Source organism: Leptonychotes weddellii, chromosome 15, assembly GCF_054177405.1.
Source record: "Leptonychotes weddellii isolate Sample4059 chromosome 15, ASM5417740v2, whole genome shotgun sequence".
NCBI classification, from domain to species: domain Eukaryota; kingdom Metazoa; phylum Chordata; class Mammalia; order Carnivora; family Phocidae; genus Leptonychotes; species Leptonychotes weddellii.
Genome location: NC_138383.1, coordinates 34,030,946 through 34,081,817, shown reverse-complemented (window position 1 = coordinate 34,081,817; position 50,872 = coordinate 34,030,946). Strand labels below are relative to the sequence as shown.

Genomic DNA, 50,872 nt, shown 5'->3' with positions numbered 1-50,872 from the left:
CAGAAGTGTCTGTTTATGTCTTCTTCCCATTTCTTGATTGGATTATTTGTTCTTTGGGTGTTGAGTTGAATAAGTTCTTCATAGATTTTGGATACTAGCTCTTTATCTGATATGTCATTTGCAAATATCTTCTCCCATTCTGTCAGTTGTCTTTTGGTTTTGTTGACTGTTTCCTTTGCTGTGCAAAAGCTTTTTATCTTGATGAAGTCCCAATAGCTCATTTTTGTCCTTGCTTCCCTTGCCTTTGGCAATGTTTCCACAAAAAAATAATTTAAATAATTGATCCTTTAAATATATTTTTATAATTTAAATAATTTATTGCTTACCTTAGTTGTCAAATATGCCCCAGGGAGTGTACAATTTGTTCTCTGCCTGAAATTCCCTTCCCTGTTGTCCCACTCCTCACCCCTGTGGCCTAGCTAACTCCCGGTAGCTCTGCCTCAACATCACGTCCTCCAAGAAGGCTTCCATGACTTCCTAAGTCAGGGTTGGCTGTCCCTCCTCAGTGCCCCCAACAGCACCCTGAAAGTGTCATTCCCGTTGCAGCATTGAATGCACTTGAGCCTATTGTCCACCTCTCATGAGAGAGAGGGTGTGAGAGCTGGAGGCTGTGTCTGTTCTGTTCTTGGGTGTAACTCTGGCACCCAATAGCACTAGCTCAGTGCCTCAAGTGTGAATCTCTTAATAAACACTTGCTTAATAGATGAATATGGAATGGTCTGTGAATCTGAGTTGTGCAATGTGAGGTTGTAAATCTACCCCCTCCCTTGATAGACTTTCTGCATTAAAAATCAGTCTTTGTGCAGTGTTTATCTCATTCTCATCTCCTGCCCCTGGAAGTAGGTCTTGGGGCTGTGTTAACTTCTTTCCTGGGGCCAAGCTGGAGCACTGTATGTTCACATAAACAAAAGCTGTTGTTCCAAAAACCTCTCTGCAGTTGACAGCTGCTAAAGAAAATCTGCTGTGGGTTATTTGTGAAAATCAGCTCTGAATTTTCCAAAGCAAATATTTGCTCCCATTCTCCTCTCCCAGAATGCTTCTGGGCTGCCCTACCCTCCCTATCTTTACCAGGTGCCCAGCAACCAGGAAGACAGCTCACTTCAGCACAAGTCCTACAAGACAGAAGCAAGAAGGCCGCAGGAAAAACATAGTCTATTCAAAGGGTATTTTATACATTTATTTTATAAGCCCGAGTTATTCTGGAGCAGAAGTAGAAAAAGGCAAATTTACGTTGCAGAATAACTTCATGATGCACTCAGCTCCATGTATAAATGACGTGGAACTCTCTGCCTTAGGTATGATCCAAAATATGCTTCCTCCCCTTTCATGCCAAAGACTGGATTTGAACTATGAATAGTACACCAAAGGCAATATATATGCTCTCTGTGATTTCTGAAGCCTAAGAGCTTTAAAATAAAAGCAGACCCAGCAGTTGCCTTCCTGGTGTCACTGATGACTTGCCCACCTGTGGCCCTCCCTTCCCCACTCCCTCACCCCCACCTTTCACTCTGGAGACATCTCACAGGACAAAGGAAAGGGAAACTTCATAGCCTAGTTCACTGCCATACACCACCCTGAAAGCCCAGAAAATGACTTAAAAAGTTCATCTTACCTATAGTTAGCTATTAAAGACAAAGGATCAGCTGGCCAATTGCTAAAGACCTGGTTCTGGGTTCTAGGGGTTTCCTCCCCTGCTGTCCCCGTGGCCCAGCTGTGCTTACCTGTGACAGTGTTGAGTTGGGCACAAGGATCTTAGCTCTTTGGCATGGCTGATACTGCAGACAGAGCTCCTTTTAACATAATCAACCTAAGCACAGAGGAAGTTGGGATATATCAGCTGAAGAGAGGGAGGAGATGGGGGAGAAGAGAAGGAAAGGGGGCTGCCACTGCCTGAGTCTTAGGGTAGCAGGTGGACAGTAACAAGAGACTGGTTCCCAGTGCTTAGGTCTCATTGTCCTTTGATGAAAACACGTGGACTTCCTCTCCCAAGACAAATGTATTAAGCACACACACAAAACAGTTTACACATGGACCCCTCTGCCCCTCTACCCCTGTCTATGGATCCTCAGCTAAGGGCAGTGTCACACCACTGATTCAAATCACTGGGGAATGGGGAAGAATTTAAGAAAACCATCGTTGTGGGTATCCTGTGAATCATCAGACAGGGACTGTCCCAACAGCACACTCCCCAATGTGGGCAGAGGAACCACATATATATGGCCACAGGAAAGAGTGCGTCAATGGAGGGAGGACGTAGCCTGGGACAGCCTCCAGAACTTTTCCTGCCTGTGACAACATAGCTTCTGACTATAAACATTTCATCTCAGTGTATCCTCTTGACTAATTACAGAAGTACTTATCACACTGAGTTGGCTGTCCAGGCCTGTCCCTAACGTCTCCCAGATGGAGGCCATGCCCTCCTCATCCTTTTATCTCCAGCCCTCAAGCTGCGCCTGCTGCCCCTTAGGTATTTCCTGAATCGAGTAGGTGAATTAATTAGTGAGCTTATTTATTAGTAAATGGATGTGTGTAGGTGTAGTATTATATTTCAAGGAACATGTGGCATTTCTCTAAGCCCCAAGCCAGAAAATCACTAACTCTCAAGCTATTCTGGCATTGGAAGTAGTCCTAGAGCTAGAAAACTTGGGGGTGTGATAGAAACCCATGAGAGGGAGAACAACAAGGCACATCCACAATGGATTCATGGATGGATGGCGTCTTAAGGCAGGATGTATCAAAGTTTAAAGTGTATAAGAATCACATAGGATTTTGTTAGAAATGCAGAGCCTCAGGTCCCACCTCCAACCTACTGAATCAAAATCTGCATTTTGACAAGACCCCCAAGGGCCGCTGCTGCTGGTTTGCAGACCAGACCTTTTATTATTATTATTATTATTATTATTATTATTATTATTTTATTTAAGTAATCTCTATGCCCAACGTGGGGCTTGAACTCAACAACTCGGAGATGGAGTCACATGCTCTACTAACGGAGCCAGCCAGGCGCCCCTGCAGACCATACTTTGAATAGCGAGATTCTAAGGAGTTTTAATGGTTCTATAATCAAATGCATACCCCCTGGTTGAGAGCCGAGAAGAGCAGCTACCCTCAACTAGGTCAGAGCGAGGCGCTGGTAGAGCTAGGACCAGAACTTAAAGCTTCTGATTTGAATGGTGGGTAGTCTCCACTACCCAATGGGGATGTTCATTTGTGAGACAAGATGGGGGGGATGATAGAGAAGCAAGAGAGGGCAGCACCCTAGATCTTCTCTAACCCTAGTCTCCTTACCTGTATTTCTGAACGGAGGGGGCTGGATGTCCTTCTTTCCTCTGTACTTTTTTCTCCTCCTCTAAAAGCTTGGCAGAGAGGTTAAATAAGATATTGCTGGGGCTGGGAAAAACTTGGATTCCTTTCTTCCCTCCATCTGACAAAATAGCAAGTAGTCAGTACTAATATCATCCACCATTAATATTCAATTAGTAGCTACAGAGCTGACACACAGGAAGAGTGTGACATTGTTCCCAAGGTGACATCTTCTAATCTGCCCCCCAGATCCTCTCTCCTCCTGCGATCCACCCAGAGTTTCTCAACAGGTGAGCTGTAGCAGTATTCATCTCCTAGAATTAAGATCACAAAATACAATGATGTTAAAATGCACCGTGTGAACCTCTGACTCTTTCCATTCAACTGGATTAATTCTGCAGACTATCCAGAGGTAGAAACAATCTGAGCAATACTTCTATTCAAATTCTGCCAACCTGACCCCTAAAAAAATGATACAGGGGGAAAGTAGAATCCACAAAACCTAGGAGACCTCAGAGGCCATATAATCTAATATCCCACCCAATGTCCGAATCCCCTCTACAATGTGCTGCAATGCCTGGATCTACCTCGGCCATTTGACTCATTAGGCCTCCCCCATGCCATGTAGACATCTCTGCATAAAAGCAACTCCAACACCCTTTAACTCAGGCTTACTCCTCAAGTCACTGCCCAGACTCACTCCATGCCCTGAATTCCAATTGTCCCGTCTTTTGCTCTTGTTACTCATTATCCCTATTTATGAGCCTTGTTTGTCCTTTGGAGCTGATATTCCACCAAGATAGGACCAGGTTGAAGTGAATTATAATCAAGGAGGGAGGCCAAGGCCATGGCCGGTTAAGGAACAGCCTTCTAATTTTCTTGAGTAGACCTCCCTCTTAGAGTTTCTATCCATAGATTTCCAACACTATTATGTTAATCTCTGTAAAGTCTGCTTTCTCAGTGTCTAAGGTCTGTGTCTGTGCTTAGCCACATCACAATCACTTTCTCCTAGTGTCCCCACCCTTTCTAACTCTCCTGTAACTGAGTAGGGTTCCAATCAGAGCAGCATTTTCCCCAGACTCAGGAAGCAATGGTGTATAGTGGCACCCAAGTTTTAGATACCTGTACCGAGGTATAGGACAGGGGTTGGGGATCTTCATTTTATTTTATTTTATTTTTAAAGATTTTATTTATTTATTTGACAGAGAGAGACACAACGAGAGAGGGAACACAAGCAGGGGGAGTGGGAGAGGGAGAAGCAGGCTTTCCGCTGAGCAGGGAACCCGATGCGGGGCTCGATCCCAGGACCCCGGGATCATGACCTGAGTCGAAGGCAGACGCTCAATGACTGAGCCACCCAGGTGCCCTGGATCTTCATTTTAATAAGCAGTTCAGGAGACTCTGCTGCAGGTGGGCAGGAGGCCTAACTTGAGAAATAATGATGGGAATTTTGGTGTCAGACACATCAGGGTTCAGTTCCTAGCTTTGCAACTTACTACCTGTGTAACCTTGAACAAATTAGTTTATCTTTATAAGCCCTGGTTTCCTCATCTCTCTCTCTTTTTAAAAAAGATTTTATTTACTTATTTGAGAGAGTGTGTGCAAGCATGAGTGGGATTGGTGGGAGGTGGGGGGGTAGAGGGAGCAGAGGGAGAAGCAGGCTCTCCACTGAGCAGGGAGCCCGATTCGGAGCTGGATCCCAGGACCCTGGAATCATGACCTGCTTAACCTACTGAGCACCCAGGCGCCCCTCCTCATCTCTTTTAAAGAGATGATAACATCTATCTCTGAGTATTAAAACCATGAAATGAGATGTCTATATAGTCCTATCAGAACCCACCAGTCCCTGGCACCCGGGCTTCAGTGCGGCTCATCACTGAGAAAGGAAGGAGTCTCTTGTCATCTGGTTCTTTTCTTCCTTTGACACCCTGGCTCTCTGGTGTTCTCTTATCTGTTGATTCGTGTCAGGCTGGTCACTTCCTTGTAGCTGAGCTGATAATACTAATTGCAGGGAGTTCACGGCCTCTCTATCTACAGTTTCTCAACCTTCACTCTTGAAGGTACGGTGACTTCCTGGCTTCCCTATTCCTGCTTTGTCACCTGAGTTCCTAATTGCTGTGGCATACACCAGGCGGTCCTCCGGGTGCAAATGCAAATACCCAGAGCACATCTGTGCAGAGCTGCTCCTTTCACCCCAACCCCTGGTCCTGTGCAGTTGCTTCAGGAAGGTTTTTTAGACCAGTGAATCCTAAATCTGGCTGGTCCTTAGATTCACCAGGGCTGCTTTAGCAAAAACTTCGGCTTCCCAGATTCCACTCCCAGTCTTTTTGAATTGAAATTTTTGCGGCCAAGAGCCCACTATAATAAGAACACCTGGAGTTACTCCAACACGTAAAAGGAATAGCTTTGGAGATCAGTGTTGCCTGGTAAATTAATAGCCATTACATCAAAGTGGTCATCTTCACTATCGCATGAGCTAGAGCAGAGGAAAGCTTAACATTTTGAGTTTCCCACCTCAAGCCCCTTTCTGGAATGTACCGTAAGCCTATTTTAGACTCTACACCTAATATTTCTTAAGTATTCTGAGAGTATTCATCTCCGGCAGGTGCAATCACTAATCACTGATTTTATTAGGAAAGAGTGCCTTCCAGCTCTCCCTATAAAACCTCTTCCGGTGGGGGGGGGTTGGTCGCTCGCCTACAGCCGCTGCTATAATCTAGAAGTGTAAGGATTAAGGCTTCCACATGTACTACATTTGCTTACATGTCCCGAGATTCCCTAAGAAGAGGACTACACTTTATATCCCAGCCAAAGAGAAATATGAGCAGGCCAACTCAGCCTTGAGGCAGAAGAGGAGGAAGAAGAAGGAGGCCTATTTTAGTTACATGGGGAAAATCGTGAAGCAAGTGAGTTGGGGCTCTCTTTGTGGAGACTTAGAATGGCTGAGACAGGTTATCATTTTAGAGGCCCTGAGTGTGTTTTCTCGACTGCGGCTTTTTCCTCGTACGGGAGCGCTTCTTCACACCTCGAGTTCCTGAAAAGTTGTGTGCACACAGCTTCTATAAACTGGAACTGCTAATGGTTATCTTTTCCCGCTTGGCTTGCTTCCTGTTGGTAGCAACTCTGAACACCTGAGCTCCCAGTGTCTCGTATCTGTTGACAGGCAATCTATAAATTGATTCTTAAATGCCCTCTTATAGAGAGGGGATTCACCACCTAGTCTCATCTTATTCTTTGAAGAGTGACATATGTCAGGTTTTCACTAAATGGTGCTCTGTACTTAGAATGTACCTAAAATTTAGGGTGGGCTTTCATTCCTTCCTCCTGCCCACCCAGCCTCACCCCATAGCGTAAAATTGCAGAGAACAAACTCAGAAAAGTCTTCCCCTTCAAAAGAAGCTATGGGGAACAGAATAAGGAGATTTTACGACAGATGGACTAAGGCTTGATTTTGGATTTTCTTCATGACAATGAAGCGAGGCTGAGTGTTCATGTGTGATTGTATCCAAACCCCCTGTATTCCAGTGGTATCATTTGGAATCTGTTGTTTATCCTGTGAGAAGAAGGGGGAAATGGGATTAAGGAAAGATAGGAGAAAGGAAGGAAGGTATGTGATCTAGAGCAGGGTTTCTCAACCACAGCACTATTGACATTTTGGGACTGCTTAATTCTTTGTTGGGGGGCTGTCCTGAGCATTGTGGGATACGGGACAGCATCTCTGGCCTCTGTCCCGTGGATGCCAGTAGCAGCCTCCCTCCCACCTGAAAATGCCCAGAGACATTGCCCCCAGTTGAGAACCTCCACTGCATTTTCTGGAAGGGCTCTCTGTAGGAGTACTTGGACTACACTTCACCCTCTAATCATTAGTCCTGTCCTTTTACTGAATGGGTCTGGCAGGCCACTCTGCTTCTGCAAGCGTCCCAAGGGTCAGGGCTGTGCCTTGGGCAGCCCCTCGTGGTGCTGTGAGGATAAAACAAGATGCTGGCTGGATAAACGTAGTGAGTGTCTCCGTGCAAGCCAGGTCTGCTGGGGAAGCTCAGATGAAAACAATGTGGTTTCTATCACAAAGGGGCTCCCAGTCCTGCAAGATGGGGGCATTGAGGAAATACTCCTAAATTATTAGAACCAGGAGGAACTTTTCAATTCCTGCTTCAAGACTTTCCTTTTACAAAAGAGAAACGGAGGTCCAGTGTGAGACCATTACTTGCTTACGTGACATCTCATACCCGCACAGAGCTAGGGTTAGAGCCCTGGGTGGGCGATTCTCAGGGCAGCGTTCTTCTGACTAGTCCAGCTGCCTCTCTAACTTTAGACAAGGTTGTTAATGATATAAGGCGGCGTGTGATACAGGTTCTGAGAACGCAAAGAGCCCTGGTCCTCAGTGGGAGGTTGTGTGGAACACACATAAGCTAGAGGGGGCACCTGGAGAAGAGCTTTCAAGGGTGGATAGGATTTGAAAGGTGGGGTTGGGTGTGGACATGGTAGGTAGGGGTGACAGAGCGACAGTGGCGTGGAGACCGGAAACAATAGGGACACATCCGAGGAAGAGTGAGTTTTCCCAGAGTGGCTAGAGATCATGTTGGTGCAAGGATGTAAGGCTGCAAACTGAGAAGTGTTAAAAAAAAAAAAAAAAAAGCTCATTGATGTGAAATATAGAGTGTGCATGTCTATTCTAAAATTATATTTTCCATCTTCCAAAGGTGTTGGGTGTTAACTCCACTTCTGTTGGGAAAAATCGAGGCACGAAATTTAAGTGACCAGAGTTAGTCTGTATTCCACAGATAAGGGTGATTTTTCTCACCAGCTACACATTCCCCCTCCCCGATCTTCCTCAGACAGTTGATAGGTACAATGGCCTAATTTCTTTCATCACATTCCTACCATTGTACCTCCAGGTGGGTCGTGTGGCTCCACGTGTGCACCAATCCATGGAAGGCATGGGTGCGGGGTTAGACCATAAATTGCTTACTTTAACAAGCCTTCACTTCACTGTTTTACCCTTGTGCCATTTCTTTCCCAGACTCACCCAGACTTCAGTGGATGCTCCTGGATCTTGGATGCACTGGGCTCTCTGGAGGATTGGCTGCTGGAACGGGTTAGCCTGGAGGCAGTCAGACTGTCCTTCTATAACCACAGAAGAGCTGTCACCAGCAGAGAGATCCTTGGAGCAGTTAAGCAGAGATCCTCTTGGAAGAGCTTTTGTATAAATGAAGTGTTCTGAATGGCTCTGTTGTTGAAATGATTGCACTTGTCAAAAATAATCAGATGGGTCAGAGGACTGAGTTGGAAGACAAGGTATCTGATAGATACCTGTTGCAATAGGAGTCTTGGTGCTACACACCTGGTCTCTGGATCCTGTGTTTTTAGCCTCTGACTTAATTTGTAAAAAAATAAATAAGGCATTTTGTTATGCTTGTTGTTTATGGCTTTAAAATTTTTCTGAGGCATGCTTCTCCCGTTTGAACTTACCTATTGTCTTTTTGGAGGACATAATGCAACCCACCACACCGTGTACTCATGATCTCTCATCTCTCCCATCTTCAGCCCCAGGGTGGAGACTGCTGCACTGGAATGAACTGATGATTTTTTTTTTTTTTTAAAGCACATCTACTTAGATCTAAAAGAACAACAACAATAAAAAAGGATTTTTTTTGTCGTTCTTTGAACAGAAGACTCATGTTGTTGGTTATCTATGTAGCACTTAGCATAATAGCATGGGTGTAATGAGGGTCTGTCAAATGTGGAAGCTGATCCCAAGTGTGGAAAAACATTGTAGCATTATAAAAATACAGTAATGTAGAAGGAGGAAGAATAAATGGGCTGATATATTTTAGACGTGGTGGTCTGGGTAAGCCTAGGTAGGTGATGTGAAGGAAGAAAGGGGCTAAGCATAGCAAAGGATTCTGGGCTGAGGGAACAGCCTGAGCAAAGGTCCTGAGGCAGGCAGGAAAGCTTTAGCCTGTTAGAGAAAATTAATGAAAGTCATGGCAGCTGGGTTCTGGCAAGCAAGGGATAAGTACAGTAGGCAATGATGTTGGAGGAAAAGGCTGGGGCCAAGTCCTACAGGGTTGATTTTATTCCGAAGACCGTGTGAAGCCACTGAAGGGTTTTAACTGGGGGATTGACATCTTGTTCATTTTTTATTTTTCTGGTTGAGGTTTATCCTACAGTAAAGTGTACAAATGTGAACACACCTCATCAAAGTTTTACATATATGTATCCAGATTAAGATACAGAACTTTTCTATCACTGCTGCTGCTATGTCAAGAATAGATTGAAGAGTGTGCCAATGGGAAGATTAGTTAGAAATATTGTGTATAGCTTTAGTAGAGAGATGACGGTGGCCCTCATCAGTGTGGGTGGTACACAAGATGAGGAGAAGTGATCTGAAGTGAATCTGAGAATCAATACGATTTGCTAACGGGATGGATGTGAGCAGTGAGGAAATAGTGATGCTTCCCCGCTTTGGGGCTTGAGCAGTGTGGTGGACAGTGGTACCAGCTGCAGGGCTGGAGAAGACTGGAGGAAGGAGGACAGGTGTTTTGGGAGAGGTGAAAATTGGGAATTCCATTCTGGACATGTTAAGTTTTCAATACCAGTGAAACCTGCAAACAGAGATGCCAAATAGAAAGGACTGGACCAAAGATACAAATTTGGGCATCGTTGCATAAAAGGTGATAAATATATAAATCAGCAGGAATGGGTGTGATAACCTAGAAGCATGAGGTAAAATGGAAGAGAGAAGACTTTTCATAATCAAGGTTAAAGAAATTATAGTATTTAGAATCAGATGGTAGAGAACAGACACACCAAGGAGGAGAAATCTGAGAAATCAGAAGAGGGTGGGGCTATGGAACCCAAGAGGAGAGAGAGTGGTCTGTCTGCTGTGCACCATCCTGGGGAGAGTGTTAAAAGGAGACATGGACATCCACTGCGTTTGGAGACATGGAGATCATAGTGACCTTGAGAAGTCAACTCTCTGGAGCAAGGCGGGCATCAGGCAAATTTGAGCAGGTAGAAGAGTGAATGGAGATGGTCAGTAGAGACATCTTTTCAGATGGTGTTGAGACAAAAGGAGAAATTTAGTGCTGAAAGGGAACCGAGACGGGCTGGTAGCCAGTCACTTGGTATGCAGAGAGAGAGATTTAAGATGAGCTCAATTGTTTGCTGATGGGAATTTGGCAGGATAGACTGAGATAGTAATTCAGAAGAAGGTAGAAAAAGGCAAAGGATCCAGGATCTTGAGAAGGTGGGAGGGAGGGAGGGTTGGATTCAGAGCAGAAGTGGAAGAAGAGAGGGTGTGTACGAACACTGGCAAGTATAGAGATTTCATGGTGAAAGGATGAGGAAGTCAGTACTTGTTTCTTTTTCTTTTGGAAGGAAGACAGAGTGCAAGAGGGATGTGGGAGGGTTGACAATATGAAGTCATTGTCTAAAGGAATAGAAGAGTGAGACTTGGATCCCTGTGGACAGATGGCTCACCAGCAATATGTGCCTGTTCATGGTCTGTGATCACGAACCAACAGCAAGGCCAATCTTGCCATGTGATCTTCTTCAGCTGCTGGTATCTGCTCCAAGCTAGCAAGGAGAGAGGGGCCAGGGAGCAACTCCATGATGGATGATGCCATCGAGGTCAGCCCGGAGGGACAGGGGATAAAAAGGGTGAAGACATTGTGGGGTTCATAGAAGACACAAAAGGTGTCAGGCCTGTAAACTGAGTTTCAAAGAAGGAATTTCTCTTTCCACCATGCCCCAGCAGTAGCTCACAGATGAGGGCACATACCTAGGAAGCAAAGGTGACACCCAGTGACCACTCCTTGAAGTACACCTGCTCAGATTTAGGTTGTGAGCAGTCCTAAAGCAGCCTTCTATGAAATGATCTGGGGTTGATCTGCTCCACTTGGGAGGCACTCAAGCCCTCCCCCATTCTCTCCATAGCTGTCTCTTGTGGGATTCTATACCACCAGCCTTGGGCTCTCTACGGGGATGGAGAGGCTGCTGCTTGGGTGAGTAGCTAGAAGTGGGTTGCCTGGGCACTGAAGGCCATCTGGGGGCTGTTTGCTCAGACCTGGGCTTCTCTGCTAGGTTCCTGCTATCCTGGAGATGCAGGACAAGCATCCTAAGATAGGTTTGGGCATTCCCCAAACCCCATTAGGGTTTGGACAAATGCTGGCTGGTGACACAAGCCTCTTCCAGCCCACAGTTGTCCTGGGGAATTGTCAACCCAGCTGACTAAAGAACTGAGTGAGGATTCCAGTCTGTCTACTGCCCTCTGAGAGTTGACTGTGCTCAGGGATCTGAGAGGGTCTTGATGTCTCTGGCTCTGCCTAGACTCCTCCTGCCCCAAGCACTGGGATTTGGCTTAGTCTAGAGGAAAAGTTGGGCTCCTCCCCACATTCTGTCACCCATCATATGTACTGGGCTTGACTTCTGGCCCAGCAGATTCAGGAAAAGCTCTTTACTTCCCCTCAACTGCCTAAAATGAATTTAGATAGAGGATCTGCCAGGAAGAGAGCTGTCACCATAGGTATATACATTGTGATATGAACTGGGTATGGTAGACGGGAAGGAGCCTGGCAAGGCCTGTTTGATCAAAGTCCTCCATGTCCCACTGTTCCTGAGTGGCCCAAACATTTGTTTACCAAACATGTACTCTTTTTCATCTTCCTGTGAATTTCATTCCTAGACTCCTACCCCCTTCTCCTCAGTTCAGAAAGACATATATATCTCATTTCGCTTGACTGTCTTTGGAATTTACATGTCTGTGTGGACTCCCGCTAAATATGAAATGAAATTTGATTTTTTCCCTGTTAATCTGTCTCAGGTCAAATGATTCTTAGTCCAGCCAGAAGGATCTTGAAGGGCCTTACCACTTAAACAAGTTGTAAGAGCTCAGATAGGTTGCCTTGCCCTTCTATTTTCTTTCTTACAAACATAATCATACTGACTTTTCAGGGATGGTGAGAAGATTAAAGGAGATAAGCATGTAAGATGCCTAATTAGTGTCTGGTACATAATAGGTGCTTAACAAATGTTCACTCCTTGCTTGCACCCACTGGCCAGTAGGAAGTCTCTTTCCTCCATATTACCCTCAGCACCATTTCTTTTAAGATTTTATTTATTTATTTGAGAGAGAAAGAGAGCAAGAGCCAGAGAGAGCACAGAGGGGAGTGAGGGGGAGCAGAGAGCCTGATGGCAGGGCTCGATCCCAGGACTGCGAGATCATGACCTGAGCCAAAGGCAGATGCTTAACCGACTGAGCCACCCAGGTGCCCCATCCCTCAGCACCATTTCTGACCAGCTGTCTTCTCCTCTCTAATCATCAGGTTTAGTCTTCAATTTGGAAACCCTTGCTGCAGCTTGGCATTGAGACTGAATGGGGAGAGGCCATATGTAGGGTGCTTGAATTCTGAGGAGCAGTCCAGTAACCATCCCTCTTACCTTTTTTGGGGAAACCCCCTTGCATGCAGATGTATCAGAAAGAAGGGTACTGCCTATGCCTCACCTCCCACACTGGAGACAGATGGGGTGAGTTCCTACCCACAACTTTGAATATGGAAGGAAAGGTAAAGTTGAAGGGAGGGTCACGATCATTTCAGGGCCACTGCACCCAGCCCCTGGAGCCCTTTGGTACCTGCCCATCTCCTAATCAGGGTCTTTCGTTTCCTGCTGATTCTGTGGGCACCTCCTATCATTTCAACAAGTCCTCTTTCTACATGGGGTAATCAGTTTCGATTGCTTGCAAGTAAGAACACTGAGTGTTTATCTCAGATCAGTCCAGGGAGACTTCAAGGGGCATTGGGATGGCAGGAGTTGCTAGAATGATGGACGAGAGGTGGCTAGTAAAGGCACTGGCACAGCCTTGGTACTATCCTGTCCTCCCTGCAACTAAGTAGTGGGTGGTTAATTGGGGCATTTACACCATTTGTTTGTTTTGGTCTTATAAGAGAAGAAAAATAATTTTTCCTCTACCCTTCTAGATTCTTGCTTGAGACCCCCATATATTAAAAAGATTAACAGGAGAAAAACAAACAGAAGTTTAATAACATGTATACCTCCTGTACACGTAGGAGACACCCAGGAAAACTGAGTTAACTCCCTGAAATGGCCCAAACCACCACCTGAAATACCACCTCCAGCTAAAGACAAAAGAAATGAGGAACGCCTGGGTGGCTCAGTTGGTTAAGGGTCATGGTCTCAGGGTCCTGGGCATCAGGCTCCCCACTCAGGGGGGAGTCTGCTTGTCCCTCTGCCCCTTCCCCTGCTTGTGTTCTCTCTCAAATAAATAAGTAAAATCTTAAAAAAAAAAAAAAAAAAGACAAAAGAAATGTGTTGGAGGGGGCAGGAGCCAGACCATTTGAAGTCTGCTTGAAGATTCTCTCCCTCTGCCTCCCTCCCTCAAATAAATAAATTAATTAAAAAAAATAGCCATAAGCCCTAGCTGACCAAAGGGTTACTTACACCTGGACACAGATACCGAAAAAGGAAAATACCATTCGTTCCCATACCTCCTCATGTTCCCCCTTAACTACAGCCCTCAACGCTGCCCCCTGGCAGATGGTCTCTCCCTCGCTGTCCTGCTCAGCTCCCTTGTATTACTCAATAAACTTCTGTCTCCTTTGTTCTGCCTCAGATTCCCACACAGCCAGCCTCCACCTGGTTGGGTCACCCCGCACTCCCCTCTGGTAACTGTCAATTTGTTCTCTGTATTTAAGAGTCTGTTTTATGGTTTGTCTCTTTTTTTCTATGTTCATTTTTGTTGTTTCTTAAATTCCACCTATGCATGAAATCATTTATTTTTCTTTCTCTGACTGACTTATTTCACTTAGCATTATGCCCTCCATATTGTTACAAATGGTAAGCTTTCATTCTTTTTTATGACTGAGTAATATTGTTATATCTATCTATCTATCTATCTATCTATCTATCTATCATCTATCATCTATCTATCTATATCTCTTTATCATGTGGTTTAGCTTTCTTACCTCAAGGCCACCAAATGTTAGATACCCAAGACAAAAATAGCACTCCATTCTTCACAGAGTATTTTAAGAAATGGAAACACTTACTGTCCCCAATCACCCATTCTGATGGTTGCTGCTTTGCTGTAAGCCCATTTTCCTTAAACAGATAGAGCTGAAGGGGTTTGGGACAGGCCCCTCCCCCCACAATGTGCCACTTTGGCATGTGGATTATTTTGAACTGAAGGCAGTTAAGACCCTGTGGGCTCAAGAGAAACTTTTGTCCCTCCCTTAACTACACAGAAGAATCTAAATTGGAGGGTCTCTCCAGAATAAGCATTGTTAGTAAAGATAACTTCTTTTAAAAATATTTATTTATTTTAGAGGGACAGAGAGAGCATGAGCCGGGGGGTGGGGAGGGTGGACAGTGGGTGAGGGAGAGAGAATCTCAAGCAGACTCCATGCTGAGCATGGAAACCGATGCAGGGCTCGATCCCATGACCCTGAGATCATGACCTGAGCCAAAACAAGAGTCGGGGGCGCCTGGGTGGCTCAGTCGGTTAAGCGACTGCCTTCAGCTCCAGTCATGATCCCAGGGTCCTGGGATTGAACCCCTCTTTGGGCTCCCTGTTCCATGGGGAGCCTGCTTCTTCCTCTCCCTCTGCCTGCCTGCCTATCTGCCTACTTGTATCTCTCACTCTCTCTCTCTCTGCCAAGTAAGTAAATAAAATCTTAAACAAAAAACAAAACAAGAGTCGGACGCTTAACTGACTGCACCACCCAGGCACCCCACAGAGATAAATTTTATCTGATTGATCCATCTTTAAGGCCTGGCAAACATCTAATCACCAAACATCTCTGATTCTTATTGCCCTGCGACTTACATTCCTTCCCTCTGAAGTCCCAGACCCCTAGCCCCTTCTTAGTTCGGAAGGGGACAGGAATTCTTGCTCCACGAAAGCACTTTAGAGGGTAGCAAAATCACCCCTCAGCTTTCCCGTCCCTAAGTGCCGGTAGTGGGAAACCACAGCTGCTCACTCTGCCAGGCTCTCAACAAAACAGGTGAGCTGTGAATGCATGTGCAGGCATGCTATGCAGCGGGGAAGGTGGTGGGCCAGGAGAGCATTCCTGGGGACAGCTGCCGCCCCTCTCCTACTTATCATTACTCCCAAATGAATGTGGGTTGCATTTTGAGAGATCTTATGAATTTCCCAGAGAAGCTGGACATCTGTAGGTGTAAGTGAAATTCTTGATTTTTTAAAATGTGGGCAACTAGTTTGATGTTAACTGTAAGTCAGAAAAAAAAAACAACAACCCACCTCTGTGGGCTGCATGTGGCTTAGGGGTGATGAGTTTGCAGAGCCTGCATTAAGTTGCCCAGGACCTAGTGTGCATCCTTTGGTACTTGTCACCAATACTGACCTCAGATTGGTTGATTGGGTCTCTGCCTTAAGCCCTAGGCTCTAGTTGGCCTCACTCGGGTCCTGTCTCTTTCTTACAGGGGTAGGAGTTTGAAGGCTAAGGGGAATGACCATCTAGAGCTCATGACTCCTTTTAGAGCATCCTCCTGGGTCATTGGACTCTGGAAAAAAGAGTCGGCCCCAAAAGCCCCAGCCTGTTTCCAGAGCCTGTGGACCTCCATCCTTCAAGGCATCCTGTACCTCTTGGGGTGGGCATCTTTACCCCTGAGGGATGGCCAAGGGATGGCTGTTTGCAGAGTGGGGGCTGTGAAGGATTAATGTGGGTTCCCTTGGGTCCCTAGAGTAGAGTGCGAACAGAAGGGGCAGGACAGCCTGCCAGGGTCCTGTACTTCTATGCTTGTCCCTGGCACAGCAACTGTTTGGGGGTGGGCCTGCTGTATGCCCAGTGTGGGTGAGGCTGTAATGAGAACTCTCACTGATTCGCATTTACCCTGGGCCAGGCAGCTCTGAGCATGCCTACAAGTGGCGGCCCCACTTTACAGATGAGGAAACCAAGGCACAAAGAAATGAAATAAGTTGTCCGCAGCTAGCGAGTGGCAGAGCTAGGATTTAAACCACAGTGTGTAAGATCAGACTGGCTTCCTGACCAGCCCACTGTGGAATCCGCTCGGTCTCCGCAGCCCCACCGGATGGCCAGCCGGCAGGGGTGGGGTGGGGGGAGTGGCAAGGACCCGGCGGCCTCCCTCTGCCCGGCCTGGGCTCGGGGAGCGCCTGCTGGGTGGCTGAGTGAGGGCCTCCCTCCGCCCCAACCCCCGGCCTGCCCCCCGGGCCCGGCGGGGACGGCGGCGCCTGGCAGCGGGGGATTTGGATGCGGCGGCCGCCCTCCCCCGCTCCCCTCGCCCCCCCCCCCCCACCAGGGGGTTGGCGCCCGGGGACTTTATCTTGATTCCTTTGGACAGCCCAGCTCCTTCCCGGCATGCCCCGCTCGCAGGAGCCGCCCGCGAGTCCCGCGCCCGGACTTTGCCATCGGCGGGGCCGGGCGGCCGAAGCGCCCCTGGGGATGCGTTCTGCGGCTGCGGCCTGAGGTGGGTGGGCCTCGCCGCGCCCCGGTGCCGCGGGAGCCAGGGGGTCCGGGCGCGCGGGGGGCTGAGGGGGGCGCCCGGAGATTGGGGCTGATGCCTGGGGAGGAGGGGGGCCCCGGGCCGGCCGCCCCTTTGTTGGGGCCGCCGAGCCCTCGCGGCGCAGCAGGGCCGCCCACAAGTTGGGCAAAGTTGGAGCTGCGCGCCTGGGAGCCCTGCGAGCCCCGCGCCGCGCCGGGTGGGGTTCCCTTCCTCCGAGCTGGGTGTCCGGGCAGCTGTTCTGGATGGTCGGGCAGAGGGGAGGAGGTAGGGGCTTGGGGCTGTTTGTATACTGGTGGATTTAGAACCCCGTGGAGGAGAAGAGGGTGGGACACACACACACACACCCCCCCCCCAAGAAACCGAGACCTACCCAAGCTTACACAAAGAGGAAGAGTCAAAAACTCATCCTGAAACACACAGAGAAGAAAAACACACAAAGACTCATACAGACAAATCCCGGAGTAAGGTAGCAAAAACTCAGAGAAAGCTCGTCCGCCTCAGAGAAACACACTCAAATGGCCGCGGGAAGAGAGGAAACAAAGCGGGTGGTCTTGGAGGCCATGGCGCAGGGGGAGGGGGTAAGATGTCTGGAGAGGAAAATGGAGAGACACAGAGACAGAGACACAGAAATGAGAGGAGGAAAGAAAAAGGGCTAAAGCAGGTAGCCCTTTAGGAGGGACGGTGTAGAGAAACACACATCTGGAGAAATTGAGGCAGACCCTGAGGATTACCTCTTGCCTTCCCCAACCCCCCACGGGAGATACAGAAATGAAAGAGACCGACCCTAGCCTTCTCACCCTCCTGAGCAAGTGAGTTTGAGGTGGTAGACCAGCTGCTCTGTGGAAGCTTTGAGAAAGGCCTCCTTGGCTTTGAGCCAACCAAGTTGGCATGCTGTCCACCTGGCAAACTCCTACTCATCCTTCAAAACCCAGCTCAAACGTCACCTGCCCTGTGAAGAAGGCTTGCCCAGAAAATGTCATGCAAGTACAGTTATCCCTTGTCTGTGTACCCTGCCATGTGGCATAGACACGGATTTGAGGAGCTGGGGAAGAGGTTGACAAGCGAACAGCAAACATTTGTCCTCCTGCCCACCTCTTTCTCCCTCCTCAAGGTTTGGGGTCCATGTCTTATTTATCTCCAGTCTTCAGAATCCTGCCTAGTGCTTGGTGCCTAGCAGATGACCAATAAATACTTATTGAATGACAACCGGGAACATTTGGACCCTCAGAGACTTGTAGTATAGAGTAAGTCCATCGTCCTGGACTCCTAGATCAAAGCCCCTCTTTTGCAGGTGGAGAAATTAAAGCCCAGACAAGGGGAAGAGACTTGCTCAAAGGCACAGAAGTAGGATCCTGCAACGAATACATACTTCTCTGAGGTGCCCTTGTTTCTCTGCCGTAGTCTAAAATAGGTGTGGAAGAACCTCCTGAGTGAAAACAGGCAGTAGGCAAAGAACACTTTAACACCAGTTGTAAGTTTCCAGCACTGAAACTGACAGTCAAATCCCTTTCCAGAATTTTTAGAATCTTCTTCCCTCCTTAGAAAGGAAAAGGGAGGTGAATGCCCATCTCACTTTAAGTGGATGGGTTTCTACTTTCTGACTACAGAAACTTGGACAAATTACTTAACCTCCCCGAACCTCAGTTTTCTCAATGGTAAAATGGGGCTATTAATACCTACTTCAGGGTTAACACACAAAGTGCCTGGCACAGAGGAGATTCTCAGTAAATGCCATCCTCCCCTTCTTAGGAGGATATTCTTTCATGCACTTGGTGGAGATGTGAAACAATAGTGCTAGTTAAAATGTGTCCTTTTGTCCAGATTTAAAAGGCCATCCTGGTCTGGCAGGTGGCAAACTCTTAATTAAACAAAAAGCAAATTTGGGGCAGGACATAAAATGCATCTTGATTCTATTCAGGCCCTCAGGTCTCTGCAGGTGACTTGGGGGAACCAGGCTTTCTGTGCCCCCCGCCCCCAGCAGGTAACTTGGTCTCTGCAGGTGAATTGGGGGAACCTGGCTCTCCTTGCCCCCCAAGGCAGGTAAGACCCCCCCCATCCCACTCTCTTTCGCTGCTTCTTTACGAAGGCCTCCTCTGCCCTTGTGTCTTCTAAGATTTAGCCCATGCTGGGGATGTGACGGGGACAGAGGGAGCCCCCCAGAAGCATGGAGACTGTGGTGATTGTTGCGATAGGCGTGCTGGCCACCATCTTCCTGGCCTCGTTTGCAGCCTTGGTGATGGTGTGCAGGCAGCGTTATTGCCGGCCTCGAGACCTGTTGCAGCACTACGATTCCAAGTGAGTGGGCCCGGGGAGGGCAGGGAGCAGAGGTGGGCTCCACCAGGGGCTCCAGCATCCGGAGGAGAGAGGGGCCCAAGAAGTTTGGCACTGGGCAGCTCGAGCTCAGCTTTTTGTCTCTAAAATGGTACTTGAAGACTTCCTTTCCAAGAGAGGCCTTGGAGCTTTAGTGATGTCCTGAGCCTTCTCTGACTCTGTCACTGAGCTAAGGAGAGATTCCCTGAACGTGTTCACCTAGCACAATCCAACCAAAGGCATAGGAACAGAAACCCCCCATGCCTGCACTCCAGCCACACAGGGAAGCAGCGGATGCTCAATTTTGTGAAATCCCTGCATGGGACGGTCTCCTTATTTGCGCAGATTTCTTCATAATGCATTTTGTGTGCAATAGATTTTATGAGCAAGATCCTATTTTCCATTTAGGGATATTTTAATTGGTAGACCCCTAAGGGACCATGACAACTAACCCTTAGTTTCTCTTACCCTTTTACTGAATCCTATCAGTGTCTCTGTCAGGTGGTGAATAATTTGTAAATGCCCGTTTATATGACCCAGGAAAGCTCTGCTATCGAACGGAAGGCTATGGCGTCTCATGTTTTAAAGAACCTTGTTGTAAAGTGGGTGTTGTTACTTCTGCCACTTATCCTGTAGAATGAGGAGGGGGTGGGGTTATGCAGACCAACGTCCTTCCAGTCCTTCCCGAGAATGATTCTGCAGACCAGGTAGGTTTGGGTAACAGGAACTTCAGCCTCTCAGTATCAGGTAGGCTTGAAGGGAAAATATGTTTTTTTTTTTTAACCTGGGCATGGGGCCCAACGCAGGACTTGAACTCACGACCCTGAGATCAAGACCTGAGCTGAGGCAAGAGTTGGACGCTTAACTGACTGAGCCACCCAGGCTCCCCAAGGGGAAAATAAGTTTAAAAAGGATGTTATTTTGTGCAGAAGGAACAGCCTTGTCTAATACATTTCTGTATTTATGGCTGTGGTTCTGCTCTTTCTCTTAGTGGTTCATCTCAGTCTGCTTCACTCTTCTTCTTTGCACCCCTGCCTGCCTCCTTGACTCACCTCTAGCCATGTGTCCTGCCCACACTTGCAGTCCCACTAGGGTTAGGTTTGGATCCAGGACATGAGGTCAGTGCTTTAACTTACTAACTTTCTACATCCTGCTGGGGGATACATGGGCCTCAGTGAGGAGAGGGTCAGCAACAGCCACCCATCCTGAAACTACTCTCCTGGGCTTTTCCTTCCAGGCCCATTGTGGACCTCATTGGCGCCATGGAGACCCAGTCGGAGCCATCTGAGCTAGAACTGGACGATGTGGTCATCACCAACCCCCACATCGAGGCCATCCTGGAGAATGAAGACTGGATTGAAGATGCCTCGTAAGGCCTTAGGGACCGTTTGTTTGCTCCACTCCCCTGAGGATGGCACATGGGGCTTCTGGGTGCTCTTTTCTGGCTTCCTTTGCCAAGCACTACTGGGCATCCGGGAGCACTGGGCCACTTGCTGCTCATTGCCCCCAGCATGGAGTGGGGGTTGGGGAATCAGATATGACAGTGTCTGTCCCCCCGCCCCCGGCCCCCATTTTGTAGACCTAAACACTGAGGCCCACAGATGTCTGGCAAAACTCGTTACAAGGTCACCCTGCTGTGCCTGGGTTATCCCTGGGGTGCCTGTGAATTTGGTACGCAGGCTCCATGGATGAAGCCTTTGTCTTCAGGATCTCTCAGGGGTCCCTCTATCCAGCAGGAGCCTCTACATGTTGAGAATTGTATGCTGCTCCGAGCCCTTATCATTCACTGGGCAGATGTGTGGGGGGCATTATGTGTGGGACACTGGGGCAGTTACTGCAGATATTAAACTGGTGGGAGAGACAGAATTCTACTCATTACAGTATCCAAAGCGAGAGCAGGTCCCTGCGCACAGTGCTGTGGGCATACAGTGTTGGTGATCTCTAGAGCTGCCTGGGATATGGAGGTGGAGGGGGCTCTCGTGAAGGCTACCACAAAATGGGTGCCTTCTGACCTGGGTTTTGAAAGATGAGGTGGTCACCAGGCTGAGGATAAGGGGAAGGACACCTGGGCTGGAGGGAACAGCGTCAGAAGCTCAGAAAGCATAACTTGACAAGTGAGCGCTACCTGGAAGAGGCAGCTGGACGTGGGCAGGGGAAAGGGAAGGAAAGAAGGTGCCTCCTCATTTAGCTCCTGGAATTGTTCAGTTGAACCTGGAGGCATTCCTGCTTTGGGTGGTGTCCAGGTGGGTCAGAGCTAGATGGGGGCAGAGTTGGTGGTGGGAGCCAGGGGGGCCTCGAAAGAGAAGCACTGACAGATTCTTCTTGTCTCTGCAGGGGTCTCATGTCCCACTGCATTGCCATCTTGAAGGTAATACTTTTGATTTCTCATGACGTAAGGGGGGGGTCATCAAAGCACCACCGTGCACAGACTGTTGAAAGGGATCTTTCTAGGAAGGGCACCGAACCATGCAAGAGGCTTTTTAAAAACATGCCTGACACTTGGAATTTCTACTGTTTCTACTCCCTCCTGGATGGTCTGTTACCCTTTAGCACTCTCACACCCTTTCAAAGGTTTTGTCTTACCTGGTCCTCCTAATACAGTAACCGCGTAGGTGGTCACTAGCCACATTTTCACCCATTGGGGAAGTCTGTGTGGCTGCCGAGGGGGAGCGGGGCTCCCCACCCCCTCCCTGGGCACTTTCTTTCATTAACAGAGAGCTCGGCCCTTTGCTCAGCGAGTTGAGTTCTGTGTCTGGACTTCTCCAGTTACTAGAAAGTTCCTCAGTGGCCCTTTCTTGCTGGGACAGTAGTCTGTCGAATGGGACAATCAGTGTTGAAAAATCCAAACCATGAGTACTTGAAGGCAGATTGGTTTTTCTCTAATTCTTGCTGCCTCCACGATTGGGTGGAAAATTGCATCCAATTTGCATTTTGGCTAGGTTTTATAGTTTGGGGTAATTTTTATAGTTTTAGCATTTGTTTTTCAATTCTTGCCTGATAGAATAATAATAATAGTGAAATATTTGGCCAGTTGCAGATATTGTTGTGTTCTTCCTCTCAGTAACTTGGGAAACCACACATTTATCTTTTTGTCCAGTAATTATTCAACATTTCCAAAAAGACAGCTTTATCGTTTCTTCGGTGTCATTCAGTACAACATATGAAAAAGCCTTTTGGGGCACCTGGGTGGCTCAGTCAGTTGAGCGTCTGACTCTAGATCTCAGCTCAGGTCTTGATATCAGGGGTGTGAGTTCAAGCCTGGTGTTGGGCTCCAGGCTGGGCATGGAGCCTACAAATAAATAAATAAATAAGCTAAAATGTCTTTCATCCCACCTCTCCTTTAGCTGTCTCTCTTGGGGGTCAGAGGAGTGCCTAGTAGGAAATTGTCGTCATCAAGTCCAGGATTATTTAATTCCAAGAAGCTCTTTGGGTGTAGATATGGTTACAGATAGATAGGTCTAATGAGTAAGCAATAATGCTGTATTCCACTCCCGTCTCCCAGCTAGGATGGGTCCTGGCGCTGGGTTTTGTCCCTGTGAGGGCCTATTAGAGAAGGAGGTGACAGCTGAGGTGGGGGATAAGTCAGCAGGAAGGGAGTCCTACTGGATTGGAATCAATGGCCCATCCTGAGTCTCCCATCAAAGGAGAGGCCCTGGGATCTGATGTCCCTTTTGCTTGGCCACGTGCCCTTGGGTCCCTGTGGGCTCTTGGCCTTCTTTCTGCTCTCCTTTCCAGCCCCAAGTATAAGGCAGGTCATGGAACCTACTTGCCAGGGACAGAAGCACATCGAGGTTCTAACATCGAGGTGTGCAAGGGAGGAAACAAAGCTTTTGGGTTGGCCAGCACTGTTGACGGATGGTGACAAAGGCCTCGTGTCATAGTCTTGCGTTTTCCCTGCTTTTTTTGAAGATCCTTTCACCATCGTCCTGTTGACAAACATGCTAAGTATCACCCTAGAAAATTGTTGAACTGAGTGCCGCTTTTGGAGGGTGTGCTTCAAGGGAACAGTTGCCCTTTGTCCAGAGGGTGTTTCTGAGGGTACCCTGCTGGAGAGATTTAACCTTCTGGAAGACTAAACCATGAGATGAAGGAATAGAAAGAGAAAGTAGGTTTTTCCCCTGAAACGAGAAGGTGAAATTAGAGCACATGATTTTTCTTAGACAGATTATTTCGGCTTAGACTTCTCTAAGCTGAAACGCTGACCCTGCTCTGAGGTTCCCACCCCTCCCTCCTCACCGGGCCTCGTTCTCTGCTTTTGCCTCTTCCTCCTCTTGTCTCTGTGTGCTTTTGACTTCAACTTGCCCACTAGGTTAGGGGCCCCGGGCTGTGGGATGGAACCCAAGGCAGGGGCCATATTTGTTTGTGGGAGTGGCAGACGCTCTTGGGGGGCTAGGGTACCCCTCATCACCTCTCTCTTCCCTGCTGTGTTAGATTTGTCACACTCTGACAGAAAAACTTGTTGCCATGACAATGGGCTCCGGGGCCAAGATGAAGACCTCAGCCAGTGTCAGTGACATCATCGTGGTGGCCAAGCGGATCAGCCCCAGGTGAGCTGGTGGGCCTTGAGGTCCCCACACTCCACGGGGCCGGGGGGGGGCGGTTTGTGCGGTAGGGGGAGGGAGGGGTCAGAAGCTGAGGTGACAGGTGGGCCAGGCTCCTTGAAGAAACCACATAGACAACTTTAGTTACTCGTGTGCCAGACATTTACAGAGCATCCAGGAGGGTTTAGATACTGAGAGAGCCAAGCCAGGGTGGTCTCATAAGGTTCCCCCCACCTCCCGCAGGCCCCCTCCAGTCGGCTTTTTGGGGAATTCTAGCATGCGACTAGTGCCGACGCTTCTAGTCCATTCTGCAGATCCCACTGTGGTTGCTTCCTCTCCCTTAGCCCCATACCAGCTGGGGCTGCCTGCTTCCCTCCTTCCCAGGCTCTGGACCAGTAGGCACATTTCCCACTGGTGTCCACCTCTCTGTGCAGTGACCTGCTGGCTATGCCCCGCCCCGGCCCTATTTGTACCAGAGACTAGTTTCGGGGACCCACTCCTTGCTACCTCCCTGTCATCCCACTGCCCCATCCATGGCCCAGCCAGTAGCCTCCAGGACCTGGTGGGTGGGGGTAGGGGAGGTGAAGCCATACTTCATTCAGATCTCCCAAATTCCAGGCTGTCTGCAAAATCCCATGTGGGAGGCAATCAACAACTACACCCCCTCATTTGGGCTTGACTTTGTGGAGAAATAGCCCTTTTCTTAGGGAGAAGGGTGGTACTGAGTTTGTGCTGCCACCTGGTGGCCGGTATGTGGATGTGCCTGAGTTGGGTGTTGGCCCCGCGCGGGCTGTTTTCTCAGTCAGCGGGGTACCTCCACACCCCTGGTGTGAATGGTGGCCTCGCTGTGAGTTTCAGGGGCTCTTGGTTTCCTGGTTGCATGGCCTCGGGTAGATCACGAGGAACCAGCCCTCTGAAGGAATATGAGAGTTGGTGCACTTGAACTCTGTCCAGGGCATTCAGTGAGTTGAGAAAGTGGGAGGGAGAGAATCCGGGGGAGGGACTCAGCCCAGAACAGTTGTTGGCTTTCTATGGAGCTGGCCCCGGTGGGTGTAGCTATAGGACTTGCATCAGCCTGGCCAGAAGGCCCTCCAGCCCAGGCTCTGGGCAAGCACCAGGCATTCCACTGGCCACCCATTGTTGGTGGAGACTCTGCACTGCTCATCTCTGCCCACCTTCATCGTGCTTCCCGTGAGGATTAGCCCTGGTGCCAGAGGGAGGGTGTGGCGTGGCTCAGAGGGCACACCTAACCCAGTGCACTCTGGCCCCTCCTACCGAGCCCCTTGGACTACTTCTAGAATGCTCCGTGCCATAATTCAATCCGTGTCCTTGCTTTATCTTTTTGCCTTTACACATCTTTCTACTTCTGGCCGTTTTTTTGTCCCCATTGTTTTTCTTGCTCCATTTATTTCACATAACGTGTTGATAGCATATGAGTTTCGAGGCCAGTGGCTTCAGCTTCAGGGCACTACAGAGAAAGGGGCCGTGAAGACAGCAGCCCACGTTCCTCTGCATGTCCTCACCAGCCCCGAGACAAGAACACTGGAGAGCATCTATTTTCAAGTGCTTTTCACAATCAAACAATGCATCATTATTCTTTCTTCCTGACTATCAAGTGGTCCAGGAGCAAGGATTTGGATGAAAATCTGAACCCTGCAAATCAGAATGAATAGTAGTTCCTTTCTGAACTTGGTTTAAAAAAAAATTAACCACGAATTGTACCGTAATGGAAAGGGAATCCAATGAAGCAGTTTGAACCCAAATTAAACTTGTAGGGTTTTTTTTAGTGTTCTATATAACTATGTTCTACCATTTTTTAAAACACAATAGTAATAATACTTATAAAAGTTAAAACACTGTAGAGATAGAGTATCTGGAAAGTGAAGGAACCCCTAATTCCACTCCATCCCAATCCCTGGAGGTGACACTAGTGAATGGGGAGTGTTCCTGCACTCTACCCCACTCCTGCACGCCATAGCTTTTGTTTACTCATTTTCATGCAAGCGGATCGGTCAAACCTTTATATAGTGTTCCGCAGCTTGCCTCTTTAATTTAGTAGCATATCTCGAACATCATTCCAGATGTGTGAACTTACACTTTTTAAACTCTGGGGACTTGAAACCAGAAAACAAAATATTCTCTCAACTGAACCAGAAGTCTTTCTGTTTAAGTCTGTCTGAGAATGCAAAAGCCGTTAGAGAAGGAATCACCAAAGATGGGGGCTCGAAGATCAGGAGAGAAGAATCGGGACAAGGAGAGGTAGGAAGGGAGGAAGGAGAAAAAGACAGAAGGAAAGTGAAGTTCTGAAAACGTTTTGCCTCCACACAGAGTGGACGATGTGGTGAGATCGATGTACCCTCCGTTGGACCCCAAGCTCCTGGATGCCCGGTGAGAGTGGTGGAGGGGCCATTCGGCTTCTCATGCTGGAAGCTCCCCGTTTTATCACATCTGTGAGGTTTGCTGTTTGGGTTGCTGTGGAGAGGGCTGTTTTGCTGGGCTCCCAGAGCTACCTGGGCTTTGGGCACCATTCATTGCAGTGTGAATGGTGAGAGGCCTGTGCTCTCCCTGAAACCTGGGATTGGGGAGAGCCAGTCTTAGATTTTGAATTTTTACACTAAAACATCTGGCCGCGCTAAGTCCTATCTGCACCTTCCCTCCCTCCCACTTTCTCCATCGTCTGCCTCTGCTCCTTGGACCCTGGAAGCAGACACACCCCAGCTGTGAGTGCTGCCCAGTCTCTGGGTGGGGCAGGTGGTGAGCAGGGCAAGGGGAAGGAAGGGGACTGGTCAGCTCAAGCTGTGCTCACCTTCCACAGGACATACCCGGGACCCCTCGCCTCTCACGATCCTCCCCTAGTACACCGAGCACCCTTAGGCTTTTGAAATTACGTTCCTCTACCAGATGCAAACCCATTAAAAGAAACCAGATTCTTTTGTCTCTCGGATGTATATGACTATTTCCTAGAGCTGTTGTGTGTGATGATTGTCAGAGATACAGTGGCTCACACTGCTTAGGTTGGCTTTTCTGTCCCGCTCTTATTGCTGCCCCGCTGTGTCCCGGGCTGGTACTGTGTGATAGGTTCCCAAATGCATCATGCACACGCACTGTATAAATGATATTCTACGGGGAATCTTCCAATACTGGGAAAAAAAAAAAACCCCACTCCCCCTCAATTTGGTTTTGAATTAAATTTTGTTTTTAGAGTGGTGTAAACCAGCCCGGGGCCTTATTGATTCAAAATCCACAAGGGTTGCCCCAGGCAGGGGTATGTCTAGCCTTCTTGTCTTTAAGTGGGCAGCAGTTGGAGATGTGCTCATCCAATTGACTAGATCCAAGCTGTCCCACAAAACACTCATCCAGGAGATGTTCATAGGTGTGCTGCAGAAAATAGGCTCTCCAGTCTTAAATAAGTTAGCAAGCCATGGCACGTTGTATTCTTTACCGAGAGCTTTATCATGCACGTTTAAGGCCCAGAGAAGGCTTCGGTTAAACCTTGCTGAAACCAGCCATTCCCAGATTTATTTGAGTGTGGAACCATCTTTTCATTACTCCCCAGCCTTCTGGTGAAGGGCCTCCAGTTTGGGGAACACCAGACTAGAGTCTGTCCGTGTGGGTTTTGGTGCAAAATCCCTTCTTTCCCGGGGAAACCGATCCTGTTGCTTTTTCTAGGACAACTGCCCTGCTCCTGTCGGTCAGTCATCTGGTGCTGGTGACCAGGAATGCCTGCCACCTGACCGGGGGCCTGGATTGGATTGACCAGTCACTGTCAGCTGCTGAGGAACACTTGGAAGTCCTTCGAGAAGCAGCCCTGGCTGCTGAGACAGACAAAGGCCTCCCAGGCCCTGAAGGTTTCCTGCAGGAGCAGTCGGCCATTTAGTGCCTGCTGCCGTCCCCGGCTGGCTCCTCGGCTCCTCGGAGCCTTCCATTCCCCCTCCCTTGCCTCCCGTAGTGTTAGGTGTTCTCCAAGGCTCTGGAGCTGTGTGTGCATAGCTGGTGGCCTCTGTTGCAATTGCCAGTGGTGGCTGGTGAGTGGCAGTTACGGGAAACAACAGGCCCCCTCTGTGCAGAAGAGCTTTAGAAACTGGCGGAGCATCTGCTTTATTTAGCTCACCTAGTGTTTTCAGGGAAATTGAACCAGCGTCTAAAAATCACAAGGTTTCACGTTAAAATCAGTCTTTGGCCTCTCGTAGACAATCCGAAGCTAAGGCAGCTCTGACATGCATTTTCAGAAGACAATCAGCTGGAACTCAGTAGGAGTTATCTCTTTCCATAGGGCTGGTGCTCTCTTACCCGGTCTGGTTCATTTATTTGTAGTATCTGCCTGGTCCCCGAGGCATCTGGGTCCCCCCCCTCCCCTTATCAGGTTTGACTTTGAAAGTGAGCCCCTTCCCTTTTTGTCCCTGTGCCTGCAATTCTACCTAGCTACCACTAGGAGGACAGTAAACTTACACTGAGATTTCGGTCGAGTGAGTGGTTATTGAGTCAAATTCAAATGCATGGGGTGCGGTGGGACGCATTTGAGAACTGAGGATGGAAGAAGAGAGCCTAAGAATCCTGAGGATACCTCGTATGTATGACCCAAAAAGAGATATTGAAAGACCCGTCAGAGTTGGGGCAGAAGTACCCCCATAAAGTAGTTTCCACATGAGCAATGACATCCATGAAGGATGTGTTCCCCTTACTTTTGAGATCTGTTTGTTATGCAAGTATTGAAAGATGAGGGGCATTTTTATGACTGGAGACCTCTGTGGGACCCAGAATCACAATGGCATAATCCAGATGTACATCCAAATTGCATGATTGTCGTCATAAGCATATAGGAGAGACTGCCGTACTTTGCTTCCTCCCAGGATCTCAGAGCCAACCTTGCTCTCGGGAGAGGGCCCTGGCTTGGGGGCTGCCTTGATTCATATGCTGTGCTGCTTAGCAAGTTCTGATAGTCGTGTTTGGTCCCACTTCATTTTCTTTGCCCTGATTTGTCAGCAGATGTGTCGGTCTGATTATAGAGACCCAGGAACCCATATTCCCAAGTCCAAGATCGGGGCCTTGTTTGTCACTGAAATGTGCCATTGGGCACAGTCCGTTCTCTCCTGGAAAGCAGGGTGCTTCTGACCAGCACGATGTATACCATTCCCACTAGGGAAATGGAGTCAGGAGCAGAAAGCTGGAGTCAGCTAGCATTGGACTGATGGATGGATTCATGATGACAGGGGTGCCTTATTAGATCGTCTGTTCCCATCAGCTCCGAACACATGCTAAGTGTCTCAAATTTTCTCGTCCTGCTGGTAGGCTGTGAATAGGAAAGGTCCACAAGGCCACTTGGACTTTTCCATTTGTGGCTTCCACAAAAAGACATCCACAGTCCTGTTTTTATGTTTTTCCCCTTTCTTTCAAAACCTGCATTCCTAACCAGATTAGAAACGACTTTCTGTTAAGGTTGTGATGGTTGCCACAGTTATAAATGCCCCTGCCTTTTAACCCGGGTCAGAGCCCTAAGCCAGAGAGGCAGCTGCAGGTTGGCATCTTAAATACCCTCCACCAGGCATGGCAGGTGGGGATGAAGTTTCCTAGCATCCCTGGAGCCACGTCCGGAGTCACCTCCTTTCTGTGAGCCCCAGCGAGTCCCGGCACCGTCCCCCAGCTCTGGGGTTGCTGCAGGGAGAGGTTGCTGAACACCGGGAAGTGTCTCCTAGACTGTAGGATCTCTGATTCTACTGCTGTGTAGTTTTTCTTTTGTCTCCAGTGCCGGACAAATAAGAGGTCTCTGGACAAGGTAGGTGCTGGTTGAGGTAGAAGAACCATCTGGAGAGGGAGGGAGGCAGCCCTACTCCTCTTGGCTCCTTTGGGAGTTGGCCGAAGTTACCCTCCTCCTCAAGAGAGTCTGGTTGGTGAGCACAGGTTATCCAGCCAGGTGTGGTTTCCCAGAGGATGGACACATCCCAGGTTCACTAGCATCTTTGTTTATGGAGGTAGATCTTCCATGACATGCACCCCCTCCTAGCCTGACTCAAATTCTGAATGAAGAAGGAATTACTCAGGGAGAGGAATTGAGTGTGAAAAGAATAAAATCTCTGAAATCAAACAGAATTAGGTTCAAATTTGGGCCCTGTCATCTACTGTGTAAGCTTGGACAAGTTACTTAACTTCTCTGGTCCTTAGCTTTCTTATCTATAAAATCAAGGCTGCTTCCTACCTCACTGGGTTGGTATTTCAATCAAATGAAGTGGTGTATGTGAAATGCCTGGTTGTGTGCCCGGTACTCATTAGCCAATATTAATGCATCTCTCCCAAAGCCCGCCTCCCTCTTGCCCTGAGGCAGGTGACCCAGAGGTAGCACCTCAGTTACCGTAGCTCTACCCAAGCAGGGGTCTCTGTTCATAAGCTCTGGAACTGAGTGGCCAAAGTTCTGGAATCACCACTGTTATAGGGAGAGTGGCCCAGCCCTGTCCCTCCCCTACCCCAAGTATGTTCACATGAAGACAGTCAAAACTCTTGGCCTCTTATCAGTGTTCCCAGGGTTGATTGCTCAAGCTCACATTCCTCCAGAGCATGGCCCAGGAAGACTCCTCCAGCTTGTGAAATCTTCCAGATGGACACGTGTTCCTGGCATCCAGCTCACCTGGGTGCTCACCCTGACCTGCTTCATTCCATAGTTCTTTCTCTCTGGAGACTATCCTCTGTGTGCCCACATGAGCCTGATCTTTAGAAATGACTTACAGCCCCAAGCCCCTGCGTTGCTTTATGACCTGGGACATCTCGGGAAGGTGTCACATGAAGACTTTCCATCTCTTTCTTCCTTTCGTCCCTCTATCCTCCTCCACCCCCCTTCTCATCTATTCCCTCCCATAAACATGTCCTGTTTGCTCACTCTGGGGGTAAGTGTGCTAGGTGCTGGGGCTGTCCATCCCTGTCCTTAGGAAGCAAGAGGGATAAATGAGCAGCAGACTGGGGCAATGTGGTGACGGAGGGTGCAGAGCAGGGGGTGGGGGAGTCAGGAAAGAGACCTGGGGGGAACAGTTGCCCCTGTCAAGACTGTCATGGGACTGAGAGGTGTTCTGGGCAGACTGGACAACACAGAAAAGGGCCAGGGCAGCATGGCTGATTTGAGAAAGGCAGGTAACTGTGGAGGCTGGAGTGTGGGATGGACAGGGTGTCAGATCATGGAGGACCCTATAGATCATATTGAGGAGCCAGAGCCTTATCTGAGCATAATCAGGACCATAGAAAGGCTTTAAGCAGGGGAGTGACTAGGTCAGATTAGCAATTTTGAAAGAGTCATTTTCTTCATGCCCTATGATGTTAGGCTCCAGGGCCCATAAATTTGCCTGATGCCACTGAATACCTGTTTCCCCCCTGAGTCTGAGGGGCTCGTGACTCAATCATGGTCGAAGCAGGATGGACAACTGGTTAGGAAGGAGGAAGAGGGGCTAGGCATCAGAACAGAAAGTGCTGGAGGCTTCTGGTGGATACTGATGCTATCTCTATGTCAGAAAAGCTGATGAGCAGAGTTTTAAGAATTTGTGGCATAACTGGGTCCTTGCTGTTTCATCCCATCTGTGTTTTTATCATTCCTGTTTTACAGATAAGGAAACCACAGCCTAGGGAGATCAGTAGCTTTCCTGGAGTTAGGAAGAATCAGAGCAGGAAGTTCAACTCCCCACCTGCGTCCTCAACCAAACACTCCTGCCTGCCTGGGGATGGCGGGGATGGGCGGGGGAATCCATGATGGGAAGGGAGTAACAGATACCAGTGTCATCCCATTTCCTTCTAGTTTTAATATTTTTCACTTAAAAAAATGACGGTTGTGACCCATAAATTAATTGCATGGCTCACTAATCGGTTACAACCCACAGGATGATAGTACATGGGTACTAAAATGAGGGCTGGGACATGGGTGAGGTACTCTCTCCATCCAACATGACTTAATTTGATCCGTTTTAAGTAAAGTGTGCATTTACCAGAGTAGTGGCAAAAATTTATGGGGCAAAATGGAATAATTAATTTATTACATGATTGATTAGTTCAAGAGTCATCTGTTGAGCATCTCCACGATACAGCAATGAATAAAAATATAATGCCTCTCTTGAGGCGCATACACTCTAAAGTGGAACGAAACGCATAGTCATTTTCAATATCATGTGGTAAGTGCTAAATAAGGAAGGTGTGTAATGAGAGCACAGCACAGGGGCACCCAACCCGGCTTACGAGAGTTTCCCAAAGGTGGCGATGTCTCAGAATTGTCAAGAAGTAGGCATTAGCAGAAGAAGATTGGGTGGGTGGGAGAAGGTGGAGGCGAGAGGGACAGAGGACCCAGGAAGGGCAGTGTGCAGCGGGATTTCCTTGCTGTGCTCAGGAGATTACTGTTGCCGGTGTCAGATGGGGCGGTGGGGGGGCGACATGTTGGGAGATGAGCCAGGAGAGCCAGGTGAGGACTAGACCCCGGATTTTTCCTCTAGGTGGCAGGGATTTATTGAAAGTTGAAACAGCTTTTATTTTTTCTTGGAAAACTACCAAATGATCTCTGAGCCTTCCCCAGCCTTTAATGTTGTCTTAATTTGACAGGCAAACAATGGCTCAGCGTTGTGTTAATTTGCACTTCCCTGACTACTGGTGAAGTTAAACATTTTTCATGTGTTTATTAGCTATTTACTTATTCATGTCATTTGCCCCCTTTTCTCCTGGGATTTTAATATTTTTTTATCGACTTATATGAGCTCTTTATATATTGAGGATAACAACCCTTTGTCATATTTATTGCATATATTTTCCCCAGCCTTGTCGTTTGCCTTTTAGTTTTGTTTAGAATGGCTTCTGACGTCCAGAAGTTTTAAAATTGGTGTAGTCAAATGGATTGATTTTCTTTCCCTTAGTGATTTCTTCCATTGCTTTTATGCTTAGAAAATCCTCTCTCATCCAGAAATCAAATAAATATCATTGAAATGTTTGAAGTAGCAGAGTACCATGGGTGGATGATTAATAATAATATTCACAGGTTAGATGTAGTGGTAAAAGAACAAAACCAAAGAAAGAGAAAAAAGCAGAGTGGAAGAAATCAAACCTGCCTTTATACACCACAAACCCAGCCCAAGGTTAAAGATAGGAATAGTTAGGGATCAAATAGATGGAGAAGAGGAAGGCGGGCAGAGTCCTGCGGCACTAGAAGGATGTGGTCAGGTAGCCAGGTGGGTGGGAATAACAGAAAGTAGGCTACATGTCGCAAGGCAGGATATGAAGGCACAAGATATGTTTGGTCAAAATCTAAGATGAGAAGAAGCAGTGGTGGGAGAGGGGGTTAGAAAGAGAATCATAAAAAGCCAAGAAGGGCCCATAAATTTTGCTAAGACATGAGGACTTTATCCCGAGAACAATGGAGAGCCATTGAAGGTATAACCCAAATGGTTCTTGGTGCCTCCTGGAGCCAGTCACGGCGTAGAGTTCCATTTAAGTAGGCAGAGGTTGGTAGGGAAATGACAAATGACCACCGGAAGAACAATGACAAAATTCCATTGATGATGGAATGATCAGTGCAGGGGCTGCTCTGTACCCTCTGTGAGAACAGCCTCCCTTCATCTGAGACCAGATGGGGGGGAAGATATAATCTCTCATCCTTCCCTTTTCCTCTCTTCCTTGTTGCCAGGAACGATCCTGGGATCTGGAGGGAGTCAGACCCCGCTGTGCATCCTGACTCGGCCACTCCCTAGCCCTCCCCCTTTCCCACCTGCCTGCCTCCCTTCCTTTTGCAAATTCCACTGGACACCCATTCTAAGCATCGTGGAAGTGCCGAGATAAACCACATAACTACTGCCCTAATGGAATTATAGGCTAGTGAGGGAAGACAGATAGCAAACAAATGATTGCTTAAATAAACAGAGAATTACAGATTTTTAAAGTATTTTAAGAAGAGAAATAGAATCTTATGAAAGGTTATTAGGGATCCTGATCTATCAAGACGTCAAGGAAAGCTTCCATAAAAAGGGATCTACTATCTGAAGGATAAGCAGGAGTTCAGACGTGAAGGAGTGGAGACACAAGACTTGTCCTTTGGCAGAAGGACAGGAGGTGAGACAAGGCCAGTGTGACACAGGGAGGAAGACAAAGGTGACAATGAGGCAGGAGGTCAAATCATGCCAGACCTTGTAGGCCATGAGAAAGCTCTTGGTCTTTATCTGAAGAACAATCTGAGTTCATTCAGATGGTTTATTCAAAGCTGGTGAGGTTGGAGTAGGGTGGGGGTAGAGAAACAATTAGATTTGTACTTTGAAAAAGCCCTTTTGGCTTCTATGTGGAGAGCTCATTGGAGGGAGCCCAAGTAGCAGGGAGAGACCCAGTACAATTGTATCACACAAGGCAAGAGCAGATAGCAACTTGGTCTAGGCAGGGAGAAGGAGATGGAAAATCAGGAGAGTGAACACACTGGAGAGAGATTTAGGAAGTAGAATACTAGGATTTGGGGTATGGGATAAAAGGGTGTCACGAAAGATTTCTGTGTTTCAAATTTGCATACCTACATGGGGCTAAGGGATCACAGGTACAGGAAATACCAGAAGAGGATCAAGTTTGGGGAAGAGGTTGGCGGGGTGCTGGGGGATGGGGGGAGGTTGAAGCCATCTGCTTTGCCCTTGAAGAGTTCAAGGTGCATTTGGGATTTCTGAGTGGCTTTAGGTAGAATGGTTGAATCTCAGAGAAGACTAGAGATTTTTCATTAGTCATTATTGTTCAGCTTATCGCTCTGGATAGGATGAAAGGGAAAGAGTATGGAGTGAAAATAGAACTCTAATATCTCTAACATCTCATAGGATCTTGGGCCAATCTAAGGCTCTCACAGAGTTATTTTGATGGTTCAATGAAATGCCATATGCCCAGTGCCTGGCATATAGAGGCAACTCAGTAGATGCTAGATATACATCTCCCTTCTCTCCTCTAACTCTCCTTTATTTTATTCTTTTCTGTCTTCTGGCTCTATGGATGATAGCCAGAGACTTAAACCTAATTCTTCCAACTTGAGATGGCCCCAAGGGACTTAGTGTGTACGCCAGGCGAGCCCTCCTCCAAGACCCAACCCTGGAAAGCCTACGTCTCAAGTGCTCTCTGAAACTGAACTAGGGGACCTGAGGCCTTTGCATAGTGGACCAATGTCCGACACTTGGAGAGCCAACTTCCTTAGCACACACAGCCACATCTACTTTAGAATGCGCATCATGCTGCCTCGCATTTCTAGAACATGTATTTTTTCAGGGAGCCTTCATAACAATTATCTCAGTTGTTTATCACAGGATTTTTCATTATGAAATGCATTTGCATATATTACTTACCTCTAATTCTTTCCCCACTGCTAAAACAATAGCGTTTTGAGCAAACATGCATATGGATGATTTACAAATTCACTCCACTCTCTTTCTCAAGCTTGCTTTCTCTTGAGTTCCTGTTTTATTTTTAAATTGTGAGTTTTCTCTTCCTTGTCATAATCTTTCACCTGTTTCAGTGATGCCCAAAATCACAATTCTGTTCTTTCTCTTTCTTTTGGGCACTTGTCTCCACTTGCCTCAAAGAGAGCCCATGGTTGTGGCACATGCAGAAACTCACCAGTTGACTCCTCTTCACCTCCTTTCTCTCTGAAGCAGGTGCTGTTTATTCGGCACAGAAGCTTCCTATTAGCTTTAACGAGAGATTTGTTATGCAAGACAAGCGCACGATCATGCACCCCCATCCAGGTTCTTCCTTTGCCCCTGGTGTGTTAAAGATTCTCTGCCAATCCTCAGTCTCACCTTATTCCTTTTCTCTCCTAATGCATAATACTTCCCCACTTTTCCTTTCTGGATTCTTGATCTTCATCTTCTGCTATCCGCTTTCATCCTCTCATTAAACATGTCAAGCACCTCCTATGAACCAGACTGTTGGGTTCTGGGGATTAAGACACCCATGACCTGGTCCTTGACCTTGAAGTGCTCACAGTCTCAAACCCGAAGGCACATTTGAATCATCCTATGAGGTGGTTGTTGTTTGTTTGTTTGTTTTTTTAAATATGAATGTGAAAGCCTCCGCCCAGGAGATCCTGATTTAATTGGTCTTGAGTGGGACCCAGGCATTGTTATATTTTAAGGAGATTTTTTTTTTTTTTAAGATTTTATTTATTTGAGAGAGAGAGAATGAGAGACAGAGAGCACGAGAGGGAAGAGGGCAGAGGGAGAAGCAGACCCCCTGCTGAGCAGGGAGCCCGATGCGGGACTCAATCCCGGGACTCCAGGATCATGACCTGAGCCGAAGGCAGTCGCTTAACCAACTGAGCCACCCAGGTGCCCTATTTTAAGGAGATTCTAATGTGCAGTCAAGGATGAGAACCACTCACTGGCCTAATGGGTAAGACAGATGTATAAACAAATGATTTTTTTTTTAAGATTTTTATTTATTGGGCGCCTGGGTGGCTCAGTTGGTTGGGCGACTGCCTTCGGCTCAGGTCATGATCCTGGAGTCCCGGGATCGAGTCCCGCATCGGGCTCCCTGCTCGGCGGGGAGTCTGCTTCTCCCTCTGACCCTCCCCCCTCTCATGCTCTCTCTATCTCATTCTCTCTCTCAAATAAATAAAATCTTTAAAAAAAAAGATTTTTATTTATTTATTTGACAGAGACAGTGAGAGAGGGAACACAAGCAGGGGGAGTGGGAGAGGGAGAAGCAGGCTTCCCGTGGAGCAGGGAGCCTGATGCGGGGCTCGATCCCAAGACCCTGGGGCCATGACCTGAGCCAAAGGCAGATGCTTAACGACTGAGCCACCTAGGCGCCCCTAAACAAATGATTTTAATACAATGTGAAGGCAGAAGTAAACACAGGGGCTGGAGGAGAATGGAAAAGAAGCTCCCATTCAGCCTGGGAAGCAAGAAAGCAGGGATGATTACCCAGAGCAGATGACTCAGGGCCCCATCCCATTCTAGAGAAGCTTTTCACAGAGCCCTCCCTTCCAGGTTTCTAGTAGGATAGGAGAAATGAAAGTCTCTCTTAAAGTAGTATAATCTCTCTTCTTAAGGAATAGAAAGAAAAGCAATTATGAGCATGAGCTTTGGAGTCAAGCCAAACTGGATCCAAATCTCAGTGCTGCAATTTACTAGCTGTGTGGCCTTAGGCAAATTGCTTAACCATTCTTAAATCTTAGTGCTCTTGTTGAGAGAGAACGAGAGAGAGAGAGAGAGAGAGAGAGAGAGGAAATTAAGGGAGCAGATGTATGTCATGTGCTGAGCCCACTGCCTTACACCCAGTAGGTGCTCAAAAAATTGTAACTATGTACACTTTGAAGTACAATACACACACTGGAGGTGCTCAGCATTTCTTCTTCGGCAGCAAGGACTTAAATGACCAGTTCGCTTTACTGGTCCATCCCTGACCTAGGGTGGCGCGCGTTGGGTCCACCTTCACGCAGTTTTTAAAGGTGTCTGAACCTCGGCCCCTTTGTACACTCTCCTCCCCAGGTTCTTTCTTTTCACTTCCCCAGTTGTTTTGCTTTCTCTTTGCCTCTAAATCTCCCACTGACATATCCTCTGGCCCATTGTCTGGTCCAAAGCTTATTCTGGATCTCAACATGATGGCTCTCCTACAGCGTCCTCTTTGGCCCTGCTTTGATTTCTTTTGTGATGGCCGAGTGGTTTGCTGCCATCACAAGAGATCTGCTGGTGCTCCCCGTGCTCCTCCCCCCAACTGGCCTCGGCACCGAGGCCGTGGTGCTAGTTAGGGTGGGAGCCAGCCACAGCTGCCCACCATCCTTTATAAACATACTGCTGTTTCCTTGGCTCGCTCTCTCCTTTTCCTGGGTCAGCAGTCTGAAGTTTGCTCTGTCTTGAGGCAGTTTCGAGAACTCGATAATCAGACCCTACGTCCCTGGGGGGCACTGTCTTGGTTTTATAGCTTGGCCAGTTCTGAAATTAGGGAGCTAGCTGGGAAGCCATATTCTTCCCCCACAGCCTGCCCCCCACTCTCTCTGAGGCTCAGCTTGAACCTGAAACAGGGCACTAAACACACTGCTCCGGTGTTCACACTTCCTCACCGGGCACCCCCTGTATCTGTCTCCTCTCATTCAGCTCTACAGCAGCTCTCTGATCTTGGGTTTCCACAGAATGTCTGTGCATGGCCCTACCCACCCCCCACCTGCTACCCTTTCTCTCCTAATTACCAGGATTCTGTTAACACAGACTTCTCACTTTGCTTCTTTGATTTTTTTTTTCTTTAGTGATTTCTGTTTCATTCCATCACCTTTACCATTTCTCTCTCTGCTTTTCATTACGGTTGACCTTTGAACAACACAGTTTGAACTGTGTAGGTCCCCCTATGTGCGGATTTTTTGTACAGTACAGCACTATATCTTCTCTTCCTTATGATTTTCTTAACATTTTCTTCTCTCTAGCTTACTTTACTGTAAGAATACAGTATAGAATACATCTGTGAGTGAACAGGCTGTTCATGTTATCGGAAAGGCTTCTAGTCAACAGTAGGCTATTAGTAGTTAACTGTTTGGGAAGTGGAAAGTTACCTTTGGGTTTACGACTGCGTGGGGGATCGGTGCCCCGAAGCCCCATGTTGTTCGAGGGGCAGCTGTATTTACTTCTACAAATGGGATTTCCTATTTGGCTCCTTACAACTTTGCCCTTATTTTCTGTGAGAAACTATTTCGTATTGTCTTTCCAGTGACCTGGCCCCACCTGGCTTGTGAAAGGTGAACCAGACTCGATTTGCTCTTGATCACTGTTGTCAGGCTAATAATTCCCTCCTGACCTGGTGGGACTTGGTGTGTCTCTCCTGCCCTCTCCCCAGGGGAACACATCCCACACCTGCCTCGCTGGAGTCCATAGGCCCCTTACAACATGGCTGGGAGATCCACATGGGTAGCAACTACTACTCCTGTTTTGAAATTAGGAAGATGAGAGCCAGGAGGACGCTGAAAGGGAACGAGCTCCTCAAGCTTATGTGGCTGGTGAGGCAAGAACTGGGAAGAGGAGGCACGCCAAGGAATTCCCAGAGTATTACTTGCCCCATTCCCACCTTGGACATGATAATCAGGCAGGCAGCCCGTGCAAGGGTGAGTGCTGGGTCCTGCTCTCAGGAAGTTATGATAAAATCCCTCTTGGTGTGAACCTAGGACCCCGTCTTACCGGTCCGTTGGGTTAATGTTTCAGAATGGCAGATGAATCACCAACTTTCTATTTGTTTTTCGGGTGTCAGCCGCAACAACTCTGGGAGCAAGATTCAGCAACACTTTCCCTTGTATATTAGATACAGGACATGCAATATCTTTCCACTGGGTTTCTGGTTTGGACCTACTTTTAGTTAAGCATGTGTGTTCTCTTTGGATGAGGCCAGACTCCATCATTCCAGATCAGGTGGTGGATACATGTGTGCACATGTGTGCATGTTCAAGAGTGGGGCTTTGCTATTGCTCAAGTTCAAACTCAAAAGGGGCTACCTGTGTTGCTGGGCAGGAGACAATATCTCTCCTCTTCTTTGGAAATTTCACCCCAGCTTTCTTTTTCCATGCTGGAGGCATGTTAGAGGATGGGTAGTATCCCTACTCCATAACAGTATTTGCCCCTGCTCAGGAGGAGGAGTGTCTAGACTGGCTGGGTCATTTTTTACTGATGGGCAGGGCTACTGTGGCTCAGAATCAAGGACCAAGTTGGCCGCTTCCTCTCTGATTCCCACCCTCAAGCTCAGTGGTTGCTCAGTCAGAGGACTAGACTGTCTCAGCGGAGAACACATTGGGTCCTGGATTTTAGCTGGGTTCATGGCTTCTCAGAAAAAGGCTACATGTCCTAGCTTTCCTTGGAGTAAGTGTGGCTACTTGACTATGTTCTTTTTTTTTTTTTTTTAAGATTTTATTTATTTATTTGACAGAGAGAGACCCAGCGAGAGAGGGAACAGAAGCAGGGGGAGTGGGAGAGGGAGAAGCAGGCATCCTGCTGAGCAGGTAGCCCGATGTGGGGCTCGATCCCAGGACCCTGGAATCATGACCTGAGCCGAAGGCAGACGCTTAACCGACTGAACCACCCAGGCGCCCCTTGACTATGTTCTGGCTAATGAGATGGCAGTGGAAAAATCATGGGATGCTTTCTGGGAGACTCCTTTAAAAGGAAAGAATCTGGTCCTTCTCCCTTTCTTCCATCTTGCTGCTTGGACGGCAGATCTGGTAGTTGGAGCTCAAGCTGTCATCTGGGAATAAGAGAAATCATATCCTCGGAATGAGAGAGCCTTCATACTACCCTGAGTTATCTACCTCTGGATTTATTTCACATGAGACAGAAATAAACTTCTGTCTTTTTAAAGCCACTGTTAGTTGGGTTTCCTGTTACTTTCAGTCCAACCTAATCCTAATTGACAGCATTAAATATGGATAAGAACTAAGGTCAATAAATGTTTGTTGAATTGACAGGTGAGTCCCAGAGAGAAGCCTGGCTTATCTTTCTCCATCTCTGCAGGTATTGGTGAGAGAACCTTGGGTTTTCACAAGAAAACGTCCTGAAACCCTGAAATGACTTCTCGTGCCTTATGGGTGTGGGCAGGCTTGCCTCCAGAAAATGGGTTGTGCCTGGAACATGGTTCTCAGGTATGGGGGGTCTGGGCTCCATCAGCCTTCCTTCCCCAGCCACAGGGTGACAAACCAAAGGGGGCAGAGCCAGCCTTAGGTTCTGAACATTGGCATCTGCATCAGGTTTGCCCCACTGAGCTCTAAGCCAGCAAGCTGTGGAAGCCTGAGAAAGCCCAGAAGGATCAGTGAGGTGGACAGATTACCTCTTCTGCTATGCTTGTTGCTGTTACCGGCATGCTTGGAAATTGATGGTTTCCTTTTAATTTTTTCCTCCCTTTGCATTTTCTGAATTAATTTTTTCATCATGAAATATTTCAAAGATTAGACAAGAATAGAAAGGAGCATAATGAATACCTATTTACCCACCATTAAGCTTTATCAAAGCTTAACATTATGTCATATTTGTATCAGATCTCATTTAAAGAAGTAAAACATTACTAATATAATTGAAACTCCCTATATATTCCTTTCTAGTCTTCTCCCTCTTCCTCGGAGGTAACTATTACCATGAATTCACTGTTTATCATTCCAGTGTATGTCTTTATACTGTTACTACATATTTATGCATCCATTAATACAATATAGCATTTTTCAGTAGGGTCTTAAATTTTATGTATAAATTGTAGCATACTCCACTTATCAAAGGGTTCTCCATTGAATAATTATACCATAATGTATTGCTCCACTTTCCTGTTGATAAATATTTAGGACATTTCCTTTCTTCTTCCTAACCCAGACAGTACTCTTGTCCTTATTGCTTGGGACATGTGAGAGTTTCTTTAGGGTAAGTTCTTTAGGGCAGCTGTGCCCCATAGGTCAAATCTGGCTGCCACCTGTTTTTGTAGGGGGCTGTGAATTAAGGATGGTTTTTAATTTTCCTCATTCTTAATTTTAATTTTAAAAAATTGCAGTATTATATACATCGCATGAAATTTACCATTTTAACCATTTTCAGGCTTATAGTTTAGTGGTATTGGGCGCATTCACATTGTTGTGTAACAATCGCCACTATCCAATTCTAGAACTTTTTTATCTTCCCAACCTGAAGCTGTGCCCATTCCACAATAATTCCTTAATCCCCACACCACCAATCTACTCTCTGTCTGTGAATTCAGCTACACTGGGCACCTCATATAAGTGGAATCATACAGTATTTGTCCCTTTGTGTTTGGCTGATTTTACTTACCATCATGTTTTCACGGTTCATTCGTGTTGTAGCATGTGTCGGAATCTGCTTCCTTTTAGGGCTGAATAATATTCCATTGTATGTATATACCACATTTTGTCTATTAATTCAACCAAATGGTTGGTTTTTACATTTTTAATGACTAAAAAAATAAGCATATTTTGTGACACATGAAAATTATATGAAATTCACATTTCAGCATCCAAGAGAAGTTTTATTGGAACACAGCCACATGCATTCATTAAAGTATTGTCTAAGGCTGCTTTCATCCTAAAATGGCAGAGTGGAGTAGTTGGGACTGAGACTGCAGAGTCTAAAAAGCCTAAAATATTTACTCTCTGGTCCTTTATGGAAAAAAATTTCTGACCCTTGTTCTATGGTATGTAATCACCTAACAGTGGAATGGTTGAATGGTAAGGTATGTATTTGTACCTTCAGCTTTACTAGATGTTGTGAAATTGCTCTTCAAAGTGGTAGAAACAAGCATATTTCTATCAACTGGTTTTTTTTTTCCTTTCTCCTCCTTTTCCTCCCCCTCCTGCTTCTTTAAGTAATCAGACTCTTTTCTTTAAATGAAGGCACTTGAAGGGCTCTTAAAAAGCATTGTGTGGTTAGTTATTTGCTGTATAACAATTTTGAAATGTCAGTGGCTTATCAGGAGTCTTTCTTTTGGGCTTACAGGGCTGCCTGTTGGCGAGGATTCGGCTGATCTATTGCGGGCTCAGCTCAGCCTGGCTCCAAGCTGTGGATTTGGTCCAGGTCTACTCCACGTGCCTCCTTGGGCTGGTAGCTCATGGGGGCAAATTTTTCTCATGGAAAAAGGAAGGAGTTCTAGAGAGTAGGTCCCATGGCACAAGCACATTTCAAATCTTTGCTTGTGTTATGCAAGCATCCCGTGGATTCAAGCATAGGTAAGCCCAGAGTCAGGGCCTGGGGATCTGTACTGTCCACTACGAAACCATGGTAAGAGTGTGGATGTACCACGTTCCCACAGGGGAGTGAAGATCTGAGACCAGTAACTAATCTACCACAGGCATAACCTTTTTTAGCTTCAGAACTTTTCTTCAAACAAATCCTTACATTGAATTTTCATATGTAATATAGACAGGAGGGAAGTTCTTCTGATAGAAGTGGGGGTGGGCAGAACTCTGCCCCCTACTCCCCTGCAGGGCCTCCTGGGACGTCTCTGCAGAGTGTCCCAAGCTTCGTGGACTATCATTTGACAGCCACTCCTATCCTAGGTGATTTCATGGAGCACTTTGTCCTACGGGAGCCAGGGATCTGAAGCCATGCTTAAGGAGGAGCACACCCAAGGGGCGCTGGGTGGCTCAGCTGGTTAAGCATCTGATTCTTGATTTTGGCTCAGGTCACGATCTCAGGGTCATGAGATCGAGCCCTGCATTGGGCTCTACGAGGGGCGTGGAGCCCAGTTAATATTCTCACAGTTTCAGCAGTGCTGTTTGGGCAAGCAACCTGGTTGCTGTCTCTAGAACTAAGCCACAGACCAGCTCCTTCCCATGTGGACTCTGCACGTCTTTACTCTTTTGTTGGCCGCAGCTCCCTGCATCTGGCCAGACCAGGAAGCAAGGTCCAGCCATGCAGCAGTGAGGACAAGCCCTGAGGGCACATGTTGTCAGGCCCGCCTTTATCTCTCCCAGGGACTGGCCCCAGAGCTCAACCTCCAGATCTGTCTCCCCATTGCGCGTTTCCCGTCAGATTTCTCCTACAATGTTCCTGTCCTTTACAACTTGGCAGTGTCTATTTTTGCTCTTGGTCCCTAATTATACTTAGCGATTTCATAAAAACTACCCTGGGAAGTCATTAGAAGGGCAGTGGCACCTGCTCTTATTCCTACAGGCAGGTGGAGGCAAGAAGGGGGTGAGCGGACCTGGCGTCTACAGGGGCTTTGTCTTACTCTCACGCATTCGGCGTGCATTTATCTGTCATGGACCAGCATCTGGGCAAGGCAGTGAGAAGATAGTGAGAAACAAGAAAATAGGGCCAGGTGCCTGTTGGCTTCCCAACCCACTTGCGCAGATGGACAGATCTTCCAGGATGTACACCCCGCTTCGGCTGGCTGCTTAGACCCACTCCTGAGGTACCTTCATCCTGGCCAGAGCAGATCTCCTAACCACTGCTACTTTCACCCTTGAGCTTGCTTCCCTGTTTGACCCTTTGCCGGGAGTCTTTAGGGCTGCCTTCCTTGGAGGCCAGCCCTGGAGTGGAAATTCTCCCCCTACCCAGCCCTGCCCTGGCTTGTCCTCAACCCCTTGCCCCAGACTAGAAGGAAGGGAGTGCTTTTTAAAGCCAGGTGTTGAATTCTTCTGGTGATATAATTAGATAAAAGCTTCTGGAACCACTCCATTACCTCTGAATAAATGAGCTTCCTTTGATGAGGAAACTGAGAGATAACTAAATCTACCTTTTCTGGAGAAAGGATTGACAAGGAGAGGAGCTTCCACTTTTTATTTAGAATGTTTCAGGAGCCATGGGTGCCTGGCTGGATCAGTCTGTAGAGCGCGTGACTCTTGATCTTGGGGTCCTGAGTTCAAGCCCCATGTTGGGTGTAGAGATTACTTAAAAAAAAAAAAAAGAATGTTTAAGGAACGAGAACGGGATAGTTGCTGCCTGCGTCTCTTTCTCGGGGTGCAGCCTACAAAGTCCAAGATCCATAGCTGCCACTGCCCACAGCTGATCCATTTCACCACTGTCCCCCTCTATCTCCTCTGTCTTCCTGTCTTCCCATCTGTTTGTCTCTTCTGCCAGCCTGACTCTTTCCACACTACCAGCAACAGAAATACATACCCGGGGGTTCACAGATGTGCCCTTCAGCCCCATGGACTCTGCGCTTGTTTGCAGGGCTCTGTTTTAAGCAGTGTGCAGTCTGAGCGCCTTTGCTACCCTCCACGTGGGAGCCTTCCCAAGACGCTGGTGATCTGGATTTTAGATCCAGTGGAGTGGTATATAGGCTCTGATCATTCCTTGGGGGCGGTGTTTCCTTGTATTTTGGATGTTTGCTTTTTGATGGTTAGCCACGGGACTTGGCATTTCACAACGTTAGGTCTCTGTACAGCTTAACTGATCTACATCCTTGTTGACCCTGAATCAATAAAAGATGGTCTTAACTCTGGGACAGAGTCTGTTTTACGGGATTGCTTTCTTTACTGAGGCTCAGGGGTAAGACAGTTCCTCTCCTCCTCTTTTATTCAAGTATAATTAGTTTCAAATGTACAATAAAATGATTCAACAATTCTGTACATTACTCAGTGCTCATAAGATGCCTTCCCCACTTTATTTATTTAAAAAACAGATTTTATTTATTTATTTGAGGAGAGAGAGAGAGCACAAGCTGGGGGGAACGGCAGAGAGAGAGGGAGCTGCTGAGCCAGGAGCCTGATGCGGGGCTCGATCCCAGGACCCTAGGATCATGCCCTGAGCTGAAGGCAGACACTTAACTGACTGAGCCACCCAGGCACCCCTGCCCATCCCACTTTAAATGGTCAAGGGCAGTCAACCTCTCTGATTCGCAGCTTCTTGGGCATGCGGCGGAGGGAGGGAGAAGATCCCGGGGTTTAAAAAACACAAGGGTATCCACTCCATCCTTCAGATCTTCACCTTGATTAAATGCCCAAAGTTAGCTTTTCCATATGTAAGTGGATGTGAGTGTGTGTGTGTGTAGGTGGGAGCATAGCACAGGCCACCAAATATCTTTCTCCTGGAACCATAGAGGATTTGGCAATGTTTGTGATTTCTCATTAAAATCTTAAGTAAGAGGGGCGCCTGGGTGGCTCAGTCGGTTAAGCGACTGCCTTCGGCTCGGGTCATGATCCCAGGGTCCTGGGATCAAGTCCCACATCGGGCTCCCTGCTCTGCGGGGAGCCTGCTTCTCCTTCTCCCCTCCCCCTGCTGGTGTTCCCTCTCTCGCTGTGTCTCTCTCTGTCAAATAAATAAATAAAATCTTTAAAAAAAATAAAATAAAATAAAATCTTAAGTAAGAATGTAAGTGAGCCCAGGCAGGGAATCCATTGACTGGGACCCATGACTGCGTAACATGTAATAACAAGAGGGAACATTTATTAGGCACTTACTAGATGCTTTCCCTCATATGAAATTCACAAGGCTCCTAAATTGATTTGCCTTATTATCATCCTTACTGACAATTAGGTCATTCAGTCGGGATTGGCAGAGGAGGGGCTTGAATTCAGGCCAGATTTGACATCAAAACTCTGTAACCTCCACTCCATATCGACTGAGCAGTTGAAATGATTCTTCCATTGGACACTTTTTTTTCTTCCTGGTAGAAATGTTTCTCTTAGGTTGGGTCAGAGGCCTGAATTCAGGCCTGTGTATCTCCAAAGCCCAAGGTCTTTCCATCTCACGAGGCAGCCTACAAAGTCCAAGATCCATAGCTGCCTCTTGGAAAGTTTCGAAAAATGTGATTTTCTTGTCTCAGAGGTCCCTCTGGCCTGGAGGTTGCTGAATGAGGACATTTTTAGGAAATCACAGTTACCTTGAACTTTTCCCCCTGCTGATCCATTATGATGTTTATTTTCTTAAAGACAAATGTTTATTAGCCACCAACTGTGTGTAAGGCTATTCCCCATTTCTCCTCACACCAACGTAGGAACTGGTGAAGTAGGAATAATTATTGCCATATTATAGTTGAAGAAATGGAGATGAGGATGCTCTCCTTTCTGCTTATGGAGACTCAAAACTCCAGAAGCCCAGTCACCAGGTGGATGATTAGGAAGAATAGCTGGAGGATGAGAATGTTAGGAGGGACCATGAGGATCATCAAACCAAACCCAAGTATCTTATTTCACAGGTCAGGAAACTGAATGCAGCCTAGGGATAAAATGGCTCATCCAACATCACACAGAAGACAGGAGCACAAGAGTAACCAGACCGAGACTGCTCTATGCTGTATAGAAGGGTATTTTGACCTCAGCACTATTGACATTTTGGGCTGAATAATTCTTTGTTTTAGGGGGCTGCCTTGTGCATTGTAAGATGTTTAGCAGCATCCCTGACTTCTACTCACTAAATGCCGGTAGCATTCCTCTACCCAGTTGTGGTCATCAAAAATGTCTTCTGTCATTACTAAGTGTCTCCTGGGCGACAAATCCACCCCTAGTTGAGCAAGAACCTGGAGCTCAGCTCTTCCCTTGCAGTTTGGGAGAGAAATTGTTTTGGGTGTGAAGGGGACAAAAATCTCTCCTCCCAACCCAACCTCTCAGTGCCTTGGGAGAACCTGCTGGGGTCTCTGATCTCAGCCCAGAGAGAACAGCTCTCAGAGGGGTGCAGGACAGGGGCGGAGGGCACACAGCATGAAAGCCAGATCTTCTGAGAGGTGTGTATCATTATCCCCAGGCCCCAGATGAGGCTATAGGTGAACACACCCAGACAACCAAACACGGTTTCTCTTCCACACATCATAAGGAGCCCCACACAACACTCAGGCTAACTGTTCCTCGGTTCGTGCTCTGGGCCCATGAGCAATAATGTCAGGGGGTTCCTCTTGTGTATTCCTCATCCATTACAATCGGAGTGTATTACTATGAAGTTATGTTCTGGAAAGTTAGATCTGCTCTCTGCCCTGACTCTTACTTGCTGTGGGTTCTGGAGCTGTTGACTTTCCCTTTGGGGACTGCTGTCTTCACCTTAATAAAATGAGGATGTCAGACTAGACCAGTGAGGAGCAGTCTCCTTGCTGTCCCCATCAACCTCCTCACATCCCCAATCTTGAGACTCAAACAGGGCAATAAAGGTGTTTATAAGTTGAATTAATTTTAATTAAAAATGAGAGTAGAGGCGCCTGGGTGGCTCAGTCAGTTAAGCGTCTGCCTTCACCTCAGGTCATGATCTCAGGGTCCTGGGATCGAGCCCCGCATCAGGCTCCCTGCTCAGTGGGGTTTGCTTCTCCTTCTCCCTCTTACCCACTGCTCGTGCTCTGTCTCTCTCTCTCTTAAATAAATAAATAGATAGATAAATTAATTAATTAATTAATTAATGATAGTAGCTTTATTGAGTCCTATGGAGGAATATGTATATTCTTAAAACTCAGATTACCCTGTTTCATTGACAGGAGAAATGTTAATAAAAGTGACTTTTTTAAGCCACTAAAATGTTAATAACTGGGTCTTTTTGAGGAGCAGCAACATGGAGGCAGGTTTCTTTTCTTTTTTTTTTTTTTTTAAAGATTTTATTTATTTATTTGAGACAGAGAGAATGAGATACAGAGAGCATGAGAGAGAGGAGGGTCAGAGGGAGAAGCAGACTCCCTGCCGAGCAGGGAGCTCGATGCGGGACTCGATCCCGGGACTCCAGGATCATGACCTGAGCCGAAAGCAGTCGCTTAACCAACTGAGCCACCCAGGCGCCCTGGAGGCAGGTTTCTAATCATTTATCTTAAAATTACACGTGAGCCATATGGCCCAATGAGGTCACAGGTTAAGCATTACTGGGCGTGGTCGCGTCTCTAAGGGCTGATGTATTTACTGTTTTTGTGTTTGAGGATAGCGCCCCCTAGTGTCAATCCTTGAGCTCCACCAAAGCTGAAAGTCGTCCAGTTGCCCCTGCAGAAAGGCGGTGGGGGGGCCTTTGGGACAAGACCAAAGTTGGTTTATTAAGAGAGTAACCAGAGAGGGGCACCTGGGTGGCTCAGTCTGTTAAGCGTCTGCCTTCGGCTCAGGTCATGATCCCAGGGTCCTGGGATCGAGCCCCGCATCGAGCCCCGCATCGAGCCCTGCATCGGGCTCCCCGCTCAGTGGGAAGCCTGCCTCTGCCGCTGCCCCTGCCCCTGCTCGTGCTCTCTCTCTCTCTCTCTCTGTCAAATAAATAAATAAATATTTTTTAAAAAGAGAGAGAGAGTAACCAGAGAATCACATTTTTGGAAGCTTTCAGGAGGCCCTGATGGCTTTGCAATCAAAGAACTTGGGTTTTGGAGTCAGATTTGACTTTCAAATCACTGCTTCAAGGCTGTATGCACTTGGCAAGCTACTTCTTTCAGTCCCATTTTCTGTATCTGTGAAACTGAGATGATTAATCCTCACCTCTCAGGGTTGTTTTGGAATGAATAAGGGAAGTGGGGGTTGGAGGAGTGATTGAAAATGAAGCTGGGAAGATAGAGGCTGACCATGAAGAGTTTAGGTACCATGGCCAAGAGTCTGAATTTGACTCCAAGAGCAAGGGGGCCTGTGGAAGCCTACAGCGAAAGTGACATGGTAGCACTTATGTGTTGGAAAGATAACTGTTGGCAACGAAGACTGACTTTGGTGGTGGTGACGGAGCTGGTATAGATGGGAAAGATGTTTTGGAAGCAGAACCGATGGAATATGGTGGGTATCGGGATGGGAGGGGAGAGGGTGCCGTCACAAATGGCAACGTGCATATGTATAGCTGTTAAGATGCTCTTCCATAAGCCTTCTTACCTGATTCTCGCAATAGTTTCATGAGCAAGTACTATAATCATTCTCGTCTTCTGTGTAGGGAAACTTAGGGAGGTTAAGCCAAAGGCTATACAGTTCGTGAGTGGCAAAATCAGAACACAGGCCATCGGTTCCCAAGTAGCCTCTATGCCTTAGGTCACACTGCCTCTCAAGATTCCGTGTGCAGTCCCTGCAGAATGGGAGGCAGTCCGGGTCCAGGGTTAGATGTGTGCTGGGCCCCCAGGTTGCACAATCTCCCTGGTTGCTAGGAGTCTCTGATAATTAGAGTCCCCAGGTTGCTAGGAGACCTGGGTTGCTAAGAGTCTCAGTTTATTATCGGTCTTGGGTTGTTAGAAGCCCCAGGTTATTCAATTTTGCAGTTTATGAAAGGCTTCATGGTTCTCAAAGGCCCCAAGTTATTAGAGTCATTAGGTACTCGGGCCCCGGGCTCCTAGAGCTCTAGGCTCTGGAAGCCATCAGGTTGTTAGCCCACCCTCATCGCTAGGAATCTCAGGATTTGAGAGGCCTTGGGTTTGTAGAGGCTTTAAGCTTTTGAAGGTGTCAGCTTACAGGAAGCCTTGCTTTTCGACATCTCCAGCTTGTGGAGGGTCCCAAGTTGCTCAGAGTGTGCATGCAGAATTTTAGTTCCCACAGCTTCCCAAAGTCATGGGTCAGGCGTGCAGATGTCTTCCTTCCATTCAGCCTCTTTTGGGCTGGTCAGAGAGTGTAACTGAAGCTTTAGGTTTTCCTAAGGGGTTTCATCCTGCGTGACCTCCTTCAGCCCCCACAGCTGCACAGACCTGATCATTCAACTCGGGGTCCTAACCACTTAGACACTGGTTGGAAGGCCTTTCGAGCAGAAACTTGGTGCAATTTCTAAATAAACCAGATGTTGAAGCACAGTTGGGTTATGTTTATGTTGTAACATTCACCCTCTAGCTAGTCGCTTTTAAATAATCTTAAATTAGACTTTGTGAAAAATTCCAGAGTTGACTGCCCCTTATTTCCCATTATTTTATTAGATTAGTCAGAACAGTAAAACTAGCCTGTGCATTTTGCCTTTTTAAAAATCTTTTTATTATCGAATAATTACAGACTCACAGAAAGTTGCAAAACGAGTAGAGAGAGATCCCTTGTATCCTTCATTCCCTTTCCCCCGATGGCTACATCTTACATAACTACAGTATACTATCAAAATCAGGGCATCAACATTGCTACAATGTGCCTGCATAATCCTCTGTTGCCTTATAACGTGTAGATTTTGTGTACCTACCACTCCAATCAAAAGAGAGAACTGGTCCCATCACAGAATCTCCCTCATGAGGCCTCTTTATAGTGACATTCATCTTTCTTCCTCCCCAGCCAGTGTGTGTGTGTGTGTGTGTTTAAAGATTTTATTTATTTATTTGACAGAGAGAGACACAGCGAGAGAGGGAACCCAAGCAGAGGGAGTGGGAGAGGGAGAAGCAGGCTCCCCGCGGAGCAGGGAGCCGGATGCGGGGCTTGATCCCAGGAGCTGGGATCATGACCCGAGCTGAAGGCAGACGCTTAACGACTGAGCCACCCAAGCGCTCCCCAGTGTGTTTTTAAATGTACTCCCTCATGCCTTCTGTGTGCCTCACCCATTAAGAGTTAAGGAAATACAGAGATACATATAACATACTCCTTGTTTGGGAAAAGCTCGCAGACAGGGCTCCAGTCATGTACACTGTAAATGATAGCGTAAGGCGGTAGTTCTATGAAAGAGAGAAGAAGGTGCTGGGGCAAGAAAACAGATTGGAGGGTTCAGGAGGCAGTATGTGTCGCATTAATGCTCCCTGCAAATGTCACAATGCTGGGCGGATTTTTTTTTTTTTATTCTTATGTTAATCCCCATACATTACATCATTAGTTCTAGATGAAGTGTTCCATGATTCATTGTTCGTGCACAACACCCAGTGCTCCATGCAGAACGTGCCCTCCTCAATACCCACCACCAGGCCAACCCATCCTCCCACCCCCCTCCCCTCTAGAACCCTCAGTTTGTTTTTCAGAGTCCATC

General features: G+C 47.4%; 2 protein-coding genes across 7 annotated transcripts; both read left to right on the top strand.

The window, feature by feature from the left end:
* The first annotated feature begins 6,047 nt into the window (after positions 1-6,047).
* Positions 6,048-8,713, top strand: LOC115944679 (histone H2B.N). Its single transcript, XM_081805383.1, has 2 exons — positions 6,048-6,209; positions 8,324-8,713. The coding sequence occupies exons 1-2, from the start codon at positions 6,048-6,050 to the stop codon at positions 8,522-8,524; spliced, it is 363 nt and encodes a 120-aa protein (XP_081661509.1). The 3' UTR covers positions 8,525-8,713.
* Positions 8,714-16,423: 7,710 nt separating this feature from the next.
* On the top strand, positions 16,424-28,118 carry TMEM98 (transmembrane protein 98). 6 transcript variants are annotated; one of them, XM_031040559.2, is made up of 8 exons: positions 16,424-16,770; positions 18,098-18,184; positions 18,920-19,101; positions 20,354-20,485; positions 21,451-21,484; positions 23,548-23,663; positions 25,986-26,045; positions 27,327-28,118. In XM_031040559.2, exons 3-8 carry the CDS (start codon positions 18,971-18,973, stop codon positions 27,532-27,534), a joined length of 681 nt encoding a protein of 226 aa, XP_030896419.2. In that variant the 5' UTR covers positions 16,424-16,770; positions 18,098-18,184; positions 18,920-18,970; the 3' UTR covers positions 27,535-28,118. The 6 variants fall into 6 exon arrangements, with proteins under 6 accessions (XP_030896419.2, XP_081661498.1, XP_030896418.2 ...); XM_081805372.1 differs by having other exon boundaries at positions 18,098-18,277; XM_031040558.2 differs by lacking the exon at positions 18,098-18,184.
* Positions 28,119-50,872: the final 22,754 nt, after the last annotated feature.

What these genes read in the sequence shown, in the direction of transcription:
- LOC115944679 (XM_081805383.1), top strand. Translation starts at nt 6,048, where the DNA reads ATGTACTACATTTGCTTACATGTCCCGAGATTCCCTAAGAAGAGGACT. An exon ending in TGGGGAAAATCGTGAAGCAA is followed by an intron (nt 6,210 to 8,323) that starts GTGAGTTGGGGC and finishes TTTCTTTCCCAG; the next exon opens with ACTCACCCAGACTTCAGTGG.
- TMEM98 (XM_031040558.2), top strand. Translation starts at nt 18,971, where the DNA reads ATGGAGACTGTGGTGATTGTTGCGATAGGCGTGCTGGCCACCATCTTC. An exon ending in TTGCAGCACTACGATTCCAA is followed by an intron (nt 19,102 to 20,353) that starts GTGAGTGGGCCC and finishes TTTTCCTTCCAG; the next exon opens with GCCCATTGTGGACCTCATTG. An exon ending in GCCAAGCGGATCAGCCCCAG is followed by an intron (nt 23,664 to 25,985) that starts GTGAGCTGGTGG and finishes GCCTCCACACAG; the next exon opens with AGTGGACGATGTGGTGAGAT.